At 36.6% G+C, this 72089-nt stretch overlaps 6 protein-coding genes across 7 annotated transcripts; 2 read left to right on the plus strand and 4 right to left on the minus strand.

Moving 5' to 3' along the window:
* Positions 1-6499: 6499 nt before the first annotated feature.
* Positions 6500-9356, minus strand: LOC145119655 (eukaryotic translation initiation factor 2 subunit alpha homolog). Its single transcript, XM_079055360.1, has 7 exons — positions 8833-9356; positions 7722-7778; positions 7543-7629; positions 7308-7454; positions 7133-7237; positions 6922-7020; positions 6500-6836 (listed from the first exon to the last, which is right to left on the minus strand). The coding sequence occupies exons 1-7, from the start codon at positions 9214-9216 to the stop codon at positions 6678-6680; spliced, it is 1038 nt and encodes a 345-aa protein (XP_078911486.1). The 5' UTR covers positions 9217-9356; the 3' UTR covers positions 6500-6677.
* A 9684-nt stretch (positions 9357-19040) lies between these two features.
* LOC145120636 (eukaryotic translation initiation factor 2 subunit alpha homolog) lies at positions 19041-21731 on the plus strand. Its single transcript, XM_079056439.1, has 7 exons — positions 19041-19515; positions 20376-20432; positions 20528-20614; positions 20686-20832; positions 20962-21066; positions 21164-21262; positions 21370-21731. The coding sequence occupies exons 1-7, from the start codon at positions 19129-19131 to the stop codon at positions 21535-21537; spliced, it is 1050 nt and encodes a 349-aa protein (XP_078912565.1). The 5' UTR covers positions 19041-19128; the 3' UTR covers positions 21538-21731.
* Positions 21732-25518: 3787 nt separating this feature from the next.
* LOC145118852 (uncharacterized) lies at positions 25519-26149 on the plus strand. The gene has a single exon (XM_079054514.1). It carries the CDS (start codon positions 25585-25587, stop codon positions 25939-25941), a length of 357 nt encoding a protein of 118 aa, XP_078910640.1. The 5' UTR covers positions 25519-25584; the 3' UTR covers positions 25942-26149.
* Positions 26150-32145: 5996 nt separating this feature from the next.
* On the minus strand, positions 32146-33581 carry LOC145122810 (large ribosomal subunit protein eL30-like). Its single transcript, XM_079058379.1, has 6 exons — positions 33526-33581; positions 33049-33089; positions 32864-32969; positions 32640-32741; positions 32482-32550; positions 32146-32387 (listed from the first exon to the last, which is right to left on the minus strand). The coding sequence occupies exons 2-6, from the start codon at positions 33067-33069 to the stop codon at positions 32347-32349; spliced, it is 339 nt and encodes a 112-aa protein (XP_078914505.1). The 5' UTR covers positions 33070-33089; positions 33526-33581; the 3' UTR covers positions 32146-32346.
* Positions 33582-36323: 2742 nt separating this feature from the next.
* Positions 36324-38368, minus strand: LOC145120672 (DnaJ heat shock amino-terminal domain protein (DUF1977)). Of its 2 annotated transcripts, none has more exons than XM_079056472.1 (3): positions 38236-38368; positions 36719-37844; positions 36324-36644 (listed from the first exon to the last, which is right to left on the minus strand). In XM_079056472.1, the coding sequence occupies exon 2, from the start codon at positions 37783-37785 to the stop codon at positions 36721-36723; it is 1065 nt and encodes a 354-aa protein (XP_078912598.1). In that variant the 5' UTR covers positions 37786-37844; positions 38236-38368; the 3' UTR covers positions 36324-36644; positions 36719-36720. The 2 variants fall into 2 exon arrangements, with proteins under 2 accessions (XP_078912598.1, XP_078912599.1); XM_079056473.1 differs by having other exon boundaries at positions 36719-37841; positions 38236-38365.
* Positions 38369-62162: 23794 nt separating this feature from the next.
* LOC145119484 (binding protein) lies at positions 62163-67364 on the minus strand. The gene is made up of 9 exons (XM_079055149.1): positions 65648-67364; positions 64789-65490; positions 64118-64618; positions 63945-64036; positions 63759-63846; positions 63537-63651; positions 63317-63443; positions 63051-63225; positions 62163-62970 (listed from the first exon to the last, which is right to left on the minus strand). The coding sequence occupies exons 1-9, from the start codon at positions 67280-67282 to the stop codon at positions 62347-62349; spliced, it is 4059 nt and encodes a 1352-aa protein (XP_078911275.1). The 5' UTR covers positions 67283-67364; the 3' UTR covers positions 62163-62346.
* Positions 67365-72089: the final 4725 nt, after the last annotated feature.

The raw sequence follows: 72089 nt of genomic DNA on the forward strand, positions 1-72089 counted from the left end.
ACTAAATCACAGCCTAGACATCATCCCCGTAAGTAGTTCAATCACTATAACGACTTGGAATCACTGATAAATCTTATTTATAGGCTCATAATAACGATAATGAACTTAAACATAAGTTATACTTAAAGTTTGGTAAGCATAAATCACTTACAGGGGGTTTTAGCGAGAAATCGTGTTATGCGCGGGCAGAACTTCTGAGTTGAAAGCTCTTTTTCTCGGAGCCTTCTGACGCTCCGGGACTCGCTACTAACACCTAGGAAGTGCTAGAGAAAAGGTCGTAGGACCTCGGGGGGTTTGGGAGAGAATGAAGTTGAAAGGTGTGTGTGGAATGGAGTGATTTTTGGCTCTATTTATAGGTTGTCTAGGGGCACTTCACGCCGTGAGACTTGGCTCTCACGTCGTGAGCTTGCGTAGGCACCAAGGCTTCGCCTAGTGCTGACACGTGACGCAGGATAGGGGTGGCAATTGTTGACACGACACGACAAAAATACACGACACGAAACGAAATTGGGACGAAACTGAAATTCGAATTCGTGTTCGTGTCGTGTTCGTGTTAAGTGTAAAAAAACACGATGTCGTGTTGTGTTCGTGTTTAAAATTTGACACGGAATTGACACGATTTAGCATTTATTTGTCGTGTTTTCTTGTTTGTCGTGTTTTTCGTGTTATGTATGATTAAATATTAATTAAATAAACTAATTTTTTTTATTATGTTATCTTTGTCGTGTCGTGTCGTGTTTGTCGTTTTTTAATCGGTTCGTTTTCGTGTTAGTTAAAAAAAAACACGACATCGTGTCGTGTCGTGTCGTGTCGTGTTCGTGTTACATAAAACTTTGTCGTGTCGTGTCGTGTCGTGTCAGACAAAAACACAACACGATGACCCGATTTACCACCCCTAGCGCAGGACGCATGTAAAACAACCAATTTTAAAAAATTTATAACTTTCGCATACGAGCTCCGTTTTTGACGTTCTTTATATCCACGCGTATTTATTCACAAGATCTACAACTTTCGTTTAAACTCTGTCGGCTAATTTTGAATTTATTTTTAAAGTTATATTTTAACAGGCTTAGACAGTTAAAATCCGTTAAAATTTTATAACTTTGTCATCCGACGTCCGTTTTTGTTTGTCTTTATATCGTTGAGCTCCTATTAACGAGGTCTTCAATTCTCGTTTAGGTTGTCTCGGCTAATAAACGACCGATCTAAAATTCGATTTCTAAGCTGCATACTGCTACGCTAAATCTTAGAAAAATCATAACTTCCTCAAATGAAGTTAGATTTTGACGTTTTCTATATGCACGCTCTTGGTTTAACGACTACTATGACTTTCGTTTAGATCGCTAAGGCTAAAAAGTATTTTGTCAAAATTTCACTTTTTACGATATACGGTGTCGTGTCGGTTCAGTCGCAAAACTTCGACAGGTCATAACTTCTTTGTTATAAGTCAAATTTCAGCATTCTTTATATTTACGGTATCTTTGTGACATATACGATAACTTTGGTTAAGATTATTTATCATAAATAATCTCCTATCAAAAAGTTATTTTTAACGTTTATTATCTCTAAATTGACTAGCCCGAATCTGCAAGCGTTACAACCCGATACCTATGGTTTTGGGCCGTGATGGCTTTGTGTCATGACAATCACTTATGTCCCGCCACTACTTAGCATGCTAACTCCAAAAACCCCAGCGTGCTAACTCCAAAAATCCCAAATTAAGACTTAACTAATTCAACATGTAAACAAATCATCTCTAGAAAAACTGGTGTTACATTAGTGTATAGGTTAGCTTTTGGTAAAATACTTTGAAATAAATTTGAAAAGCTTATGGAGCTTTTTTCAAAAATATTCCAAATATTTCCTTAATTATATACTACTATAATGTTAGTTTTTAGTTATATATCTAAATGTCAATTTATGTTTTGTCACAATTAAAATTTAGCTTATTAGCTACATTTTACTAAAGCTATGTTTGGCAGATTAGCCAAAAAGTGAGCTGGTAACTGAAAAGTTAGTTGTTAGCTGACAAAAAAATGACGTTCGGTAAAAACGAGTTGATAAGCTAGCTGGAAGATAAAATGACATAAAATGACGTTTTAAAAAATTCGTTTTTAAAAATTATTTAAGGGTATATTTGGAAGTTTAAAAAAAATTAATCTAAATAGCTTTTTGTAAAGCTGGTTTATCAACTACTTTTTGGTTTATCAAACATGACAATTTAAAAATGTTAGTTGTTGTGTGTCATACAAAATCTAAACATTTTTAATTTATAAACTAGTTTACCGGCTACTAACTAATTTATTGGCTACCAACCAGTTTTTCTGTTAGTATGTAAAACATCATCTTAACACTTAATACGAAGGATTATTGTATAATACTCTATAGCTACAAGACACTTTTAGCTTGATGACGAGTATAAACGAATAATTAAAAATTAGTTAACAAAAGTACATTCTCTTCAAAGAATGATGATTTGTCATACCATCATCATGTATTATATCATTTTTAATAATTTGTATAAAAGTTGATTATGGACCCCTTGGTTATTGGTCAAATACATCCTTCGCCCTTTCTGACCAATTTATTCCTGGCCCTATGACCAAACCAATTAATGTCTTTATAGGTTCCTTAAATTGTGATTTTGATTGACATAGCAATCTACTAAAAGCTCAGCTCTCATATGTGTTTAGATGGACATATTTACATATAATATACCAGTGATGTAAATATGTATATTAGTTTTTAATTGATGATATATATATATATATATATATATATATATATATATATATATATTTGATGTTATAGTTTTTATTTCATGTGTATATAATGTCTTATAGTTGGGCATGTGACAAAATGATGAAATGATAATGTACAACTAGGTATAATTATGTTTAAGAAGTACATGTCATAGCAATAATTCTCAAGAAAAAAAACAAGGGTTGTAGTGTAGGTGTCTTTATAGAGAAAAACAATGCTTCAATTAATATGGCATATTGGCATCCAAAAAAAAGTTTACATGACAAAATATTTTTTTTTGTTGATTTTGTTGTTTATGTTTCAAAATAATTTAAACTATTTCATAACTATTTTGTATTTGTAAACTTGATTTAGGGCGTGTTTGACAAAACTAGTTGATAACGGGTAGCTAGTAGCGTGTATCGGATAGCTGGTAGCGGGCAGCGTTTTGTTAAACGCTATGCGATGTAGTTTTCAGATTTGGAACGTTTTGTTTAAACTAAACGCTAAAAGTTTGTAGTGTCAAACGATATTTTTTGTTAAACATATAAGATAGAAACTCTTAAACGTTTCGTGTCAAACACGTCCTTAGTGGGTATTTGTAAAAATACATGTTTTGGAAGTATAGGATTATTAAAGGATAACAACAAGTTTGATATGCGAAAGGCATGAATATATATATATATATATATATATATATATATATATATATATATATATATATATATATATATATATATATATATATCATCTATTACATAGATTTCACGTTAAATTTGAATCAACTCACACGCTTTTCAGGGTTTCTTCATATCATTGCTACAGAAAATGTGACACAAGAAATTTTAATCCATCACTTTTTTGTTTGACATTTTCCAAATTAAAACGGAACAATTTAGATAAAGAATACATTTAATCAATTATATATATATATATATATATATATATATATATATATATATATATATATATATATATATATATATATATATATATATATATATTCACAATTCCCTATAATATTTTGTTAGATAGAATACAATAAAATGTGAGACAAAAACTCATATATCTCATTTTATTCTTTGTAGATAATATTTTTGTTTTGCTATTTGTAGGCGTTTCCGATTTTGTTGCGACTTGTCAGAGGGTAATTTTGTAAATATTTTAACAATAAATCTTTTAAAATCAGGAACTTTTGAGGTGGTGGGTGTGAAATGTGAAATGCAACTAAAACAACATCGGCATGTATTGGTTGCGCACAATTCCTGGTTTTAAGTTTTTATAAAAGCACATTGATTTATATTGTTCGTACATTTATACATTTAACAAACAATAAAAAATAATATAAATAGCATTTACATGATTAATTAAGATGGAATAAGAATAGTGGGGCCCTGGAGAGGTCGTAATCCTTCACGGGATGAATTCATTGAGTACGACTGTACAGAAAGAGAAAGCAAACACATTACACACATCCATATTAAGTGGGCCATGTTCTCTCTCAATCATTTTACAACAAACAAATATCGCTCCTTCCTTCTAAGTATTGACTAGTTGAATTAAAGTTTTTATTGTTTTTACATATGATTATCACTATTTAACAACCTCGTTTGTTTTCATACATGCATTGTTTACTAACCATTGTATTTGTAGTTATTGTGAAATGTTAAGTTTGTATGAGATGATGAATTTGACAAATCAAGATTTAAAGACTTATCTGGATATCACATTGGAATTCACAAGTCATCTGTACCTCGTTGGTTTGTTGTATCAAAAATATCAGTGTTGAACAACTACTTTTCCGACATCTGAAATGTGCAACTTGGACGTCCGATGGAAGTGGCTGATGAAATGTTGATTCCTAAAAATAGATAACATCTTGGAACATTTCACAAGTTTTGCCCACTCTGAGTTTCTGCCATATTTCTTGATTTGTGAAGAGATAGATATTATTGTAAAAGTTCCAATCTCACATTATCCGAAATTCTAAGTTTATTATTCTCTCCTTGTTACTTTTATCCTTTGATATTCAACGTATTTGCAAGTGTTTGAAATGTGAGTAATCCACCATCTCCGGTTCTGTACTAGTGATTAGTGTTAGGAGTGTGTTTGTTTTTGTTAAGTAGCATTACCAACATACACAAACATAAACTAATACGTTAACAATTCCAGAAAACTCATATCATAGCATTATTGATGTAATCACCAACACTAAGTCGTTTATGTCTTTCTTGGAGGCTAAAAACATGCTACTATTGCATGAATCTTGTGAAGAAAACACTAACTCAATAATGGGTGGGAAGTTGATGGGTGGGCCAATGAGAGAGGTGGCAGGTAGGGAGCGGGGTTAAGGAATAATGGAGAGATAAGAGACATATCCAATGAATTATCAAGGAATGTGTAAAATGATGGTTGGGTAGGTTTCAATAATACAAAAGGAAAGACATTTATTAAAAACATAACGAGAAATTATGATGTTTTGGATGGAAAGATTTAGGCAATGGAAACCCCAGTGATGAGTATGATAACCAAGGAAGACAATGGTAGATGAATGGGGCGAGTTCTACAAAATTTATTTGGTTTTGGGTGGATGTGGAAGTTGTGAGATTGGGAAGATGAGAAGTCATCTGTAATGCTTCCACCCAATATATAGGAGGTAACTATGCTTAGAATATAAGTTTGCAAATGACATTATTGATGGTGTGAATCATGTGTTTAGATTTCCCATTTTGTTAGGAGGTATGTGGGGAAGAAATGAGAAGGTAATAGCATTTTGAGCAAATAGTTCGTGAAATGGATGATTGTCAAATTCTTGTGATTGCTTTGGAAGGATTTAATTCCATGATTCAAGTGCATTGGGAGTGACATGCATCCGCAAATGTAAACTTGGAAAACACATCAAAAACTTTGACTAAGTGAGTAAACTCATAAGAAATGTCAATAATTATAATAAAAAGAATATAGTAATATTTTATTTCACCGACGTTAGTGATTGCACAAGTGAGAATGTGCAGTTTACAAATTTTAGAAATACTAAATGAAAGGTAGACATGTTTGCCAAGTTGACAAGGGTGGTGAGGCATTTTTATAGTGTCTTTGTTACAAGAAATAAAGTTATTTGAAACTAACAACCTAAAACATTGACATCAGGGTTGAGGAGACTGAGTGTTGTTGGAGTGGCCCCCACAATGGCTATTTGAGGAACGGTGATTGTGTCCACCACAAAGAGAAATAAAGTATTTCAAGAGGTTGGCGGTGGCTAGGGTTAGGCTGAGAAGGAGGGAGTATTTTTGTAAAACATCATGCACAATGTTGTTTTGTTTACTTTGAAATTTTATGATTTCGCAATTACAAGTATTTTCATAATTGAGATTTAGGATTGTTGTACTGCTATGAACTTGTTTTTGTAAATCAAGTATTGTTGTTTGTTTTTACAGAGTGAATTAATGTAGGTTCTTAAGCTGTATTAGAAAACTAGTGTCATTAGCATCCTCCGAGAAGTACTCCATGTAAAAAGAAGAAAAAACTAGTATATTATAACTCCATGTAAAAAGAAGAAAAAACTAGTATATTATAACGGGAAATGATCAAACAAACAGTCATAGTGTTGTTAAGATACGCATATATAAAATAACCCTCTGAACACATGTGTGCAAAAGAGTGACATGATCCATGATTGTAAAAATTGTTATGGGTTCGAATCAAGGAATATAATCATATATGATATGATATGATGCTGTTAAGAGTTAAGACACAGTTTCAGCTTCAGCCTACCTGACCAAATTTGGCAATCAACTTTCTATTCAACAGAAACTTAAAAAATATAATACTCTAATAAACAATTTTTTTTATAATTAAAAACACCTCTCAAAAAAAGTAATCGGCCTCAAGCAGATTGATTAAACGATGATGATGATGATGATGATAATGATATTTTAATTTTCATCTAAACTTGCTGCTGTTTTGTCCAGATCAATTTCCCCCATACCTGTATCTTCTTCCTCTTCACTGTCTTCATCTCCTTCAACTTCTTCATTTGCTTGACTTAATTTAGCCATCCGTTCGGCCAGCAAAATATCCTCACGTTCACTCACCTATATCATCACATAATTCAATATTTTATTTTATTTTTAAAAATATATATAAAAAAAAAAGTAAGAGTTTGGAATTGTGAACTACCGCTCTTGGTGCCTCCTTTACTGTGAGTTTTCCTTTGTGAAGTTCAATTTCTTCAGTACATGCAGCTATTGCTTTAGTAAGAACTGAAATCCCTTGCTCCTAATGGAATCAGTTATTACATTACATTATCAAGTTTGATTGTAATGAATTTCTATATTACATTATATTTTGAGAAAAATACAATATAGAAAAAGTGATGCAATTTGTTTACCTTGTCAAGAGTTTGAGTGATAAGAACATAAGATGGAGGAGCAACCAACTTAATTTTTACAGGACAATCCTGATTCCCAGCAGCTTCAGCCTTCCGCATAGCAGCCTACAGAAATTACAAATTAGCATCAAAACTGAAATCTATTGAAAGATAAAAGTTAAAGAAAAATAGACACCTTAATGTGAAGAACTCCATCAAACTGAAAGCATTTCATCTCAATATCTGCCCGGATCTTCAAAGGCTGTGGGGTCATCCTTCTTCTAATGTTCTTCACCAATGCATCTTTGACTTCCTCAGTCAAAGCAGGAACCACTTTTGTCACCTAATAATAATTAAGCTTAATTTTGTGGAAGATTTAAAAAAAAAAAAAAAAAAAAAAAAAAAAAAAAAAAAAAAGTATACAAAGATACCTCCACTCCATCAGGACCAGCTTCTTTAACTTCACGGGTAAGTGTGTTAAGAATGGAATCAGGATCATTCACAATTAACTTAAATGCCTGAATCCAATTAGCAAAAGTATGAGCTGTATATCTACAATGTCTAAAAAAGAAACAATGATAAAATCCAGTAATTTTTTTTCATATCCCACCTCAAAGCAATGTCCATACTTCCGATACAAAGGCCAACCAACATGAATGTATAGATCCTGTAAACCAGAAAGAGATTAAAAGATGAATAAGTGTACATGAATAAACATACACCATATCCTAGTACAACCACTGCATAACACAAAAGAGATTAAAAGACAGAGAGAATACTCTTTGTGGTTGTTTACTTGTTTATATATTTCTTTCTTTAAGCAGTATATATATATATATATATATTCCTTTATCTGTAGTGGTACAAAGGAGGAATGGTGACATAGCATTAGTAGTATTAGGTCTTCAGTTGCTTACTCTTTTTTTTTGTGCATTTAAGTGTTTATCTACTTATATATTCCTTTTTCTGCAGAACTTAGTTATAAATGCCTGCAAATGCAAGACTCAGCAGTAAATGTGAGCTAAAGCCCTCATCCCTGTAACCCAACAGAAAATGTATTCTCTTCTGGCAGCTTGATATAGGGATACTTGAGTTGAATTTGGTAGCTCATCCTTAAAAGCAACCTGATTCATGGTTTAATCGGTATGTACAATCACCACACATTTGTTACTTGACACGATAACGAATTTTGAGCAATACTCAATCAAAACTATGATAATCGCAATAGTTTATCTCCTCTACAGATACATCATTTCTTCAATCAATTAGGTTTTTCATCCATTATAAAGTGATAGGAACTTATATCGTTTGATAGCTAAGCATGAGAAGTACAGCTCTTATTACTTATTAGGGGCACTCTTAGGAAAAAAAACAAACTTTCATATATAATATGAGCCTTCACTGTTGAGGCCAAAATGGCTAAGGAACCTGGATTTATATACCTAAAAGTTCCAGACCTCTTTGTTGACTTCTAAAATATAAAAAAAAGATGGCAGAGTGAATCAACAGAATGCATTGTTTCTATAACCCCTCTAACTGCCCTACCAGCTAACTACCTGAGGCGATTGTTTCTATAACCCCTATAATTTCCTTAAATGGATGGAAGAAACTTATATTTGCACACTAAACCATTAAGGCTCACAAGATGTGGTTTGATACACGTTTATATATAATCAACAATTGGCTTCATATCCAGCTGAGTTAAAGAACTCGGTAGTTACCTCAAGATCAAGCTGCATAGTTTCGGCTACGTGGCGCATAATCGAGTGAACAAGCTTACTCTTATTATACCTATCTTCACAAATCTGAATATCCTCTTCGGAAACCCTCCTCTTACTAAGATTCACATAGCCTTTCTCTTCATCAACATGAAGAACCATAACAGGCTCGGTACGCCCGACCTTAATCAAACTGTTGATACTACGAATACGGCGTCGTGACAACTCGGACAGAAGAATCATTCCCTCGATGTTGTTGTACTCGAGGAGTGAGACATAGGCGCACATCTCACCGATGCTTTTGACTTGAATCATGACGGCCATGTCGACATCGGGAAACTTGGCTTCGTACATACGGCATTCGAGATTCGGGGAGTTGGAAGCCATGTTTGCGACGGAGGGGATTCGCTAGGGTTTTGATAAGAGAAGGAAGTGACCTGAATGAATCCCGTGAAGAGTAATGAGTGAGCGAAAGAAATTGATCCGACCAGAAACTTTGAAAAGATTGCGTCGAGGGTGCACTAGGGTTTTATAAAGGGTTTGTTTATGTGTTTTGGGCCGTATAGTATCGGCACTTTCCTCTCCTTATATTTGCTATTGAATTTAGTTTTAAATTGATGTAGGGTGTGTTTGGTTTGGATTGGAATGAAATTCAGGATAGAAAATATTCCAATTCTACCACCCACCTACCGCCACCACTATTGTCTTTGCCACGATTACCGCCACCGCCACCACCATTACCACCACCAACCTAGCGTCATCGCTACCACGTACCACCACCACCACCTGCCACCGCCACCACCTACCCCAACTACCGCTACCGCCCCGTCACCACCACCACCCACCTACCGCCACCAGTACAACTATCACCCACCAGCACCACCACTACATACCACAGTTACCACCACCACCACAACCCACCTCCTGCCACCGTCACCACCACGTACCTCCTGTCACCGTCATCACCACCACCCACCACCCTCCACCCTCCATTACCACCACCATCGCCGCCACAACCAACCACCACCACCACTACCTACCACCGTCACTACTTGTCACCGTCACCGCAACTACCTACCACCGCTATCGCCACCAACATGAATGCTCAATTAATAAAATGAAAATTTACTATTTTATAGTTTATATGATATATCTTTACATGTAACATATAAATCAAAGTAAAATTAAGCAAAACAAATAGAAAAAAAGGCAATTCTGTCATTTTCCATGGATTTTAATTTTGTTTCCTGTCAACCAAACAGAATATGGAATTAATTCCAATTCCATTTTCTGCCGACCAAACAGTATATGAAATTGGATTCAAATTCTTGACAGATTATTTTTCCAATTCCAATTACGATTCTTTCATAAACATTATGTGAACCAAAGAGCACCTTGTTATATGGTAAAAATAAATATATGATACAAGGTATGTAAGTTTAGGTACTCAAACTTATCATATTATGTCGTTTTGTATCATATGTGCATTACAACATTCTTAAACTTCAACCCTAACTTGATTTGCTTCAAGAATTCCAAAATTTCACTATTATTTTGCTCTTACATCACATATTTCTGTCGAACACCTACCAGACTGTGACATCCACTAATTTGCAAAACCAATTAAAACTTTTCTTAACGCTTTTAAAATCACTTTATCATTGTTGCGGAAGATCCCGGTATATTTAAACATTTTGAGTACAAATGACTGCCTCAATTTGTTAAAACCCTAGGGATGTCATAAATCAATACAAATACATAAGTTACAGCATAAAGACCTAATGGTCATGAACACCATGACAGACTTTCCCTTAATCACTCAACATCCTAATCAAGTTTTAATGGCTGGAGTCTTGATACCTGTGATGCATATAAACTAAGTGAGTCAGGTTGGGAAACTTGTTGAGATACATGGGGATTACAATCTCATAATGATAATATTCCTTAATTATTAGACTTGCGAAATCAATTGTTACCAAACAATATTTACATATAGCTTAAAACCAATTATCTATAAAACCCTTTATCCCAAATGTACCCTTCCCGAAACAATCCTCACAAATCCTAGTCCACATCTATCAGGAAGATAAACCTTTTAAAAGAGAGGATTTGACTACACCGCTAGGGGCTTCCTGCTAGGGGATGGTGAAAGTCATATAAGCATCTGAGCCATCAGAGTATTTGATGATTTTGGTATTACCATTCATTTACGTCTGCAGGTTATGAGCCTACACTAGCAACGTAGTTTACAATACTGCATATAATGGTCAAGTGTTCTCACCTACCCTGGGAGATGACTAAACATACTGTTACAATTGCCTGATATGGACCCACCATTTTTAGTCATCCAATAGGAATAATAAGATGTACTCCCATACGGAGCTACCGTAAATCGACACCTAATAGTGTCATAAGACAGAGTTCTATTCTTCGTTCCTAACGCATATACCCTTCACATGATGCTACCCACTATTCAAACTTAATTGAACTAAGCATCATTTATAAGTCTTATTTCCCTAATATGCAGGACTACCCGACTTATTAACCTTTCTTGAAATACTAACTCTATTTTAGGCAACCCTATCCTAATATTAACATAGAATATTTATATTTCCTTTAACTTTTTCACAAATAATACTTCTATTATTTATTATCATGTGATAAAATTATTTATATACTACAATACATGTAGAACCATATCTGGTTCGCACCTTGTATATAATCATGTATATTTCTAACATATATTCCAGGCAACAAGCATATAGTTCACATTAAAAAAAAATTAACAAATATTTAATACTTTAATTAATACTTAGATTAAAATCATATTCATGAAAGGGACTATGCACTCATCTGATTAGAGTGGGTGACTGGAGATTTCGGCAGCGCTTCGCTTCGTACTTTCAAAAGAACTAGACGCATAAAGTACTAAGCCTTAGTATAGTTTCATAATCCTGGTGACTATAATAATTATAGTATAGATTCCTCACTAATCTCAATGTCTACATCAAGATCTATCAAGTAAGGAACAATCATGTAGGATCACATCGGAGGTGGGGTCTGTTTGGTATACAGAGTATACTATATGGGAATCCCACTTTAAACACCTCACTAAATTCAGCCTAGAAATCACTCTCGTAAGTAAATCAATTGGTATAATGATTTGGAATCACTGATAAATCTTAATTACAAGTTCGTAATAACGACAATGACTATAATTAAAAGTTACACTTGAATAAAATTGTATTTATTGTCAGTTGGCGCGAGGCTATCCGGTTCAGTGGTCCGAGCAGTTATTTGATTATTAGCAGATTGAGGTGAGTTTTTCCTCACTGTACTTACGGGTCGAAGGCACCAAGGACGGCTCATTGGATTAGATATCCTGTTATATGATAGTATGTTATCGTGTTGTGGTGATCTGTTAGATCGGTGTCCTGGTATATAGGATGTTGCTATGTTGTAGAGATCTGTTAAATCTGCCTGTTCTTTGTTTACTGGCTATATGTTTACCGGTTGTATATGTCGACATAATGTGGTTGGGTTGAGACTGTACTGCTTTGTGTTGCTAGTCAACAAACCTGATAATGTTTATATCGATATGTTGTATGTGTATATGTTATGTATATGTTGACATGTTATGTGTGCGGTTGGGTTGAGGCGGATCAGTGGAGACTGAAGGCCAAGAGACCCAGGGCGACCCGGATAGACTGAAGGCCTGTGAGGCGGGCCAGTCAGGCCGAAGGCCCGGAGAACGGTCCAGATGGGCTGAAGGCCCGGTAAGGCAGTCCAATCATGCTAAAGCTTCTGTGAGCGGTCCAGATAGTATGTAGGCCGGTGCGAAGTTCCAGTCAGGATGAAGGCTCTGTATGCATGTTGTTGTTTGTTATGTGTATGTGGTGATACTTTGGGGGAACTTACTAAGCTTTGCGCTTACAGTTTTCAATTTATTGTTTCAAGTGCTTCAGACGGTTGTGGCACGGCGAAGGCGTGACTATAGACATCATTGGTTTTACTACTTCTTGGATCTTAGGAGACTCTGATTTTAAATCATGTTTTGGTAACAGTGGTTTTGTAAACACTTTTATTAGTAAATCGGTTATTTTGAAAAGTTTAAATTTATAGAATTTTTAGGATGTTACAAGTTGGTATCAGAGCCAGGGCACGGGTCGATGTGTTCGACGGGGCGTCGAAACCTATAATGGGGGGGTGAAGGTGGGCAGGTTAGCAGCACCTGTTGAGAACTAAGCATTCCTTAAAAATGGTGTGGATACATTCTCTGTCACAACACGTTTTAAAACTGTGAGGACAGCGGATCCTATAAGAACTCTGCAGTTAAGCGTGATCGGGCGAGAGTAGTACTGTGATGGGTGTCCCTCTGGGAAGTCCTCGTGCCAAGTGGGCCAAAGCGGACAATATTGTGATACGTGTCGGAGGGGGATGTTACATAAAGCTTCACATAAATGAACCAACTTCGAACACATCAAACTCACGCTTCAAGTGTGAGTTTCTACGGCCCCTCTTTTACGATTTTAATATTTGGGGAAGAATATATGCGCGTCTAATCAAGTTTTGAGGATTTACAAATTTTTATACGTTAAAATGCATCATACTTGTTATTGGTCAAATGTTTATGAAATAGCCATCTAAAATGCTATATATCATTAATAAATTCATCAAGTTAAAATAGATTGTTAATATATAATATACTTTTACTTTGTTGTGAAATATTAGTTAATATTAATACATAGCTATGGGTTGGAAGAAATCATGTAGAATCGTCTATCACCCGCTTTCGTGCCTTAAAAAGATTTGTAATCCTTTCATCCACAAACATGTATGTTTTAAGCAATAGATTTGTGGTTGGCAATATATGTTCAGGGTGTGTAGATGACTCACATGGAGGTTGTAAGCTACATGATTTATAAGGGCGTAACAAAGGGAGTGTAGTTTTTACGTGTATCTAAGTACACGTGTAACATTCCGTTTATTAGATAAATCAATATGTGAAATTAATAAATGAGTAATAGCCTTAAATCGAGTATCTTTTCGAAATCAAGGGCTAAATGGTAATTCTGGAGTCAATTTGTAAAGATTTCTGAGGTCAGGGGTTATTTGGTAAGTTTTGGGACCTGTATTGTAATGAATTTATGGATTCAGGGGTTAAAAGGGAAATATTGGGCTAAAGTTGAAAAGGGTTGGCAAGGAGGGGCTTATTGTGACAAAAATGTTTTGGAGTTTGAGAGAACACGGGACTTGAACCCGATGGCTGTTCCCTCCCGTCATTTTGGAGAGACAAACCCTAATTCCACTATTCCATTGCAGTCGCCACCTATCCCTCCCCCTCACTTTTCTGATCAGGCGGAGGTGTCGCCTGCTGCCGTGTTGAGCGCCGCCCCAAATGTTGCTGCCGGTGACGAGGTGCGAAGCCGGAAAGAGCCACCGGAATCCTCCGGCGGAGCTGTGAACGACGCTGAGAGTTTTGAACGACCAAAATCACTGGCTAAGCGATCTGAAATCTGATTCCTCCTTCTCCCTTTAATCTTCCGGTGTGTGTGGCGTGGGAAACGCCATTGCCGCCGCTGTTGGCCTCGACCTGCTGTTTCCGTCGACCCCGACGCTGCCGGTCGTCATCGCGGTGGCTGTTGGCTGCTGTTATCGTCGCTTTTGTGTGTGTGATGTATGTTTAGCTTATGGTGGCAAAGGAACTTGTCCAGTCGAATACGTGTATGTGTTTAGGCTGCCGGAAAGCCGCAACAACCACCATGGCAGCCAACCATGATGGCTGCCGCCCCTATTTTCATTTCTGCCACCGTGTTGCCGCCTCTTGCCGCCACCAGCCACCGTGGAGGGTGGCTGTGTGTGTGCATTATGTGTAAAGTGATATATGTGATTTTTTTTAGTCAAGATTTCGGACCACCACCATTGGAAATGGTGGCCGCCGCCGTGAGCCGCCACCGACCACCACTATCTGAGGTGGTAGTGGGTGCTGCTTGGCATAGTGAACCCTAATCGGCCCAAATTCTTGATCTGGGCTAGTTGGATGGTTATTGGGCTAAAAACCCTAATCAGGGTTTAGAAAACCCTAATTTTGGGGTTTGTGGGTTTGGACCTATTGGGACCCGCGTTTGGACCAGTGGACTGGAGTTATGGCTCATGTTGATTCCATTGTTCAATGGCTTAGTGGAATAATGGACTTAATGGGTTAAGTCCTTAATGGGTTAAGTGAGAACACTTAACCCTAATCATCATTTCATGTAAAAACCCTAATGTTGCTTGGGCCTTGAGTTGGGCCTTCCTTTTTGGGCTTTGGTGATTGGGCTATTTGTGGGCTTTTGGGTAAGTCACACATGAGGGTTTGAGCTCAATGGGGAAAATTGGGCCATAGTTGGACCTTTAGTGGACCTTTGTGGGCCCATTTGGTATTGGGCCTTGGTGGGCCCAATGGGCTTGAGTTAGTTATGGACCGGGTTGGTGGACCATATTTAGACCTAATATGTGAAGATTGGTCTTAAATCCTAATGGGGTTAATTATGGGTTTGATTCAGAGTTAGAGGCCGGAGTACAGCAGCAACATTTATAGCATCTGTTCTCCAACCGAGGTGAGTCTTCTCACTATACTTACCCGTGTGGTAAATTATGTGTGACCGGAGGGTGTTATTCGTGTTATTGACCGGAGGGTCTTAATTACATTATTGACCGGAGGGTCTTAGTACATTGTAGACCGGAGGGTCTTTGTACATTATCGACCGGAGGGTCTTATTTGTTTATAATGTGTTATGTGTTATCGTGCATATTGTCTTTGTGACTTATGTTGTTATAGTAATCTGTGTATATGTTGATCTTATATGCTTACTTGAGCTGTGCACTTGTTTGTGTGATATATGTATGCTATATTATGGGATACTGAGACCGGACCGGAGGGTCCAACGAGCTGTGAGACCGAAGGGTCCTCACTGAGACCGGACCCGAGGGTCCAACGAGCTGTGAGACCGGAGGGTCCTCACTAAGACCGGACCAGAGGGTCCAACGAGCTATGGGACTGGAGGGTCCCACTGAGACACATAGACCGGAGGGTCTTACCGAGTTATAGCCTCGAGTGGCTAATGTGTTGTATGTGGTATCTTGGGGAACTCACTAAGCTTCGTGCTTACCGTGTTATGTGTTATGTGTTTCAGGTACTTCTCAGGATCACGGGAAGGCGCCGACTTGATTGTACACATGAGATGGAGTTGTGTTCGAGGATCCTGGATTTTATTTAAATAATTATGAACACGTGTTTTTGATAATTGATATATTGAGATTTTGTGATATGTGTTGATGATATTTATGTGATTTTAAAAATGAAAATTTTGTATGAAAATTTCTGGTGTTACAACACGTTTATTATAAGAAACTTAAATAATAAAATTGATTTTTATATCACATACCATAAATCAGTTATACGTATTAGACGAACGGGGTTATCTCCCTATCTTCTTTTTTACATCATACATGCCAATTTCTCAACCCCTTTCACACAAACTAAAATACCAAAAAATGCCCCTCTTTTCATTTAAAGTCAATGTGCAGTAATTTGAAGGTTTATTCCCCAAAATCACGTTGCCTACATTATGGAAACTAGATATTAATTCAAAATTTAAAATTCTCAAATCCCTTATTAAATGGAAACCTTCGATTCCACCTCTAATAACTATTAATCAGCAAGATTTCGGAGAAATCATAGCTTTTATGTGATTACAATTTCACCTCTCTGACCAATAACGATTGAACTGTTATCGGAAATGATTTATCCCTAAACTCGCACCACGACGATTATTATTGCCGGTAAGTTCTTCGATTTTTTTCCGATTTTTTTGGATTTGTTTATGTAATTTTCAGTTTATAAATGTTCAATTTATTATCAGACTTAACCAATTTGATTCAATTGTTTAAAAAAATTGGTACTCTGTCTTGGGTTTAATTTGTTGGCATTGATGTTAAGTTAGGTCGACATGGTTTTAGTTATCAGATTTTCAATAAGGTTTGAGCATAGTTGTTTATTCTATTGTTTGTCTGTTTAATCTTATATTTTATCCAGGCGCACCACTTCCATTGCTTCTTCAAAATCGAAAGCTTATCCTCCTCCAAAGAAGAAATAAATTGATAGCCTTCATATGTTGTGCCAATCCATCAGTGATGATGTAAGTTTTTTTAAGTGCTTCTTCTTTGTATTACAAAAAACTTGAACGGATCCCTAATTCTCAAACACAGGGTACAATTTTGATGGGTTTCTACAAATTGTGCAATGGAGTGTTTTAGAAATGGAAGATCGAGGTAAGGTTTAGTTCCAGTTCTTTGTAGTGGTGTTAAGACATAACTTATTTTCTTAATGCCAGATATTCAAATATCAAAAAATCTTTTTTTTCACCAATAGATTAGGTTTCTTCTTGAAAGAATGAAAGAGTTAATGCTAGATTAAAACTTTGGAATAATGCTCTTGTAGTTCTTTGCGGAGATTTTAACTCTACCCCCAATATGTATCTTAATGATTCCATTGTACATATCTAAATCTCAAGCTTTGATTGTATTTATATCCCAATAACTCTTGCCTCTTTTTTACTTCAGATATCATTGCATAACTTCATATCAGATCAAAAGGTTAATTAATCTTCCTAATACTAGAAGATGGTTAAAGTTGTTATTCTTTGCTTAATTTACCTCTCGATGCAGCCTGGAGATAAATGTATCTGAAATTCCTACAAATAAGATAACATGTCAAGATTCCGCTGAAATTCAACCCAAAAGATTGTTTACTAATATTGTTAGGAATGTATCATTATACACAATTTATTTGGAAATTACAAAATAATGACAAAATATTATTTATTTATTTATTTATTTATTTTGTAGAACTCAACCAAAAGATAATATAACTCATTCTCCGGATAACAAGGAAGTCCAATAGTATAATATGGTGGTACTAATAATCGACACTTTCTTTTGGGTCTAATTTCACCAAATGCATTAGGTAAGAGAGTGGAATTATGATAGCATTGTTCGCTTCCCAAATTATTGTCATTGTTATTTTTCAATGTTTTATATTTGTATTTGTATTCACCTATTTATTATTAGGTAATAAGAATATATAATAAATAGATTTTTTTTACCCAAAGATGACAAAATAACTTCAAAGGGAAAACTATCTATCTTTAATGTTGGTTTTTGTGTGGGTATTGCGAAAAGTGAATTCTAACAATATCCTACTTAATTAGTATAAGATTTCAATTTCGTGTGAGATTAAAAGGAAGCATGACATGTGATACAATGTATTTCTTTCATTCAAGCTTTGGTTTTAAGAATATATAGCCATGAGTTAAGCTTTCCGAATTGCTTTTCGTAAAGATTATACTTTTTTATAAGAGAATAATATTTACCCATGATCTTTTGGTTTAATCTTAACTCACTAATTTTTTACTCTCTAAAAGATAGCCAAAAACACAAGGAAGTTATTAACCACAAAATCACTAAAGGTGCAAAGGATTTTATGAAAATAAACGTTGGTTTAATCGAAGGAAAATAGGCTTTTCGATTGATAGAATCCATATTGTTTCTCCTCATTTAGTAAGACTGAATTCAAAAATATCAAATTAGAAATTTTTATGTAATTCATTTTTTATTTAATTTGTAGATCTTTGTAGTACACAAGATATTATAATAAAATGTAACAAAATTTTATAATTTATTTATCCGTGGTTTCTACGGATTGTAACCTAGTAAGGATAATAGATGATAGTTTTGCAAAGACTCATTTGCTTCCCTGCTAGCATCCTAAAATAAATATAGTATATATGAGTTAAGTAATTATCGGTAAAATAAATATATAAATACAATACATGTGAGCTATGTAAATTGTATTAGGATTACATCTTCAACCATCAAGAGTTGAAATAAAATGGAAATTTGAAAAATAAATTCCTACGAATGTTTTTGGTGTAAATATTTGGGACCATAACCGACCTATTTTGCAGTGCGATTATTTCCGAAAATTCATTATTTTGGCCAAAAAAATTAGCAAAGTAATTTATAAAAGTTGTTATTTTAACATATTATTTTATTTTTATCAATAATATTATCAATTTAATAGTTAATACAACGTTCGATAATCTATCAACAATGCAAAAAGGCCTGAACAAATTACAAAACCGTGACAACACTATTTTCCACTATAAAAGCAATTTTGTTCATTCAAGTTCAATCTCAAATCGAAACCCATAGGCCATAGCCAAAACCCCTAAAATCTTCAAGAAACCCCGTTCAACGATGTCAACAGCATCACCCCCAAATTTCGATTGCCGCATGTATGAAGCCAAGTTCCCGGAGGTTGACACGCCAGTGATGATCCAGGTCAAGGAAATCGGAGATGTTGCTACTCATGTCTCTCTCCTTGAATACAACAATATCGAAGGGATGATCCTCTTATCGGATCTCTCTCGCCGCCGTATTCGAAGTGTTGGCAGCTTAATCAAAGTAGGCCGCATCGAACCTGCTATGGTGCTTCGTGTTAATGCTGAGAAAGGTTATATTGATTTGAGTAAAAAGAGGTTATCGGAACAGGATGTTCAAATCTGCGAAGAGAGATACAGTAAGAGCAAGCTTGTGCACTCCATCATGCGCCATGTTGCAGAGACTATGAATGTTGATCTTGAAGTAGGTTTTGGATTTTATGTTCGTGCTTTCCAGATTACTAGTCGTTTACTCATGACGATGCATACTAATATGAGTAGTATATTACGAAATTATTGCTGTTTGGATTAAAAAACAAACCTAAAAGTCATGACACAACACAAAAACAGTACTGAATTACTGATTGATAAACTTACATACATATTTTCAGGGGTTGAAAATTGGTATAAGCTGGCTTAGATAGAAGAATTGCTTTGAAAGTTGTAATTGGTTGTAATGCAGGGTGATTTGGATGTAAGGCAGCTTATAGAGACTTGATCTATAACCAAATCTGCATCAAATTCACTTTGTTGAACTTTTTTTCTTTCAAATCCTCAACAGTCATTTTGTGCTTTTAGAAATATCAAATAAGTAGGCCACATATGCCCTTCCATAACATGCATATGATTGTAAGTACTCTGCATGATTAAATTTCTGTATAGAAACTTTTAAGACAGGCATAATGAGCTGTTCTTCATGATGGTACCAGTTTTGACCTCATCTTTGTTGTTGCAATATCTAGATATAAGATTTGATGTGCCGAATCCATGCTTGATTATATTATTGTGTTTTGACGACTTCACAATGAAGGAAACTGTATAAATTTTCCTGCAACTTTCCTAATTCTGGCATAATGGAGTTAGAATTTATCATGACTGAAACACTAGTACTCAGCTTTTGGTTATATATATGTGATGAATCATATAATGATTTAATGTCTATGTGTAAATGTTCTTTTTTTATAGATAGCAAACATAGTAAAAAAAAGTTAGTGTTTAGTATTGATGTGTAGGTCTTTTATTCTGCGTAGGGGCTTCTTATGAACTACAAGTTATCTATGACAGGATTTATACATCCATGTTGGCTGGCCTTTGTACAGAAAATATGGGCATGCATTTGAGGTTTGAATTTTTGATCTTGTTCACTTTCAAACTTTTATTATTATTATTTTTTTCACATTTATCTGTAATAATAATAATACCTTCTCTTTATGCAGGCTTTCAAATCAATAGTTAATGACCCTGATTCCGTGCTCAAGTCCCTCACACGTGAAGTTAAACACATCGGTCCAGATGGAAAAGAGGTAATTCTACAAATTGACGCTTTTGCCCATGCTGTTTTTGGTAAACTTAGGTTTTCCCATTCATTTTGTAGGTGAGTAAAGTCGTTCCTGCCCTTTCAGAGGATGTGAAAGATGCTTTGGTTAGAAACATCAGAAGACGAATGACCCCGCAACCGTTGAAAATCCGTGCTGATATTGAAATGAAATGTTTCCAATTTGATGGCGTCCTCCACATCAAGGTGTCATAATCTTGGAATTGGTGTTTTTTCAATTAAAGAAAATACTAGCAACATACTTTACACTCTTTTTAATCCATAATATTTATATAAAGAATGCAAAAAATTGAAGAGTTGTTTTTGTGGTAACAGGAAGCCATGAGACAAGCTGAAGCAGTTGGCACTAAAGAGTGTCCAGTGAAAATAAAATTGGTTGCTCCACCAGCTTATGTTCTTAATACACAGACTCTTGACAAGGTTAATAACAGAACACAAAAGATAAACACTTAAATGGCTCTATGGTGATTATAATTTTGGTTATGTGTCTTTATTATCTTATAAATTATTATGTCAGGAACAAGGGATAAAGATTCTTACAGAAGCGATTGCTGCTTGTGGTGCTGCAATAGAGCGCCATAAAGGGAAACTTACCATAAAAGAGTCACCTCGGGCAGTAAGCATTATTTTTAATCTTATTATTATTTTTTTTACCCTTGTCGTTAATTATATTAATTTAAAAGTTAAAATGATATGAATTGATTTAATTTAATTTTGGTTTAGGTGAGTGAAAGGGAGGACAAATTGCTGGCAGAACAGATGGCTAAACTTGGGCGAGATAATGCAGAGATTAGTGGTGATGAAGACAGTGAGGTGGAAGAAGATACGGGTATGGGTTCTGTTGATTTGGAGAGCACAAGTTCTGGGATTACAACAGAGTCAGTGATATAACACAGATTCTAGCATAAATCTGTTAAATTTTGCATTTTGTTTTTGTGTATTTTTTGGCCGATTTACTTGCTTGCTTAATTTCAAAGGGTATGGCTTTCTTGCTTGTATAAACCGAGTTTTTTTTTTCTATTGCTAGACTTGTTGTCGAATGTCGTGTATTTATAGCATCGTTGATATGATATGTGCTTTCTTTCTTTGATTTTGCTACCAAAAAACAAGTAAAAACGAAGTTAAAACCACATAAAATGAAATTTTTGTCTCAACATAAACTATCATACAAAATATGAAAATTCATTCCTTTCAGCCTTACTAATTTCAAACTAAATTTAAAAATAATATTTCATTAAATAAAACTTAAACTACTACAAACGGTAAATAAAATGAGAACAACAATTAAAATTCAAAAACAATAATAAAAATCTTATTTCATATTATATTGGTCATTATACTTGATTTTTGTTGAATTTAAAATAACGACATCAGGAAATTCTGGCGTATGGGTATTTATCTTTTGGTTGAAGATGTATTTGATATGTTAACTTTTGTGTGAATATCATTACATTTGGAGTTAACTTGATGTGTTTGAGCAAACCCAACCCACAAGTTGCAGTTTAAAATGTTCGAGATCTTGCTCCAAAAGAACATCCGTTTTTTTTGTTGATATTCAGTCATTATCTTCCAAAATATCAATGCAAGCTTTAACTAATGTCACGTCTTCATGTTCAGACCATTTCCTGCATTTTTTGACGTTTTGTTGATTTGTCGCTTAATTCTTTGATTTGGATTTGAGTGATGGGAGAGGAGTCGAATCCATTTGAAATGGAAATTAGAGAAAGTGAGAATGGAATTGGAGAGATTTGGAATGGATTGGAGAAATTTGGAATGTAATTGGAAAGAATTTGTGGTTTTTGGAAGTGGCCAAGGGTGATATTATATAGTAGGTGGTTTTTTTTTTTTTTTTTTTTGGGAAAAATAGTCGTTGGTCAAACAATCAAATAGGGGGGTGGGGGTGGGGGACTGCAACGGGTTGGATAACTAGTGATTCATGCATTTTGGTGATACCTTCTTTGTGTGGAGCTGGTTGAATAACTCATGATTTAGGCATATTAGAATTGAATTCGTAGCCAAAAAGCCTCGACTCCGTCCACCCTAAAGAATGACTACTTCAAGTAAAAATAAGATTTTTTTTTCGTAATCTATTTTGAATGAAAACATTTGTTATTAATATATTATAAAATGAAATAAAAAAATCGGAATAATTTTTTTTGTATTTTTCTAAAATTTACTAGTGTTGAGGAATAAAATTAATAAATTGTATAGCCCCAAAAATATCAACCCAACCCTACTTGTGCTAACTCTTCAAAACCTTTAAGGCATCTTTCTTTTATCAGCAGTAAACTTGTAAACTCTTTTAATGTAATATGAGGTTGTAACTTATTGGTGTTGATAATTCTTGCTAGTCTGCCATATAATAAATGAAAATGAGAATAATATATGTTGGATGGTAGTAGCTATGATTCGGATAATAGTTACCGACGAGTTAGGATTATTGTTTCCATGTCTTTATTGTGGAATTTAAATTCTTAGGCACTAGGAAGTAAAATGAATGGATTAGACATATATTATTCGTTGTTTCAAAATAAAAACCACATATTAAAAATAAAGCTAATATCATAAAAAACCTCATATATTGAGTTTTTATAGGATTAAACCTTAACTTTATTTTTTTTCTGAAAATACCTTGTGATTTTTCATATTTTCCAAAAATCCCTCAACTTTTATTTTTCTCCGAAAAAACCCTCAACCTCTTGACTTTTCGAAAAAGAAAACTACTAAAAAGGTCAAACCGAAAAAATGGAAAATGAAGTCTTTTTCAAGAAAAAAAAAGTTATGTTTATTCTTGGAAAAACACAAAATATAAGATCTTTTATGATATCCACCCTTAAATATTTTAAGAGATTTTAGTTGGGATAATGACTTAAAAGGGTAATATATTTTTTGATTTGTATACATTTGGTCATTGATTTTTTTTTTCATATTTAACCATTTAATTTTTTTTTTGTCCACATTCAGTCCTTATAACCAGCTACTCCAAGTTAAGTCAAAAAAATGACTTAATAAAGTAATATATTTTTCATTTTGTACACATTAGTCATTAATGTTTTTGTACACATTTAGTTCCTATGACCGATTTTTTTTTCCAGCTTTTGCCCACGACATCTTAAATAGGACAATCATTAATGAGGTGTTCTAATACGTGACTCGTCCTTCACTTATATCAGTAACCTAATTCACAAACGGGTCAAATAATATTGGTGCCCTAGTTTTCTCCAAGCAAAAGATGTATTCGTCTTCGGTTTCGTCTATCTTTATAGCATACAACGAGGGTGACCATGGAAGTGCCGAAAAGGCTGAAGTTGAATGGTGGAGAAGAATGTGATGAAGTTGTGAAAGCGGAGAACGTGAGGACGAGGAGAAGATGAAGAATTTGGAGCTTACTTATTTAACAGAAAATTACATAAATGAACCCTATATAGCATATAGAAAACAAATTATAAAACATTTCCTGTAATTTACAAAAAGGTCCCTTTGTAGAGATATTTTTACTGAAATAGTATTTTAAAGAATTACACAAATATAGTTGCCTAATAGCAAATTATGTTGCTATGTTGGGTACAATTACAAAAATGGTCTATGTGTTTCACTTAGATAAATATCAGTTACTTTTCACAAAGTTACGAAAATAATCTTATGCCTATAAGCAAAATTGTAAAAATAGTCCGTAGGTTTCACAAAATTACAGAAATGATCACACTCTCTAATAACAAATTTACCGAAATAATCCTTGTGTAAGAGAACATTAGAAAAATTATATCGAAGTTCGAAAATATAAAACCCGGCGGGCCATCCCACTAGTTGTATTTAAAAAAAATCCATTTTCTCAAATCATGATTTTGAAAAGAAAAAAAAAATCTGTTTACGAAACTGATGAATGAATTTTCAATACAAAAAAAAAAGATAAAAAAAAAAACTATTTATGTTTTGTGATACTATTTTTAAGCAAAATTTTGATGGTATAATTTGTAAAGCAATTTAGTAAAATATTAATTTCGGAAAGTTCTTTTCACTAAACCGATGATTATTTTGTGAGAATTATTCAAAATATAATTTGGTAATACGACATCACCTATTTTAGTTATTTTCAACGATTATCCCAATACAAAATTCCTAGATTTTCTATAACCTAAAAGACGTATCTAATTTCCGGCCAAATGTCACATCTAAATTGGATGTGTTGAACTCAATCTTTGAGTTTTGTTTCTATATATCTCAAATGTTTACATCCATTTAATTTCAAGTATAATCGAACAATTTCATTAGCTTCTATACATATACCTTTAAAAAGACATAAGAACAAATCCAACATTGACCAATTTTGTTATGTATTGGACCCATACAATACTCCATAGATCACATGAACTCATAAATCTTCCGCAATATATTTATTGGACCCATACAAGAGTCGAAGCTAATAATAATCCAACCTACAAAAATCACCTAGAAACTTGTTACATATCGTCCCACGACTTATGACTATATCTTGTGGGTAACCACTAAAAAGCAGAGCATTTTACTATGCAATGTCATCATTGATAAAAAAAAAATTATATGAGAAAAGTAACCAAATATTAAAATGGAAGGTAGAAATACAAATGCATCATTACACATCATTGCGACAATTCAACCACTAAAATATGTCCTGTCTACAATATACTAGGGTATGAGGATTGTTTGATCAATACGTGTAAAATAAATCTTATAAAAAAGTAAATTTATATAAACGTTTATACTAAATTTATATATCGACATAAGAGTTACATAGCATATATAGTTACATTTTAATAGTTTTAAAATACTTGTTTTTATCAGTTTATGATTATTTTTCTATTAAGCGCGTCCTTTTCAAACAGCACCATTCATTCATATCTATTTCAAGACAAACACCACCCCATTCACATCTCATCTAGCTCCACACTGAAATCAGAAATGATAGAGGAAAGAAGAGGAGCTCCCTATGGAATACTACTCGCCGTCGTGGTGGTGGTGTTGATCGGAATCCCTATGTTCCTAGGCGACGGAGGTGAAGCCGTGACAGAGTTCATAGCCGAGCTTCTCAGCCCATTAGGTCTCTTACTCCTTCCCATCGTCCTCCTGTTACTCATTCAATATCTCTCCTCCGATTCTGGATCTTTCGTCTCCAACATCTTCTCCACCGGTGAACCTAACTCTATCCACCGTGCCAGTGGATCTCCGGTCGGCGTCGGACTTGTCCTCCTCCTCGTAATCTTCCTTCTTTACAACAAGTTCTCCATCTTCGGCGGCGATGAAGATTCCGACGAGTAGCTCTTGTTTGTTACTCCTCAGTTTACTTGGATCTCATCATTTTGTTGTTATTTAGTTTACACGTATATGTATAGAAGTATATTCACTATATTGTATTTGTCATTTTGCATCTGTTTGACAGGAATACCCATGATCTTTGGGGGTAATTTTCCGATATTTTGTAGATGACGTTGGGGGTAATATAGTCATTGTTGATTTTCATTTTTCACTTTTTGTTTTGAGTTTTGGAAAATAATGACGTTGGGGTATCACAAACCCACAAAGTAATTTTTGGTTTTCTTTTTATTTCGAATTGTTTTTTACTTGTTGGATTCTTGTATTGTGTTGGCTTTAAAAAGAATCATTGCACTTGAATATAATTAAGCATTTAGAATTGTTGTATTTTTTATAAAACCAGAGACTTGTAAAGAAATACATGGGAGCCAAGTACGTGTTTCCAGGATTTTGTAGCCTCCTTCCTTGAGGGCAAAACCGTAAATAGTGTTGTTGACATGACCATAGTAGCTTCCGGCGCGTGAGCACCACTCAATTCTTGGCACGTGACCAGATCTGTGGAGTGCTGAATGGATCCCACTTTTAAGATCGGTCTCGATGGAAAATAAAATAAGACAGCACAGCATGTTACTATTTCTTTTTTAAGCCTCGGCCGCGGAGGGGCTTATATAATTTTCATCTTAAGTAATTCACATATGTTTTTGCGTTTTAGTACCATCATTAAAATTTGTTGGCAATTCACCTGAACTAGTAATTTAAATAAATTGATATAAATCTAAATAACAGTAGACCTAATCATTATAATAACCAAAAAAGAAGGTGTTTTTTGTTTTCTTTTGATTTTTTTTTGAAAGAAAAGTCTCATCTAACGAGGATGTCCAAATCACAACTAATCCGTTGTGTGATCATGAGGCTATGCATCATGTCATGACACTTCAAACGAACCTTCATGGCCACAAGAGCGAAAGACAATAATTAGATTCAAGCTTGAGTATATGAGATATCATCCACATCGCCAAAGTGTTTCACTGATGGGCAATTATTCGAAGGTAATTGATTCGTACATAACAATTTTTTGACATACACAATAATAACATGTTTTTTTTTTGCATATTGTACAACTCATATAAATCATAAATTGTTGTGTATGATAAAAAAATTGTTGTGTACGAATCAAATCCCTATTCAAATCGTTAAAAAAAGAAAGTGTTGGACACTTAGAATACACAACACCAAAGAAAAAATAGCCAAATTGTTAGAGTTGTGAAGTTATTATATAAATGATCTCACTCACTGTTTATGAACACACTTATTGAAGACTCTTATTTAACTTGGCTCTTTATGAATTCTCATTTAACACCTTATCCAACCACTATATAAATATGTTAAAACATAACATGGTTGACACCAAAGCTAAAACAAGTCTTTCACTATCATAATTAACTCTTAAGCTTTGCTTTCCTTTTCACTCCGCAAATGTCTTCCGAATGATCTAAAATCGCCCATAAATTTGAGCGTACTTTAACTTCTAGTGATTAGCTCAGATGATGCCTAATATAATAAAAGGATGATGTATTGATCATAAAGGCTTATTTTTGAAAAAAAAAATGAGAAAGACTTGCCATCAAATCAGCACATAAAGAAAGTATTCTAGTATAAACCGAACAAAAAAAGAAATGGAAAACCAATACAATGAAAGAACTCCATGATGCTAAATAGTGGACAAGATAGACCAAATGTAAGGTTGGTCGTAAATAGTTAGCTTATGAAGTGATTATGGATGATATTTTGGTGCACAGACATGCGTTTATGGGTTAAAGCAAAATAAGCATACGAGTTTCCTGAATTAAAAAAAAAAAAAACAAAAAAAAAAAAAAAAAAAAACAAACAAACAAACTAACATGTGGTGTCTTTCATCTCATATTCAAATCGACCATGGTGTACATTATTTTTAGGTTAAGCAATGTTACTTGACTAACATAATAGTTTTTTTAGAACGGCTTACACATGCACATATTATTCTACTCTTAAATCTATACATTTTGTCCACAACCGGACTTGAAACTTTCACCTTTGGCTCAGAGGCACTTATCTGTCAACTCTTGATACCGATGGGCCAATGACCCTTTAGTGATTAACATAGTAGTCAATATGGTAAATTAAATATATCATCATTTAAGTAACTATAGTGACATATGGGTACATCAACCTGGTGTTCGGTCTGCCAACATCTGTACTACCTACATGTACATCACCACATAGTGTTAAATGTGGTGTTGTGCCTTAATATCATCAACCAACTTCTTAATGATATCGTTTGTGGTGGTGTCTCAATAGACCAACTTCTTAGTGATATCGTTTGTGGCGGTGCATGTGGTGGTGGTCCCGATAGGGTTGATTGTAAAATTTGCATAAGTGAATCCTCATGATTATGTTGCTTCCGCTTTTATGGTGGCGAAATACGTGGTGACAGATGTGGAGGTGGTGTGAGTGAGATTATCTACATATATGTTGAAGGAGGTACATCAATCCTCTCGATCCATACCAAGTTGTACGACTAGTTAGTTTTTTGTTACTCTATAATGGAAAGTAACCTTTCTATAGACGTACTACCCGCCTGATTATAAAGTAAAATATTACTTAACCCCTAGGGGATTATCTAATCGACAACTTTGGAAGAAGCATGCCATGGATATTGATGCGGTTTGGAGATCTGATCTTAAACGGAAAGCTAGGTTGAAATGGGATGTTGATGTAGACGATAATACTAAGTTTTTTCAAGGAATTGTTAACAAAAAAAAAACGTATTTCTGGTTTAAATATTGATGGGAATTGGGTGAACCAACCGGAGTTGATCAAAAAGGAAGTTTGGGAGTTTTTTTTCCTTGAAATCTAATGAACCTATGTATTCTCGGCCTAAACTGATGAGCAGTAGATTTAAAAAGATCTCTGATGAAGACAAGACGGTTCTTACTAAACCTTTTCCTGAAATGGAAATCAAAGAAGCGGTTTGGTGTTGTGATAATGATAGGGCCCCGGGGCCAGATGGCTTCACCTTCATATTCTTAAAAAGGTATTGGAATTTAATCAAAAATAATATTTTCTTGTTTGTGAAAGACTTTGGTGATTCTGGTATGCTTGCTAAAGGATGTAACTCCTCCTTTATATCTTTAATCTCAAAAGTTAGAGATCCTCTCAACTTGAAGGATTATAGGCCGATGAATCTTGTGGGATGTCTCTATAAAGTGATTTCTAAAGTTCTGGCGAACCGACTTAAGGGTGTGATTGACAAAATTATCATTCCGGAGCAATCAACATATGTGGGGGTCGGAGTATTTTGGATGGTCCACTCTTGCTAAATGAAGTCTATACTTGGTCAAACAAAGCGAAGAAGAAAAGCTTGATTTTTAAAGTTGATTTTGACAAAGCTTTTGCCTCTTTGAGTTGGGAGTTTTTTGATTATGTTATGGATCAAATGGGGTTTGGATGAAAATGGAGAAGATAGATTATGGGTTGTTTTTCCTCGGGAAGGGCTTCCGTTTTGATCAATGGTTTTCCTACCATGGAGTTTGATATTAGAAGAGGTGCTAGGCAAGGCGATCATTTGTCCTCTTTTCTCTTTATAATCGCGATGGAGGGTCTTCATGTGTCTATGGAAGCAGGTTGTGATCTTCATTACTTTCGGGGTATTATACTTTTGAATGGGTGTACCTCTCTTTCTCATCTCATGTATTATACATTGGAAATAAATTTTATTAACCTCGGTAGGTTACTTTGTTACTTCTTCTTCTCGTCTGGCTTAAAGGTGAATTTATATAAAAGTAAGGTGTATGGTATTGGGGTTGATAATATTGAGGTGGAAAGACTTGCTAGCATTTTGAAATGTGAATCCGCCTCCTTTCCTTTTACTTATCTTGGCTTGGTGGAGCCAATATGAAGCTAGCAAAAAATTGGGGTCCTTTTGTTGATAAATTGATGGCTAGGCTTTCTAAATGGAAAGCAAAATCCTTGTCACTTGGCGGTCGACTTACACTTGTTAATTCAGTGCTCAATAGCCTTCTTTTATATTATTTTTCACTTTTAGAGCTCCAAAAAAGGTTTTAAGTATCCTTGAAGGGATTAGAAGGAGGTTTCTATGGGGAGGTGATGAAGATAGAAATAAGATAAATTGGGTTGCGTGGGATATTGTCACTAAGCCAAAGATTGAAGGTGGTTTAGGAGTTGGTTCTCTCGTCTCAGCTAATTTGGCTCTACTTCCTAAATGGTGGTGGCGCTTGAAAAACGGGTACGATTCCTTTTGGTTTTCATGTATTATAAGCATTCACAACATAAAACTTATAGATGGTAAACCTTTGGCAAAAAAATCCTTGAATCGTGTGTGGTTAAGTATATATCTCAACTACACATAGATCTCGGTGATACATGTGTTAATTTAAATGATCTTTTCAAAAGAGTAGTCCTTATTGGTGACAAAACTTTCTTTTGGAAGGATACATGGTGTGGGGATGTGGCTTTGAAAGATCTTTGTCCTAATTTATGTGTTAAAGACAAATAAAGATTGTAAGGTTGTTGATATAGTGAAAAGGGGGGCTAATATGGAGGCTTGGTGGAATTGGAGTTGGTCGAGAATACTAAGAAGCAAAGGGAGAGAAGCTGATCAATTGTCCATGTTATCTAATTGTTAAATTCTTTTCAATTCTCAACGAGATGTGATAAATGGCATTGGGCTGGTGGTGGAGGAAATTCCTTTTCTGTAAAGGCTGTTCGATTAGCTATTGATGCTTCGAGGGGTGGTATGGTTACGCCCTTCATAGGAGTGAACTGGATCCCGCTAAAAGTCATCTGTTTTGCGTGGAAGATGCTTAAAAATAGAATTTTCACCTTAATCAATCTTTCCAAGAGGGAGGTTGCCGTTTCTTCAACTCTTTGTCCCTTATGTCACTCAGTGGATGAAGATTTAGACGATGTTTTTTTCTCATGTCATGTTGCATCGCAAGTTTGGAGTTGGTTGGTCAATTGGTCTTCCATTTTTCCGAATATACCCCTGAATTGCTTGGAGTTGTTGGAGATGATAAATTCAACTACTGGAAGTAAAAAAGATGAAAAAATTGAGGCTCTCTCTTGTTTACACTACTTTATGGATTATCTGGCGGACGACATTAGTGCTCTTTACTTTTAACTGGATTAATAATATATCTAATCTTTGTAAAATAGATTGGGCTAGCTGGAGCATGTCTCCCATATCGAATGTTTTTTTGTAATATGGCTCGAGCTTCTCGCTTAACCGTCTTTTCGTTTTAATAATGTTGCTTGCCGTTCAACAAAAAAAAAGTAAGAATCATACCTTCTCAAACCTCTATGTCAATCAAGCAATTAAGTTTGAATATTTTTCTAACCTTCATCCATGCAAAGACTTAAGGTATCACAATCGGTTTTCGAATAACTAAAGTCTCGCTACATGTCATCAATTTCCAAAGGAAGTGTATAAACATCAGCTCTCTCTCCAGTACAGAGAGATTAAACGTCTGTTGAAGTGAGAAATTAAACGTCTGTTGAGGTACGACTCCCTAAAAACTAAAAAGTGACTCACACGTTGGGATCTATTATATCTTAGAAAGTCTTTTCCCACCAAATTACGGGTTACACTTTATCATCAAGAAGCATCATGTTGAAATATCAAAACATCGAGTGAGTAAAATATAAACTAAGGGTTCAATTTCAGACATGTTAATCGGATTTTATTGTAAAATTTACATTTCAAACATACTTTTTAAGAAACAACCAAACTACTAGAACACACGGACAACCTATTTGAAGTGAAAACCCTATCCATTTCAGACAAGGTCTTATGGTTTCAAACTACAGTTTCCATTACAGACCAGAGATTTTCATTTTTATACAACATAAAATGTAACGAGAATTTAGAATTCAAAAAAGTTGTTTTCTGGTGGACCCACAATCTATTATCATTCTGACGAGTACATGGTTTTTTACTATGTATCAGTGTAAACTGTTATTTCGAGAGGCAACATGTACTTCATATTTCGGTATTTCCTTTAACATAAATACATGGGTGAAATTCATATGTAGGATCCAAAACGATTGCAGGTTACAGTGGTTGCATTAGACCTTTTAATATTAATACAAACTAAAATGTGTGATTAACTGAGAAAAATAACAAAATATAATGGTTTTTATATAGTTAAGCCATTATCTAAAAATCTTAAAAAATATTAGACGAACTTTTGGCGATCAAGTATTTCAAGAAAAAATCACGAGGTCAAACAACACAATACAAGGCCACTGGATCACTATACTAACAAAACCATTCCAAAACTCAAAAGGGTAATATACTTTGCCAAAAAGTTGGAATAAATATCAAAAACAAAAAGAGTACAAACTTTAAATCTTTCACTGGTCACCTGGAAGACTTTTGATGATATCGGAATCACCTAAAACAATAAAAACCCAAACCAACTTAATAATTTATCAATCAAATTAAATTTGATAATCTTATAATTATAAAACCCTTTTCAATTCCATTACCTGCATCAATGATACTTAAACATGACACCCGGAAATACTTCCCACATGCAGTTCCAAGATCAACATTGTCTAAATCATAAATTAATGTAAAAGATAATCAATTTCAAGTGACATATGGAGCTTATGTTTAAAAGAACATACAAAGTAAAGACACTTACTTCCATTGTAATGATGAACCCCAACCTTGGCAAGCATTGCATAGTACTCAATCTCAGATTTCCTCAAGGGTGGACAATTGTTGGAAATAATGATCAGTTTACCTACCAAAAGATGCAATATCAATTCTAGATTCCAATTTCAATGCCAACAACATACAAGATCGATCTAATTCAACCAAACAAAAAAAAAGGATAGTTATTTGGATTATGGAATTTAAATGCACCTTTGGAGCTTCTGAGGGACTCAAGAACAGTCTTGTAACCAAGAGTGTACTTTCCACTCTTCATTACAAGAGCCAGCCTGTTGTTGATACTCTCATGAGTCTTCTTCTGCAAACATAAACGAAAAACATTATACAAATGACCAGGCAATTCGGCTAAAAACTGACGAGAAGGGAACAGGGTGTACCGTTTTCTTTCCTGACACCATTGTTGATTCTAATAGAGGAACTAAAATTCGAATGAAAATCAGATTAGAACAACAACTTAAGCCATTTAAAACTGATTACAATAATAGTCACAATCAATCGAGTTAAAAGGGTGTTATTTCACATTCAACAATCAACACAATGTTGCCTTCTATGAGAATACTGAAAGGTTTTCCATTCAAAAGCTGACATTTTTATTTAAAAACAAACACGATTATAAATTATTCAAACTTCTGAAAAATAAACAAATGAAGAGCGAGGCCGATGATGAACATATGAAGATGAAAACAAAATTTAAAACCTACTCCACAGTTTCCTTCATCAAACGTATGCCATGTATTACACAAAATTGAAACAAAAGCTTAAAAACACACCAATTGCAGTTAACGGATGGAAATCAACGGTGAAGCATATGTTTGGGTTTGTTTATATGAGAGTAAATGATGTACAAAACATACCTGCAAAAGTCAAGAGTTGCTCCGGCGCGATTCAGTTGGGGTATGAGTAAATGGAACCCTAATTCCGATTGATAAACTATATACACATAGGCATAGTGGGCTGGGCTTATGGGCTTTGTTTCAATAACCAAAAAAAATTGACCCGATGGATCAATGATTATCTAAAATACACTTGGTCTATTGATCACAAATCTTTAATTCCTCGGAAAAGAAAAGTTACTAATATATGTTCTATATATTTTATATTGATAAATGGAAATTGAACATTTACTTGTACTAATGGGATATATTCCAATGATACAAGATAATGTCAAAAAAAATTGATAAGTTTTTTAAAAAGTCAACGCCATAGTATCACACACTTATAGATTGTAAACAAACCAACGTTCAACGAATCGTTCGTGATCCGTTCGGCAGAAAGTTCGTTTATATTCGTTTATTTAATAAATGAACGAACACGAACACGATTCATTGTTCGTTTAGTTAAACGAATGAACATGAACATTGATGTTGTTCGTTCATTTATATTTGTTTGTTTACGTTCGTTTAGTTGTGTGTTTGTGTGTGTGTATAGTACGTTCAAATGTGGATGACATCTATTGTGTGAACGTGTGTGGATAGTGTTATTTTGTGAGAATAACTAACGCCTTGTTCCCGAGTTTTTTTGCAAATTCATTAAAGGAAAGGGAATGAAAAGTTTGACAGAAAGAAAGAGAGGTGAAGGAAAATATTCATTATTTCGTGTTCCCGAGTTCGAAGGAAATGAAAGGAAAATTTTAAGTTTTGTGTTCCCGAGTTAGGAGGAAAAAAGAAAATAAAATTTAAAATTTTCCTTCCCCTCACTTTCTTCCAAATCCGTCCAATTTGGAAGGAAAATATGACTCCAAAATCCTTCCCCGCCCCTTACTTTCCGTCCATTAATGAAACTCGGGAACACGGTTTTCCTTCGACACCCCTCACTTTCTCTCCGTATCCTCCCATTTCTCTCCTTAAGTAGAACTCGGGAACAAGGCGTAAGAGAATAAATAATTTAGTAAAATGAATACGTTCAACCTCACATAACTATTATCATTTATATGTATTCTTACTAATTCTCATTCATTATTGTTCTCACGCATCCTTATTCGTTCATTCTCATTCTTGCAAAATACAATTATCAAGAACATATTATGATAGAATGAAAATCATTAGAAAAAAATCTATAATACCCTTATAGACGATTTAATTAGTAAGAATGTGTGTTAATAACGATAATTATGTGAGATTGAACGTATTCACATTACCAAACAACATAATTCTTTTATTCATTTTCACAGAATAGCATTGTCCACACACATTCGCACAATAGATGTTCATCCACATATGAATATATGGTTGTTATGCATGTAACCTTAGGTACAGAACTAATAATACTACATTGTTTTGACTTAAAACTATTTTTATCATATGCTTTGGTATAATACATGTATTTATGTATAGTTCTTTGTTTGGATGTTAATGACCGTTTATCTTTATTTATCTTCATTTAGGTTTTTTTATTTCCGTTCGTTTATGTTGATTTATATTCGTTTACATCCGTTCATTTACGTTCGTTTATATTTGTTCTTTTATGTTCATTCATTTATGTTCGTTTAGCATCTTAATAAACGAACATTAACAAAATAATTTCTTAAACGAACGAACATGAACAAGAAAATTTGTTCATTTATATGTTCGTGTTCGTTCATTTGTTTGATTAAACTTAAACAAACGAACATAAACAAGTCTCGTCCGTGTTCGTTCGATTCATTTATAGTCCTACCCATGTATATGCGGAAAATTACATATTATGGTTCTGCATTACTGAAACAACTATACACCGAACGACTACATGATTGCTTGCCAACTAGACTATTCATACAAAATTACACACTTACTTAAATCTACTGAGCTACAATGGCTCTTCTTAAGGTTGAGCGATTCTATTGAGATTGATTGGCTTTGTGTGCTTGTGTAACAACCATATCCCCTCCTTTATTTTGCAAAAAAGAACACCCTGTTTTTTGGTGACCTTTAAAGAGACTAGAATGTCCGTCTGAAGACAAGCACAATGGTTATGATTACAAGAAATCAAATAGTGTTTAGAAGATGTTTATATCCTAAAAGATAACATAATTATATGCAATAAACACTCATATAACGGCTTAATAAGGTTCCTTGGCTTTTGCATATTGAGTGTTGAACTTTGTGCATTTTTTCTACACCAAAAAGGCCAAAGCATATGCTTCAACGGGTATCACACAAGAATAGATTATAAAACTCTAATAAAATGACACATCATAACTCAACTGATAAAATACATTTCATAGCATTACACAGTCCGCTCCGTTTTCGGGATCGCGACTTACCCAAACTTTAACCTTAAAGACGCCCAGGAAAATAACATTGTATTTTTCTTTTTATCAATATAGGCAATACACTTTAGTTTTTACTCATAATAGAAGTGTATCTACATTTCTTTAACAATAACAACAACATACTTACACATTGTATAGCATCAACGTTGCAACATATTTACATTTGTTTACACCTAAGTACCTAACGGAAACATACCAACAATTCCTTACCCATAAAAATTACATACTTACATTTCTTTACTAAAATATCAAAATGTAATGAAAAGAAATACATTTCCCATGTTAGCAATGAAATGAAAGTATGGATAAAAAACATAAAGCACGCTTTCTCGGTAAAAGAAACTATAAGTACATTGTCCATTGCTATTATTGGTAAAAACTAAAGTCCATTGCCCATATTGGTAAAGAGAATAAAGTACGTTGCTATTACGTGAAATCCGACCAAACTCAAACAACCATTCATCACTTAGTCAAAGGACCTTTATTTTCTCAAAACACTATCTATATGCTCTCATAACATTTTCAGAGATTCAACCTGTTAACAACATAGTAAACCTTTACTAGGTTGTACATATACTAATTCACCTGAATCTGAATCAACCAAACGCTCATACACAACACAAAAAAAGTTTAACCCAAATAACAAGAGAGATTCAGCTACTTTAAAAAACGCAAATCATCAGAGCATTTGAAAAGGAATTTCATCATTGCGTCTTCTTGCATCTACACATCCAAAGAACTCCATGAATCAGAAAATATTTAACAGAAGCATTAATAATAAGGAGAATTGAGCTAACCTTCAATATACTCCTAGGCTTCGAAGCTTGTCACAGTGAGGAGTTGGCAAGTTTCTGTTCCATGTACGCCTCTGTTGTTCCACATTACAATAACGCCAAAGAATATTTTTATAATCTCTGACAACACTCTTCTCAATATTACCCCTTGCAGGACTTCCAACAGGGTATTTATTATCAAACTCAGAGGATTTCACATAAAACTCCACTCCATATTCCTCAGTCATCTTTGAAAACTGATAAGTATAGTTTCTTTGTAATGAATATTCAGGCTCAGAAAATGGAAGACAAGCAAGCACTATGATTAGCAAAAATGGTAACAGCTGAAGAAGCAACATCAGATTAGGACCCGTTGCTCCACCTGTATCCTCCCTCGCCTGCCCGCCTGCCCCTGCCCCTGCCCCTGCCCGTCTAGTCCTGTATACATGAGCTGCCCGAAACATGTCCCCTTGACCGAAAAACGACCTAAAGATCTCATCAGCATCAAATTCATCTTCAAACACACTTTGTCCTGTTCTCCTTCTTCTTCTCCTTACATTATACTGATTGTTATACTCTTCTCCTTCACCCAAACCTGTTTGATCATACTGTCTTCTCAACCCTTCATCACTCAGACACTTGAATGCTTTGCCAACTTTCTTGAATGCCTCTTCAGATCCAGGGGCTTTGTTCTTATCAGGATGAACTTTCAATGATAATTTCCTGTAAGCTTTCTTAATCTCATCAACAGAACAAGTCTTTTCAACACCAAGAATCTCGTAATAGTCTGTGTTTCTTCTGATCTTACGAACTAATTGGACATGTTCCTCTGTGTAATTTGCATCTCCATTCATACCCTCAACATGCTTTCCATTCACAGGCTTGTTTTCAACATGATTTTTACCGTTTGATGAACTTGGATTTGCAGAATCAAGATTCTCACAGGTTGCTAAAAGATCAGCTACACTTAGATTATGGTTTAGCCTCTGAGCAATGCCGATGAACTTCAAAGCACGCTCCTTGTTACCAGATGCAATCGCTTCTTTAGCAATGGCAACACACTTCATTGCTTCATCCTTATTACCATCCATGATGATTGAAGAAAGGAGATACCCCACAGCCTTATACTAACCACTCACATACACGACTACTGGAAGCAATTTTCAAAAATTAGGGTTCGTGAGTAATCACAAAAACTGAAGCCAAGTACTGGGAAATTAGCATAATATCATTGAGTTAAAGATCCCCAGTTTTATGTTTTTAACAAATATAGAAACATCAAAGCATCGGGCGATAAATTAAATGCATCCTAGGGTCTCAATATGATAGGTCCCATCTGAATCGCAGATATTAATAAGTAAACTGAAACACAAATGATGACAAGAATAGGTAAATGGAATTGAGTATTGAAGAACAGGAAGATAATCCAGGTTATTCCAATTGATGAATGAATTTATACAAGCAAATATTGAACTAGAAATCACATAATCACATATTTTTAAACTATTGAGAGTAAGGAAGTAGAGGCAAAATCCGCTAACCTTACGTAAGAACATAAATCGGACGATCGAAGAATTTGAGATCTCCGCTACCTAAATCCTATCGCAGCTGTAAATTTGTGGTAGCATGTCATCCAGAGTCAATCAACGGAGTAGTACTGCAATGGCTTCTCTCATTCGCTGAATGGTATATAACAATTATGGTCCCTATAGTAAACATAATTCACGTTTAGTCCCCTAGCAATGATAATTTGTAAACTCAATAAAAATTCATGCCCTAGCAATGATAATACAAAGATATTAACATTTGGATTGGCCGATTTAGTACTTGACATTTCCTTCCACGCTAACATTGAATATGGCAGTATGAGAGGAACATTATGAGTTCAAGAGTTGATACTAATGAAATGCATGTGTGATTGTTAGTTTATAGTTGTCCATGTAAATACTTTAGTTTATTTGAGATATTGTTGTTTTTTGCTTTGCAACGAATTGAATACCACGTTTTAACAAATTAACTGCAAAATAAGTTAGCATCGACGTCACGCACTTGACTTAATGACAATAGGCAACGATGTAATTCTTGGAGTTAGAACATATAATCTTTTTGTTATTCATCGAAATGGATGCAATGCAAACCCGATGCTTTGGGAAATAGAAAAATTATGTATACAACTAAATTAATGAAAAGAGAGCACAATAGTAATAATAACAGTATCATAATCTCATGAGAATAAAAATAGAGGAGGTAAGATGTATGTAGCCAGAACCACGTCGATATTTGAGCATGTTTGACCTTATGAATAGAAACGCTTGCACCAAGGCCATCTCCTGCAAATGGTACATCAGTTCCTAACGTAGAAATATCTAATAGCATGTGACATGGTAAAGAAAGACATAAGCAAGTAATAAACTCTAAATAAATATGAGCATAGGCAGGCAGGGAAATACTTAACAAAAACATAAATGTTGTAATGGAATACTATCAATGAAGACGGGGAGAAATATGTCATAAAGTAAGTATGTCTAGTAGGAATAGTGTCTAACAATGATAACTAGTAAATGTTGTCTAATATCTAAATATGTGTCATTCACGAATATGTTGTCATGTCATCAATAATATGAGTAATATGCCGTATGTAAATTGAAATTCCTATATATGAATCTTTGATCCTACGAAAATAAAGTATTCCAAGTTCATTTGAAAATATGAGAGTTTCTTCTCTTTGTTAATGCTTCATAGTTGAACAACACAGGGTGAATGTGAGGTAAAAATAAGACGAAAAGAGCCATAAAAAACACAAAAGTACCAAACATCTTTGATTCTAACTGTTGGAAAATTGGTGTTAACCAATTTATAAAAATGAGTTTCCCCTATTTTTTTAACACGTCCAAAATGGATTTAATATGAATGAGAAATTAATTCTTAAAGTAAGGGTGTTGGAAGAAGTAAATAAAAGAGTTTAATGGGTGGGAGAAAGAAAAGAAAAGTTCAGGGACCTTTCTTGCAAATATTTCTTTCTTTCGTAACTGAAATTGTAATTAATATTAGAATTTAATTACATATTAACACACATTAATCTTTGTGATTAATAGAGGTGTTTAAATGAGAGGTTATAGAATGTGTAGTATAAATACCACTACTCTACAACCGTTTGAGTACACCAAAAAAATGCAAGAAAACTCTCTTCTTCCCCACTTCATCTTCTTCTTTTTCTAGTTATATTGAATGTAAAATTCAGGCCTAATGAGGGTTTGGGTGGTCTAGAAGAACCACTTCTAGTTGTTGTATCCTGGGAAACAAACACCCGATAGCGGGCGAATTTGTTTTAAGGACAATGTGTTAAACACATGCCTCAACTTTTTCCTATTTCTTATTTGTTTTCGTACATTTCCGTAATATTATTCCTACAATCTTAAAACAAATTCGTTTGTACAAAACGAACTAGAAATCGGAAACAATTTACTTGGATTATTTTGATATTGTACGATTTTCTTAAAGAAAAAAAATTGATTTTTTTTCTGTTTCTGAAGCATCTTTGGTCATTAAGTCATTAAGATATGTATTTGTTTTTAAGTATAGAATTTTCCAGCTTTGGTATTGATTCTATTAAGTACCTAATGGGTTAAGAAGTTATCTTAACTCAAAAACACAATTTACGTGTTGCTGTGAAATGCTCTAATCTGTCCCAATATTTAAAAAATTATAACTTAATCATGGATGCTCATTTTTGGTTGAAACCAATTCTCAACGTTTGATATATGAGTCTACTCCGTTTCATTAGTTTTGGCCGAAAGCTGTAAACAACTCTAACTAGGGTGAAAAATATGATTTTCACTGATTGGTTAGATTTTAACAGCTATGATACACAGTTTTGTAAAATTCATAATAAATTATAGAAAAATCGTATGCACTTGTGCAAGTAGCCCCTGGAAAGCTAAGAGACAGGCCTACTGGATTATGAAATTAGATTTCAGTTTTGATAGGTTTAAGTGGGGCTAAAGCAGTCTTGAACAGACTGCATTGTTTTGTGAAAAACAAAAAGGTTTTGTTTAGTAAAAAACGACTTCAATTTTATGTAAAACAACTTTGGAAATCAGAAAACAACTTGGTTTTACTTAAAAACATCATATTTTAAATAGTTTTGGTGAAAGAAAACATTAGTATTCTGATATCATAATTCGTGCATCAGTTTTCTGCATGAGAAATCAAATTTTAGAATTTCTGCATCAGAAATCAAGTTTCATAATTGTTCAGATATAGATTTTAATTATGTTGAGTTTTGTCCAAGCAAGAGACAAACATATTTTCTGGAAATTAGAATTCTAAACATTTATATTTAGTGTATAAATGATTTCAGAAATGTCACCACCCAAAGTGGAATGATTTCCAAAGTAAACTCTATGGATGTTAAGTTCATTGAGTGATGGATTGATATGGGTGTTACACGCCATGTGTGCTCAAAGAGGGAGTGACTCAAGAATTATAAGGTTGTCCAAGTTGAGGAAGAAATTTATTCTTGAAATTGTGATTCTAAACACTTAAATTTGGTGTTTAAAACATTCCAGAAATGGTATCACATAGAAAAGAGCTAACACTTAATGATGTGTTGTATGTTCCATTGATTCGGAAGAACTTAGTGTTTGGATGGTTGTTGAACAAAAATGGATTTTTGTTTGGTGTTTGAGTCCAATAAGTTTGTACTAACTTAAAATGGTATGTTTATAGGCAAGTGTTATGCGGATGGTGGAATGTTTAAATTCCATATATTGGCTATTGAGCCTAATATCAATGAGTTGGATAACTCTTCCGCTTACTTGCTTAAATTTCTAATGTGTGACATGCTAGATTTGGACATGTTAATATTGACTCGTTAAGAAGTTTAATCAAAATTGATCACATACCTCACTTTCATATAAGTCAAAACATGGATGCAACACTTGTGTTGAGTCAAAGTTAACACACCAATCATTCAGGTTCGTTGAAAGGACAACTAAACCACTTGGATTAATTCACACAAATGTGTGTGATATGAAGTCGAATCCATATAACGGTGATATAAGTACTTTATCACTTTTATTGACGATTGCATTAAACTTTGTTATGTTAATTTACTTAAAAGTAAAGATGAGGCTATATACAAGTTTAAATTGTACAAAAATGAGGTTGAGAATCATCTCAACAAAAAGAGTGAATGTAGAGGTGAATATGCATCACCATTTGAGGAAGTTTTTGCAAGTCATGGTATTAAACATGATCTTAAGGCACCTTATTCACCATAACAAATGGAATCATCGAAAAGGAAGCATCATATATTAAATGAAATGATGAATGTCATGTTGTTGCTTATATTTTGGGTTGCCACACTCAATGTGGGGGGAAGTTGTGTTGTCAACTAGTTACCTTTTAAATAAGGTACCCCAAAAGAAAACGAGAAAAAAAAATACCATCTAAGTTATGGTCGGGTATAAAATCATCTTACAAATACATTCGAATGTTGGGGTGTCTCGCAAAGGATGTTATACCTAACTCAATGGTTGTACACTAGATTGTTGGTTGCATCTTTATTGGTTATGCACAAAACAATAGAGTTTATTATTTTCTTGTACACTAATGGAATCAACAAATGCATCATACTTTGAAAATGTGTTTCCATGTCTTGACAAATAAAAGACAAGTGCTCCAAAACAATTGGGCACAAAGAATCCTCTCACGAAGAAGAAAATGGAGGAATAAATAAATCATGATGGATTAAACGGGGACAAGTGAGAAATCATTTGAAGATGATTTATGCATGCATATGGTTGAAAGAGAGCCTCAAACTTTTAAAAAGGAATTCACTTCCTTCGACAGATCTTAATGAAAAGAGGCAACTAAAAGAGAAATGGATTCTATCTTGCCAAATCACACATGAGAGCTAGTGGATATACCTCTAGTATGTAAACCACTAGGCTATAAATGGACTTTCAAGAGGAAAATGAAAGTAGATAGATCCAAAGAATATGATAATCGGTGTAACACCGTAATTTTTCAAACAAATTTTTCATTTTAAAATCGCATACTTTTCATAACATATTGTATGGAAATCTCGTTTATTCAAATTACAAAACACAACTCCATTAAAAATCCAGGATCCTCAAAACATAACTCTTTCTCTGGTGTGTACAATCAAGCCGGTGCCTTCCCGCGATTCCTGAGAACAACCTGAAACACATAACACATAACACGGTAAGCACGAAGCTTAGTGAGTTCCCCAAAATACCACATATAACACATATTAGCCACTCAAGGCTATAACTCTGTGGACCCTCCGGTCCTAACTCTGTGCAGACTTTTACCTTCCTCAGAAGCTCTGGACGATCTATCACTGGATCCAACTTTCCCCCTCTTGATCCTTGCTTGATCTCCTTCTCTTCTTCTCAAACGATGCACTAAAAATCCCAAGATAGCTTCTCTCTCACTTTCTAGCTCAAATGACCTTTAGGGTTTGCTTCCAGGGAAAGGGTGGCCGCAAATGAGGCTATAAGTGCCTTTAAATAGGTCCCAAACCCCGGAAAAAAAGGGTTTCTCTAATCAGCTCCTACTCGGCGAGTCCCTCTCCTCGGACTCGTCGAGTCCACTCATTAAATCCACGGGAGAAACCCGACTCGACTCGGCGAGTTGGACCCTCAACTCGTCGAGTCCCTCCTTTAATCACAAGATTAACCTACACCATAATACCTCTGAAAATCCGGATGTTACAATTCTCCCCCACTTGAATTAGATTTCGCCCTCGAAATCACTCCTTAACCACTCACATAATGAAATCATCAACCCAAAAGGCACCACCGAAAGGATCTCATACTACCCCGATATCTTTCTCTCTGGACACCTGAAACCACACAAAACTCCCAAGACCAGAACTGAACCAACTCTTCTGTCGCTAATATACTCCTCGCCACTAACCGGAAGCTCTAGTGGCCTGACCCGCCGCCAGACCGCCTACTCAAGCGATCACCATGATATTCGCTCCTCGAATATCAAACCCTGATAACTCACTGATCCTCTGATTCTCACAAGACCAAATCTAACAATCGGCTACCGCTCACTCATATCAACATGCTAATGATCCAAATCACGCCCCAAGAAACGGAAGGGTCCACACCCCACCATGGATCATACACTAAACTGCTATCAGAACCCATCCGAACAAAGAATCCTCAACACTCTGCCCTTCAGACACAAGAGAATAACCAGGCTCGCTCAGAAGTGTCCTCAGACATCACAATCACAAGTCCCAGCTTCGTTCCTCATACCCTTTTTTAATACTGAGCACTAGGTCAACTTCTGACTCCACAGTTGAACCTCCAAAGGTCACCCATAACATATCCCGAAATGTTTTACTGACTTCCTTCTCATAACAACTATCTCGGCCCAGTGACACCCAAGTCACGAAGTTCTCTTTACCCCAACGGATTCCACAATCCTACAAAATTGTTTCACCCTCGACCCCCGCCGAACACTACTCCCTAGATACGAGCGCCTCGCGGTACCTCCCGCACCAACGAACTGACCCACTCCGGTCCAAAACATCTGATGACAAACAATATTCCTCAAAATGGAACCCATCTCATAATCCGGAGTCTCATTTCGCCTACTCAATGCACCACTACAGTCAAACTCAATATCGAGAGTCTGGTCCGATCCAGAATTGGAACCACTCGTCCCAATGACCCACTCAACTCATGACTCATGACCCGCAACCCATGCGTACCTCACTGATTCACTTCCCTTGGCCATGAAAACCACTACTCCATTCGGAATATAACGACTTCCGACAAACATGGAGACCCCAGTCCCTCCCCTGGTTCGACCCCAGGCTTCCACAAGTCAAATATTATGGCTACCCAAGCCTAAAACTATTTTCCGTCAAGCTCTGATCAGAGAGCACTTCATCACAATATTCTCTCGCTGACTAGTGGGTACTACAGCTCCACGTAGTATCACAATGACCTCTCACTGAATAGTGAGTACTACGGCTCCCCGTGGCATCACCACGCCCCTCACTGAATAGTGAGTACTACGGCTCCCCGTAGCATCACCACAGCCTCCCGCTGAATAGTGAGTACTACGACTCCCCGTAGCATCACCACAACCTCTCATTGAATAGTGAGTACTACGGCTCCCCGTAGCATCACCACAACCTCTCACTGAATAGTGAGTACTACGACTCCCCGTAGCATCACCACACCTCTCTGCACTGACTCATTGAAACTGCAGCTCCCTGCAGTCTTACCGCACTTACTCTTACCACTTCACAATCTCATCCTCAGGTTGACACCATACTGCGATCATTAACTCATGCTCTGCGGCCCAGCATAGATAGGTACACACACACCCATCCGGGCTAAGAATCACTACTTCGGACTACCACCGTCGTGACAAAACCTCTTTTTCTCGCTGCAATTCACATTCTCAAATAAATCCATTTGATGTCAATTAGCTGAAGGGCCCCCACCGGAACCATAGACACTTGATACACCACTCGACATCTCAAACTCAAACTCAAAACAATCCGAGATTTTAGGACATTAAACTCGGATACTCCGGAATACCATCACAACGCCTCGCAGTGTCTCGACTCTACCACTGATCTCATACTCATGGCATCATACTCAGATACCGCATTGCTTCCTCAGAACCTCACAACCGGTCTTTCTCTCGTGCCACTTGTAACCCCGGAATACTCCATCCCCTAATTTAAAACACGAAGAAATTGCCAACGACTCAGAACACGAAGTTGACAATCCGAAACTTCCTTCTCTATTGCTCAAAACTCATGCAAGAATACTCATAACGACCCTGAAGTTGGTTGCCCAATCAACTTCTTCCTTTCCCATACTGCATATAATAGCCCATACTCTGAACCAGAAATTCTCAACCGCCGAACTAACCTCACAAGCCAACCACCTCGAATTCACCATTTTAACCTTGAAGGATTCCTAACCCCATAAGGTCTCCGACCAACGGCCACTTGCTGTGGAGACACTCATCCTTTCTCAAGCACGTACCACATGCACTATCTCACTCTGCACCTCTCATTGACCACCAATAACCCTGGTCTCAGGAATCCATACCGCAAGCCTCTTTATCCAATTCTCTAACTGTTCTTGAACCATTCTCTTATCTCCTCAAAAGTACCCGGTTCTCCCCCACTCAGGGTTCGAACCATCACCAATTGGTTCGCCAACAATCTAACCCACAGACTGTTTTTACCAATCCCATCGCACCTACTCTTGGAAGGTGATACGCAATGCTTGATGATCCCCCCAATGGAGGTCAAGCAATTCCAGATACCCCGAATCTCCGATGAAATCCTCAGAAACTTCTCATCATGAGTACCTCTTGTTGGATAAGGTGTCTAAGTCCATAACTTATTTGGTATATACTTGACCCGACCCGGCATGGTCCATTTGGGTTGCACTTCACCCGAACTAGTTATGGATAATTTTATGAGAGTTGTATACTTACGATTTATTAATATATTATAAGTTATAATATATTAATATAAAGTCATGTTACTTAATTAGTTTTAATCTTGAATTAATTATGAATTAATTTAGTGATTAAAAGGAAGACTAATTAAATCATGGGCTATTATATTTATATGGTGTGGGCTAACACTCATTTGGAATGGGCTAAGCTTATATGGAAGTCCATGGATGATCCATGGAGCTTTTACCCATGGATCCTTGGAAGAGGAAAAGACATGGGTTATTAGGGTTTCACCCTAACCATGTACACTATATAAACAAGCTTATGTTGCATGAAAAAGACACTAATGTGTGTGTAAGTGTGGTGGCCAAAATCAAGAGTTAGTATACTCTCTCATACATCTTTTCCAAGTTTGTGGTGATTTGTGATTTCCATTTGAGGCATTCACATTATTGGTGCTTGGCTCTCAAACTCCAAGGAATCAACAATCAACAAAAGGTATGTAATTCATCTAGTTCTTTTATGGTTAAAAGTACCCCATGCCATGCTAGATAGGTTATAAACCTTGGAAAATAATATTTTGCATGTATCTTAGACAAACATAGATCCAAGGTTTAATAGGGTTGCATGTACACTTAAGAAGTGTTAGAATGCTCAAAACCCAACAGTGGTATCAGAGCCTAGGCTTGTTTGTTTGATACTTGATGCAAAATAGTGAAAAAAGTCGAATTTTTTGCTGTCTGCCTGATGAACTCGCCGAGTCCATGAGGGGACTCGCCGAGTTCATGAGTAAACTCAACCTACTCGGCGAGTAGGTTCGTGCACTCGGCGAGTAGGAGCCTCAGAATGCAGATTTTCGACTTTTGCTGCTGGAAATGGACTAGAAATATTACCCTAAACTGTTTTGGTGTTTTAAAACTTGTTTTAGTTGGTGTAATGGTTGTTCTAATCCATTTACAATAGCTTATATCAAAATTTCATGCTTTGTATGTGTTCATATAATTCTTGAAACTTTGATGATCATGTTCATGTTCTTATGAATTTAGAAGATGATAGGAATTATTTGCTGAATTGTTTAGAATTAATTCTTGATCATTTATGTGTTTTAATGGAGTCCATAATTTGTCCTCAAGTTATGGATATCCAAAGGTCACTTCTTTTAAACACACACTTAAAACACATAAGTTACATGGAAATGAAGAGTCTTCATTTTTATGAACCTTTAATTCATAAGTTATGAAATGAAAAGTTTTGAATAGTTTCAAAACTTGTCCTCAAGTTTTGGAATTTGTAAAGTTACACACACTTTAATATACTTTAATTGCAAACCCTTAGAGTTTTAAAAGTTAAAATTCAACCCTTATACTATTTATAACATTAATGGTAAATTATTATATATATGTATAAGATCAAAGTCGTCTTACCGCTAGTACGCCTCATTCACGAAGCCAGTCTATAAGGTGGGTATAAGGTTGTTGCCTATAAAATGGCAACTTAATGGGTGTCCACTCTCACCCACCGCTTGCTTGACTGGTGGAGGGTCGTTAGCCGAACGGGTAGGACAAGGACTTATAAATTCTCATTAAAAGTATGATGAATATTATAAAGTAACTAAACCTTATATAAATTCCCAATCTTAGTTACTTTAGGAAAATGTGAATATGGTGCTAACCCATGAAATTCACACTTTGTACCTTACCAAGTCGTTGGTGGAGCGTGTGTGGTTAACCGGCACACTAACTTGGACTAGTAAGGATCACGAAGGGTGACTTAATGTTTATCATAGATCGGTGGAGCGTGTGTGGTTAACCGGCACATTGATTAGGTGATAATATTAAGGGTACCAAGTGAATTTGCATGGTTATTCACACCTTGTTTTGTGATCCTCGGCATCCCAGTCACAAAACTTGAAGGGCACAATCGAGATTGAAACATGCCATTGAAAAGTTCAATGAATCTCAAAAGAATCTAGGAATTTCAAAAAACCAATTAAACCTAATAATTCATTTCGTTTTCATGGTGGAAATTGGTGAATCGTCATTCACCTACCTTCAAATATATTATAGCTTAGATTACGGCATCCCTCCTCTAAGTTATAATATATTGTGTTGGATCCTAGCCTTAATATTACATTTGGGTGTATTATTAAGGATTCGATATATCTAATCTAAACTTGTTTTCTTCTTTTCAGATGTCTTCCAACAACAAAGCTTCGGGCTCTAACCCTACTGGCTCCTTTTCCCTCATGAACCTTTGTGGGAGGGTCATCTTTGATGGTTCCAACTTCATGGATTGGATCCAGAACATCAGGATGGTTACTCGTTACGAGGACAAGGAATATGTCCTCGATAAGGAGCTAAAGGAGCTTGATGAGTCCACTGCTACTCCTGAGGAGGTCGCTGAGTATCAGGCACATGAAAGAGATGCCACCAAGGTGGCATGCATCATGATGGCCACCATGACAGCTGAACTCCAAAAGTCCTATGAGGACTATTACCCTTTTGAGATGCATCAGGATCTGATGGAAAGGTACCATCAGAGTGCTCGTCAAGAGCGGTATGAAATAATCTCCTCCATGATCACTACCCGTATGAAGGATAGCGAACCAATCACGAGCCACATGCAGAAAATGCAAAGGTATGTGGACCGTCTAATGAAACTGAATGTGAACTTCCCTGAGGAGTTGGCAATTGATATCATTTTGCACTCCTTGCCATCGTGTTATGATCAATTTCGTATGACATACCACATGAACAAGGAGGAAGTCACACTCAGTAAGCTTCAAGGACTTCTGAAGACTGCCGAAAGTGGTCTTAAGAGTAAGTCGGTTGCTACTCCTACTCCTACTACTACCCCTGTTTTGGCTATCGGGCAAGGCAAAGGGAAGAAGAGGCAGCACCCTTCGAAGGGTACCAAGGGAAAGTCCCTTGAAGGCTCCTCATCTGGAACCAAAGGTGGTTCTATCACTCCTTCTGCCATCCCTAAGGATGCTGAATGCTTCTACTGTCAAAATAAGGGGCACTGGAAGCGAAACTGCCCAAAGTACTTGCAGGATGTCAAGGATGGGAAAGTGAAACCATCCCATGCAGGTATTTACACTATATTGTCTAATAACTCACCATATTCTAATTCTTGGGTTCTTGATACAGGTTGTGGTATTCACATCTGTTGTGACTTGCAGGGCCTAAGAAGAAGTGAGGATGTGGAGCACGGAAAGATAAACTTAATCATGGGGAACAAGAAGGTTGCACCTGTTACCAAGATTGGAGTTTATACTTTGTTGCTAGATAGTGGGTTAAAGTTAGATTTGAATAAATGTGTGTACTCGTCTGAAATGGCGAGGAATATTATTTCCTTTCATGCTTTGTACAAACAAGGTTTTACCTTTTCTTTTGATAATGAAGTTGGTAGTATTAATGCTTTCTTTAATAATGTTCTTTATTTTAAAGCATTACCTTGTGATGGTGTGTATGAAGCTGTATCGGTTGTAGATAATTTAGGAAATAATGTATTATGTATTGATTCTTCTACTAGCTTGGATAAAGCATCTTTGTGGCATTGTCGTCTTAGACATGTAAGCAAGAAACGCATAGGCCAGCTCCAAAAGGATGGAGTCTTGGAGTCGTTCGACCTCCAGTCGGATGATAGTTGTGAGTCTTGTCTACTTGGAAAAATGACAAAATCACCCTTCACTGGTACTTGTGCAAGGGGTGAGGGTTTGTTGGACCTTATACATACTGATGTATGTGGACCATTCAAAACCGCCACAAGGGATGCTAATCGCTATTATGTGACTTTTATTGATGATTTTAGTAGATATGGTTATGTCTACTTAATCAAACATAAGTCAGAAACTTTTGAAAGGTTTAAAGAGTTTAAACAGGAAGTAGAAAATCAATTGGGCAGGAACATTAAGATGCTTTGATCCGATCGAGGTGGTGAGTATCTTAGTACTGAGTTCCTCGACTATCTTAAGGAGTGTGGGATTGTCTTACAATTGACACCTCCCAGGACACCACAGCTGAATGGTGTAGCTGAGAGGCGTAATCGAACTTTGTTGGACATGGTTCGCTCTATGATGAGTCGAGCTTCGCTACCAATCTCTTTTTGGGGGTATGCCTTAGAGACTGCCGCCCACATCCTTAATCTAGTCCCTACAAAGAAGGTTGCCAAAACACCTCATGAAATGTGGACTGGGAAAGTTCCCAATCTAGACCATATCAAGATTTGGGGTTGCGAGGCTTTCGTGAGGCGCGAAACTCATGACAAGCTCGAACCTCGAAGTGAAAGGTGTATTTTCATCGGCTACCCACAAAAATCCTTTGGTTACCTCTTCTACAGACCCAGTGAGAATGTGGTCTTTGTGGCTAGGAGAGGGGTCTTTCGAGAGAGAGAATTTATAAACCAAGGAGACAGTGGGAGGCAAATTGACCTTGAAGAAATTCAAGACTCAATTGGTGAAGGAACCTCAGACACTAGCAATCAACTTGAGGAGGAAATTCCTGTTGATCCAGCTGACGAGTCTATACTTCTGAGGCGTTCCACAAGGGTTAGGAACACACCTGAGTTTTATTATGGATTTCATTTTACTACGGAAGGTGATACATTTATCAGTGACAATACACTGGTAAATCTGGATGAACCTAACAGTGTTAAGGAAGCCATGGCAGGCCCAGAGTCTGCTAAATGGAAGGAGGCTATGGACAGCGAGATACAGTCCATGTATGACAATCAAGTTTGGAACTTGGTTGACAATGTACCAGGCCGTAAGACAGTCGGGTGCAAATGGATCTTCAAGAAGAAGACCGACATGGATGGGAAGGTGCACACTTATAAGGCTCGACTGGTTGCGAAGGGGTTTACTCAGACTCAGGGTATTGATTATGATGAAACCTTTTCACCAGTAGCAAAGATTAAGTCTATTAGGGTTATGCTAGCCATTGCTGCATTTCATGATTATGAAATATGGAAAATGGATGTCAAAACCGCTTTCCTTAACGGAAAGTTGGCTGAGGATGTTTACATGAATCAGCCAGAAGGTTTTGTCAGTGCAGAGTACCCCAATAGAGTGTGCAAGCTTGAGAAATCCATTTATGGATTGAAACAAGCATCTCGAAGTTGGAATCTTTGTTTCGATGAGAAGGTCAAAGAGTTTGGTTTCTCAAGAAGTGAAGATGAGTCCTGCGTGTATGTCAGAGCTAGTGGGAGTATAGTTAGCTTTTTGGTACTGTATGTGGATGACATACTACTCATAGGAAATGACATCCCAACCTTGCAGGAGGTTAAGTCCTGGCTTGGGAAGTGCTTTGCCATGAAGGACCTTGGAGAAGCTACCTATATCCTAGGGATAAGGATATTAAGAGAAAGGAGTAAAAGACTAATTGGACTTAGTCAGAGTATCTACTTGGATAAGGTGTTGAAAAGGTTCAACATGCAGAATTCCAAGAAAGGAGAATTACCGATCCAAAGCAATGCCAAACTGAGCAAGGCTCAGAGCCCGAGTACAGAAGATGAGATAGCTGAGATGAGTCGATTACCTTATGCTTCCGCTGTTGGTTCGATCATGTATGCTATGACTTGTACCCGTCCTGATGTGGCCTTCGCTTTGAGCATGGTCAGCAGATATCAGGGGAACCCTGGCAAGGCTCATTGGACTGCGGTAAAGAATATTCTCAAGTACCTGCGGAGGACTAAGGATTGGATCCTTACCCTTGGTGGGAGTGATGACTTGAGAGTAGTAGGGTATAGTGATGCTAGCTTTCAGACTGATAGGGATAACTTCCGCTCTCAGTCGGGCTGGGTCTTTACCTTAAATGGAGGGGCAATCACTTGGAAGAGTTCCAAACAGGAGACTGTAGCTGATTCGACTTGTGAATCAGAGTACATAGCAGCGAGTGAAGCGGCAAAGGAGGCGATATGGCTGAGGAACTTCATCGGAGACTTTGAAGTTGTACCAGCTATTAAGGAGCCTATGGAGATTTTCTGTGACAGCAATAGTGCGGTTGCCTTAGCCAAGGAACCAAGAGATCATGGCAGATCCCGACACATTGACAGAAAATATCACTTCATAAGACACAAGATAGAAGAGGGACTCCTCGTGGCAAAGAGGGTATCATCAGATGAGAACCCTGCGGATCCCCTTACGAAGGGACTGACGAGGGTGAAGCATTTGCAGCATGCAAGGCGCATCGGGCTGAGGGACGATATTAGTTTTATAGATTAGATAGCCTTTTTCTGAAACTTGTAAAATGTAATCGACGTTTGATGATGAATAAAATTTGTGATTTATTTATGAGTAAAGTGTTGCTATCATTGTCAATTATTTACTATTGTTTCAGTTTTGCATGTTTTGACTTCCAGAATAATTAATTTATTCAAACTCTCTACAGTCGGTCATATGTCGGAAGTAGGTATGAATCAAGACTGTCATGAATTGGGATTGTAGATGACTAAAGGTGTTTAGCCATAGCAATGGTTGCTACAACATTCATGAGTACTCATAAGTTATGAGTATTGGAATAAACCCACGCTCACTTGTATCACTTCATGGAATTTATCTCGAGTGATCGTGAGACGGTAATATCATATAAGTCTTCAAACCTAGAGATATGAGTTGTTACTATGAGTTGGTTGTGCATTGATTGCACGTAAACGCATCAGTAACTTGATGTTATAAAACGTGCCTTTGTGTGCAATTCAATAAGTAGTAGAACAAGCATATGAGTCGAAGTTTATCTGTTCCTTCTAGAAATAGAAGCGATATCTGGGCCCCTCGATGATTTTGTGTTGACCCATGTACCGGGCCCGGTCAGAACTAAATTGATGTGTTCAGTTAAGTTCTTTGTCAAACAAATCAGAAATCGAGAAACAACTGCTAGGCAATAAGTAAGACATTGTTCCATGTATTTGTCCGGCTGATATCATGAGAGCAGAGGATTATATGATCACTTATCTAAAATGGCGCTTCATAGTTCACAAGAGTTTTCGAGAGCTACGATTGTCGGTTGGTTCCTGAAGTAATATAGGCAAATACAGTTATTAGACTTATCCAAGTGGGAGTCTGTTGGATAAGGTGTCTAAGTCCATAACTTATTTGGTATATACTTGACCCGACCCGGCATGGTCCATTTGGGTTGCACTTCACCCGAACTAGTTATGGATAATTTTATGAGAGTTGTATACTTACGATTTATTAATATATTATAAGTTATAATATATTAATATAAAGTCATGTTACTTAATTAGTTTTAATCTTGAATTAATTATGAATTAATTTAGTGATTAAAAGGAAGACTAATTAAATCATGGGCTATTATATTTATATGGTGTGGGCTAACACTCATTTGGAATGGGCTAAGCTTATATGGAAGTCCATGGATGATCCATGGAGCTTTTACCCATGGATCATTGGAAGAGGAAAAGACATGGGTTATTAGGGTTTCACCCTAACCATGTACACTATATAAACAAGCTTATGTTGCATGAAAAAGACACTAATGTGTGTGTAAGTGTGGTGGCCAAAATCAAGAGTTAGTATACTCTCTCATACATCTTTTCCAAGTTTGTGGTGATTTGTGATTTCCATTTGAGGCATTCACATTATTGGTGCTTGGCTCTCAAACTCCAAGGAATCAACAATTAACAAAAGGTATGTAATTCATCTAGTTCTTTTATGGTTAAAAGTACCCCATGCCATGCTAGATAGGTTATAAACCTTGGAAAATAATATTTTGCATGTATCTTAGACAAACATAGATCCAAGGTTTAATAGGGTTGCATGTACACTTAAGAAGTGTTAGAATGCTCAAAACCCAACACCTCTAGTCCTTCAAAATCTCGTACCATCCCACTACCGGACATCTCAACTGTCCAGTCGTAGCCCTGACTCTCAGTCTGAAAATAACGAACTATCATATTCCTCATCCTCGACTCTTCAACCAACGTTCCATCACGTGGGTTGTAATAAGAGTGGAGTCCTCATTGCCACACTCGATACTCGTCATAAACATACCCTAATACATACCCTAGTATGCTCAAATAGGGTGTATCCTTGTCCTTAATAATCTCAGTCCCCGCTGACAACCTGCTCATGCTCTAACATTACCTCTCGGCAGACATACTCCCCAAATACTCTGATGAAAGATCGTAACCAAAGCTACCCCACAGGGCTCACCCCAACCTTGGAAACCGAAAATCTCAATACCTCTCCTGTTTCCCACAGGAACATAAATAACACCGCTCAGGTCACAGAAAATAACATCTCCACCATCGGCTGATTGCTCAACTCATGCCGTAATCCTCCATAACCGCCATCTCTACTCATTCTTGAGTCTTGCGACTCCAATTGGCATCTCACCAACAATCCCTCGGAGCTAACTCGATTTCCCTTTTAAGGGATGCTTCACTAGAACTCGTTCATCATGGCCCTCTAGCCCCATACTCTTTCACCTCTGATCTCGGTCTAACCAATCACCACGGAATAACTGGTAGAACCAATAACACTAACTGCCACGGGTCATGGTACTCGAACCATGTGGCCACCTCTCGATCTGCTATGAATCATGGTACCCGAACCATGTTATCTCTTCTCAATCCGCTACGTATCATGGTACTCGAACCATGTTATCTCTTCTCAATCCGCTACGAATCATGGTACTCAAACCATGGCATCGCCTCTCGATCTACTGCAAATCATGGTACACGAACCATGAAATCACCTCTCGATCTGCTACAGATCATGGTACACGAACCATGAAATCACCTCTCGATCTGCTACAAATCATGGTACACGAACCACGAAATCATCTCTCGATCCGCTACAAATCATGGTACACGAACCATGAAATCACCTCTCGATCTGCTACTTAAAACCTCCGAAATGTTCCCTGTATCGAGTATGTGTCCTCTGCTTTCAGTAGTACGGGCCCATACTACCTGCCACATCTACCCATACTTTCCACACGGACCATCCCCGAGTTCCTAAGTAGCTGCTCGACCTTCTCAATCACCAACCCCATCATGTGTGTTCGCTCCTCTGCGGATTATCCAACTCTGTCAGTGTACTCATCTGACTAGGGTCACCCTTTCCTAGGCTCTTCCTAGGTTCTCACACCTCTCCGCCATCAGCTGCTGAAGAACTCCTAATGATGTCAGCCATCTACCTCCTGAATATCGTCATATTCACTTGGTAGCTAACTCCCATCATCGAGAGTTCCACAAAGCACGAAGTAAGCAGCATTCGGGCATCGAATAACCTCATAAAACCTCTCTAGGCTATTATCCTACTTGCCCTCCTCATACTCATAAGATATCACCGAACTCAAGCAACTTCACCCCACGCGGGCCTATGACTACCCTCTCAGAGGATTCCACGAATGCTCATCCAGGTATCTCTCCTAGATTACTCTTCTACTCAATCCCTCTCTCAAAAGGATTCCCTCTGGATACTCTTACTCAGCACATACTCGAAAGCATATCACAGATAACCGCAACTCCTAGGCTAAGGCATCACAAATCAGGTCACTCTAGTCCTAAAATATGAAATACCTAGCCTATCTCTAGCAAGCATAATATCTCATAGAATATCTCATAACACAAAATAAGGGTATTTTGGGAAATCACCGTTCGGGCTCTGGCTGATTGTACACACTGCTCCTTCTCGTTTTCTCTTAGAAACTCTTGTTTGCTTTAGAAAAATCATTTCTTTGAAATTTTTTCTCAAATCCTCAGTTTGATTCCAGATTTACCCGTAGGCGCATCCGAATCCCTCAAACCAAGGCTCTGATACCAACTTGTAACACCGTAATTTTTCAAACAGATTTTTCATTTTAAAATCGCATACTTTTCATAACATATTGTATGGAAATCTCGTTTATTCAAATTACAAAACACAACTCCATTAAAAATCCAGGATCCTCAAAACATAACTCTTTCTCTGGTGTGTATAATCAAGTCGGTGCCTTCCCGTGATTCCTGAGAACAACCTGAAACACATAACACATAACACGGTAAGCACGAAGCTTAGTGAGTTCCCCAAAATACCATATATAACACATATTAGCCACTCGAGGCTATAACTCTGTGGACCCTCCGGTCCTAACTCTGTGGACCCTCTGGTCCTAACTCTGTGAACCTTCCGGTTCTAACTCTGTAACTCTGGAACATACACGGCATGAATCACATAGAAATAATGCAGTGTATCACAATCACATAAATAGCATACAAGATACTCTGTCACATAACTCTAATTACCACTCTAGGTAAAGTATAGTGAGAAGAATCGCCTGACAAGCAGCAAGTAAATACCCTCGCACCCGAAACTCGAACTAGCCTCCGCCTAGCACAAAAGATGAATATCTCTAATCAATACTCTTCACACGACCCCAATAAATCAGGGCTATTCTTCTTTCTCTAACTCTTGAATTGGGCAAAAGACCATTTTACCCCTCCATGGTCTCCATTACTCATGTTGACCAAACCCCAGAGTCAACAGAAGTCAGACTCGAGTCAACAGTCCATGTCTGACCCGACTCGCCGAGTGCACCCTTGCGACTCGTCGAGTCCACTTACTTTCCTCAGAAATCTCATGACAGCCCAGCTCAGCTCGTCGAGTTGACCCCCAACTCGTCGAGCTATCGCATGCTCAAGCTCATCGAGACAAACCCTCACTGACTCGTCGAGTCAACTCATGGACTCGACGAGTCCCCTCTGTCTGATTCCTCATTCAGACGTCCAAAGTCAGATCTCTCATTCCAAACCCTAGATCTAGCTCTTTAAGACACCAGAGACACATAAAGTCTCGACCTTTACGTTCATGCATGGCATAAATGCCTCAAAATGCCAAAACAAGCCCTTCTTAAGGTGTTAAGCACAACAACCCTCATTTGGACGAATAAATTTGGGACCTTTGGACTTTAGGGACCTCACAAGGTCCAGATCTGAGGACTAGGCTTCTAGCTAATCCACTTTACTCAAAGTCCCAAACCAAAGGTGGTAAAAGCCCTAGAACTCCAAACACATGAGATCTAACCAAAATAATGAGAAAGGTGCAGACTTTTACCTTCCTCAGAAGCTCTGGACGATCTATCACTGCATCCAACTTTCCCCCTCTTGATCCTTGCTTGATCTCCTTCTCTTCTTCTCAAAGGATGCACTAAAAATCCCAAGATAGCTTCTCTCTCACTTTCTAGCTCAAATGACCTTTAGGGTTTGCTTCCAGGGAAAGGGTGGCCGCAAATGAGGCTATAAGTGCCTTTAAATAGGTCCCAAACCCCGGAAAAAAGGGTTTCTCTAATCAGCGCCTACTCGGCGAGTCCCTCTCCTCGGACTCGTCGAGTCCACTCATTAAATCCACGGGAGAAACCCGACTCGACTCGGCGAGTTGGACCCTCAACTCGTCGAGTCCCTCCTTTAATCACAAGATTAACCTACACCATAATACCTCTGAAAATCTGAATGTTACAATCGGTTAGAACATAATGGTGTATGATTTCAATAGAAATATGTAATGATTTCTTGTTTGGAAATTTAGAATCAAATGTTACTTCTATACTCCAAGAAGATATGTAACAACCCAAAATTTTTTGTTTTAACACGTTGCTAAAACCATAATATCCAATAGCATATAACAAAACCATAAGTCGTGTATCTCAAAATGTCATATCAAATGGAACAAATCAAGACTGTGCCAAAACATATCAAAATATCAGAGTAAAATCCCAGGCTAACTGAAGCTGTGGTGTGTGCCATGCCATCATCCCGAGCTCTTCCCCTTACTAGCATAAGTACCTGAAAACAAAACTGAAATTGTAAGCATGAAGCTTAGTGAGCTCCCCCAAACTACCACATACCATACAATAACATATAAGGCAACTACTGGGCCTTGCCCACTGCATCGGACCGAAGTCCGGAACTGCATCAGACCGAAGTCCGGAACTAACGAGGGCCTTGCCCCCTGCATCGGACCGAAGTCCGGAACTAACCAGGGCCTTGCCCTCTGCATCGGACCGAAGTCCGGAAACTGACTGAACATAGCATAGCATAATCATAACTACTAACATAACACTTATACTGCATATTGCATCGGACCGAAGTCCGGAACACATAATACAAAGACAAGCTTGAATCACAAAGACATCAAGCATACTGAACTACTGCATCGGACCGAAGTCCGGAACTATTGCTAACTAGACGGGTCGGCATTGTGGCCGTAGACCCGTTCCTACTAGAAGGAAACTCACCTCGTAACGCTGGCTGCCGAGATGCTAAATCTGAAACTGCCTGACTGTTGCTCCGGAACTCCCCGGCTACAAATCCCATAAACACTAAATCAAATACTGATAGCTAATCTCAGGGTAAAATGACTATTTACCCCTGGTCAAGCAACTTCCTGGTCAAAGTCAACTTCCAATTGACCGGACTCGTCGAGTTGGGCCACCAACTCGTCGAGTCCCTATCATCCAGTCTAATCCTCTACCCGCTTCTACTCGTCGAGTTTGGCAAAGACTCGACGAGTTCTTCTTCGATACTAACATCGAGTCTAACTTCATCTGACTCGCCGAGTTGTATGAATAAATCGTCGAGTTCTCCTTCATCATATGAACACGTCCAGTCTGTGACTCGCCGAATCGTAAGAACAACTCGTCGAGTCTGAAGAACAACTCACCGAGTCCCAAGCATGCTATTACTATACAGTCGATTCTAATCGATTTCAGTGCTTCCAGATCATAGATCTGAGCTTCTAGGACTGGTTTTACACGTAAAGTTTCCAACTTTACGTGCATGCACAAGAGTATGAGGCTAAAATGCCCAAAATCAACAAATACTAAGCACTTAGGGTTGGGAACAAGGCCAAGATTGCATAAAGGTGGCTATAATGAGTTCCTGGAGTTCAATAACGTCCAGATCTAAGGTTTCCATCCAAAGGAGAGTCCATATCTCAAGTTTTGAATCATAAAAGGCTCCAAAGAAGACATAACAAGCATAAAAGAGGGTTTAATGGAGGAATACACAAGGTAATAACTTCATTACCTGAATGAGAAACAGATGGAAGCTAACTCCTGGATCTCCTTTCTCTTCTATGGACCTTCTTTCCTTCCTTCTCTTCCAAAGCTTCCAAACTAGCACAAACACACTCAAACTCAACAATGAGAGCTAGGGTTTACAGGGTAAATGCTCTAAAGGTGCTGGAGGCTAGGGTGGGATGCTATAATGACGTTTAAATAGGGTACAAACCCTTGAAATTAGGGCTTCATTCAGACAAGCAGACTCGCCGAGTCCCAACATATGGACTCGCCGAGTAGCCAACTTAAATCGCGAGCTCATCCCGCTCCTACTCGACGAGTCGGGCTACAGACTCGTCGAGTACCCCTTAAGAAATGGAGATAATTTAATTAAATTTACATACCAGAAATGGAGCGTTACAAGATATTTCCATTAAATCGACTAATATTGGTTGGAATTCATCAAAACAAGATAAAGGTTTTGATAGATATTAAGATATTCAACATGAAGTTGAAAGGACTATGAATGGAAATATGAGTATTCTAAATTTGGAATCATATGATTGTTTCTTAGAATATCATATTGGATTAAGTTATAAAAACTAATAATGGTTCTACCGTTTGAACTATTGAGTTTGAGAAATCACTACAATTTAATGGGTTTCCAAATGGGAAATAAGAGCTCATGACATATATGTTTTGATTACAAACATAAGAATGTCTTGATTAATTTCATTTGTATGCTCTTATAATTATATGTGGTTGTAACTTCTTGAAATTTGGAAGTATATCATTCTGATAAACATAGTTTTAGAAGTATAAATCTACATGGAAATGCCAAGTAGTTATCTTACCCGAGGGAAAGCAACAAAATGTGCGAGTAGTGAAGTCATTATATGATTAAAGCAAGCTTTGGAACAACGGGTATCAAAAGTTTGAATATGTCGTTCAACATCAATGGATGTGATGAAATAGATCCATATAAATGACACTTTAAAGTGATATTCTATTTTATGACATAGTAGGATCCTTGAGATAGGATGCCTAAATAATTTTACATGTATATGGTTAAGACAAGAAATTGCGTGGAAAAATACGATATTTGCAAGAAAACTCATGTATGGAATATTCATAATTACATTTGGCCAATGTTATTGTGAATTCACAAATACATGTAGTACATATGCTTATCGTATTATGTTGACACAATTATGCTTATTCAATAGTGGTAACTATGGTGTAGTTATAACCATATTGATAATGGTCAACATTTGTTGGAAAATATAGGAGAGAAAAAATTTCAAGTTTATCAAAGGTTGGACAATAAACTAAAGGGCTTTTTAAGTTCTTGGGAGACATCCCATGATGAGCCAATAACTCCTATATATATGTACATGATGATGTAAAGAATTGTGAGTCTATATATATTTGTCAAAGACATAACACCATTCAACAATGACTCTCAAGATGAATGACTACATAAAGTCAATATCAGATTGCGGATCCGCTACGAAATGCTTGGAATGAGAGGTCGTTATGAGGAATGGTACAAAAACCCATAGATTAATAAGTTATTGCGAAGGAAAACCCAACCTACTTAACTGGAGATCCCAAGATCTAGGTTCAATGGGACAACCTACTTGCATATAACATTTGTGAATCACTATGGGGGTTAACCCCAAACCATTCCTAAAACAAACAGTGATGCAGGTTAAGCTTATAGTCGTGGATGATAAATTGGAAATCATCACGAATTAGCTTTTAATGATTATTATAGAATCACCTATGTGAGAGAGAAGTGGGGTCGCTTCAAAAGGAATTGTATGGGCACATTCCTAAGAGCTCTTACAGAACCAGGCAAGTGTCCATGACCATAACGGACACATCAATGAGAACCTAACTAGGTCAGGGAGAATCATGTGAGACACATATTGATTATTTACACAAACGGCAGAACAGTTCAAGGACATCGAGTCTACTGGTCCGCTAGTAAAATAAATATGTATCTTAAGGGAATGTTCAAAGGGTAACACCTACCTATCCTATACATGATTCAACTGTTGGATTTTATCTAAGTAGCTTGAAAATGCTTGATCAATTTTCATTCATGTGGGGGATTGTTGGAAAATTGGTGTTAACCAATTTATAAAAATGGGTTTCCCCTATTTTTTTTAACACGTCCAAAATGGATTTAATATGAATGAGAAATTAATTCTTAAAGTAAGGGTGTTGGAAGAAGTAAATAAAAGAGTTTAATGGGTGGGAGAAAGAAAAGAAAAGTTCAGGGACCTTTTTTGCAAATATTTCTTTCTTTGGTAACTGAAATTGTAATTAATATTACAATTTAATTACATATTAAGACACATTAATCTTTGTGATTAATAGAGGTGTTTAAATGAGAGGTTATAGAATGTGTAGTATAAATACCACTACTCTACAACCGTTTGAGTACACCAAAAGAATGCAAGAAAACTCTCTTCTTCCCCACTTCATCTTTTTCTTTTTCTAGCTATATTGAATGTAAAATTCAGGCCTAATGAGGGTTCGGGTGGTCTAGAAGAACCACTTCTAGTTGTTGTATCCTGGGAAACAAACACCCGATAGCGGGCGAATTTGTTTTAAGGACAATGTGTTAAACACATGTCTGAACTTTTTCCTATTTCTTATTTGTTTTCGTACATTTCCGTAATATTATTCCTACACTAATCTCATGGAATCTTTTCCTTTTCTTATGGTGCATCCTCCCTTCACACCAACAATAGAGATTAGAGAACATCTACACACTCGACTATAGTTGTATGTGGTCTCCTAAGGACATGTTTGCCACATATAAATGACGAGAAATTAAATATCATTCTACTTATCTTACTACATCCATTTGAGATGACGAACCATGTCTTAAATTATTATCGATTGTATTGTAGAAAGATAAAAAAAAAAATAGAAGGATATTTAATTTCTGATAAATGACTTACCAATCATGGTCGAAAATATAGAACTAAAAGAGAGCAAATACGATCGGTTAGTGTAAAGTACATTCTAAAAAGTAAGGCTTAAACTTGTGAACAAACTGATACGTACATCTCTAGTCTACAACCCATATACAACTTAAACAACTTATCTTCCTAATAAAAAACACTAGATAAACCTCTCTCTCTCTCTCTCTCTCTCTCTCTCTCATTCGTCCAGTTCAAAAGACTGTCTTCTCCTCAAAGACTCAAGCACCGCCGCTGACTTCCCCTTGTGCTTGCTCACACCCGCTGTAGTCGACTTAAGCTTCGGCACATTCATGGCACTAAGCGACGGTGTCCCTGCACCCTGGTTCACATCCCTAAGCACAGACCTAGCCGTCATCTCCGCCAACGCACCAGCCACCGCTGACGTCACTTTCGAGGTCGCAATCACGCTATTTCCATTCACGCCCTTCCCAACAGCTTCAGCCGCCGTGGATTTCGCCTTCATTGATTCGTATTTCTGTATATCGTAAATTAGCTCTTTCTGGAGTTGTTTATCGGCAACGAGCATCTCATCGATCTCGTTTTTGTAGTCTTTGAGAAGGGTTCTGAGGCATTCCATTAGGGATCCTGAAAGAGGGCTGTTTTTGCTCTCGAGAAGACGTTTTAGTTCTATGAAGATCGGGATTGTGTTTTGAATTAATCCCTTTTTCACGACTTGTGTTATCACTCGTCCTCTCACGGCGTTTTCTCCGGTGGCTTCTTCTTCCATTTCTGTTGATTCCACTGCTGGACCTTTGTTTGTCGGGATTTTGATTTCTTTACAGGAGAGAATCTGAAACGCATCCTGTTTGTTTTGGATAAAAGAACATGTCAAGATATTGAAAAGAGATCAAAAGAATCCAAAATGCATGCATTCCACAATACCTGTAAAACAGATTGACTTGTAACATCATCGATCTTGAGCATTCCATCAGATGCAGAAGCTAAAATTTCTGCACAAACTTTTGCAAATGTAGCCAAAAGATGCTCTGGAGCCATTTGTTTCAACAGGGAGACATATATGTGCATTCTTCGACTCCTCGAATTCTCATCATTTCCCCTTAAATTTTACAGAAAAATATGATGTATTGATGATAATCTACAAAAGAGAAAAAAGGAAAAGCAACATGAGATATTTACAGACTGTTTACCTGATAGAAAAAAGACGGTTTTCTTTCGAGGAACTCCCGGAATTGGCTTGCCCAGTATGGGCATTACAGTCATTTAGAACAAAGACGGCTTCAACAAAGCTGTTATAAGCTAAAAGTGGCGCCTTCACTGTGACATGATACACATATTAAAGTCAAAAGCATTAAATAAGAATTTGTAAGGGTAAGTCGAATATTAATAAAATTAAAAAAGAAGTTTCACCTTTTAATATATTCCCAAAAAGAAAATCAGCAAGTTGTCTTATTTTCTCTGATTCATCAACAAGTGATAAAAGAAATCGAAGAAAAAGGACACCTCTCCACTTCACATAATCACGCTAATTACAGGAAAAACGAGTCAAACGTGTCAAAATTGTCAATCCACGTGTTCTTGACCTTAAAAGACATGATTTTTAACATGGGAATGTCAATTCATGAAGACTACCTGTAATAACCTTGATAGAAGTGTGAATGTCTGTCTTCTAACTAGTTCACAAGGATCACGAAGACATTTGGTGATGTTTGGTATATAACTGTTGATTTTAAAAGAAAAAAAAAAACATAAGTGGGTGCTTATTAGAAAACACACATACATACATATCTATATATCTATATTAGTAAGAGAACTCACCAATCAACCAAAGCAGTATATCTTACACAAAAATCCGCCATCATTACAACAATATTGTTTCGAAGGGCTGCACTGTTGCTCTTTTCCATCTCCTGCAACAAAGAATGTTTCAGTTTTGGACTAAACATGGTAAAACTCAGAAAGCACAGGGACATATTTTGTAATTTACAAACCTGTACAAACAGTGGTATATATCTCTTTGCAAGTTTCCCATCAGCAAGACAAATCTTCCCCATTGTTAACCAAGCTTGAGTGTACAAAGAAGGGGCTACTTGTTTCACAGAAAGTGACGTACTTGCTAACTTTTTAAGTTTTGGGTCAGAAATGCCAGATGTGATAATATTATGTAAAATGGGAACAATGGATTTCAAATCAGCTAAAGGGCAAATAATGACAAGTGATCCAATGGTGTAAACAGCAGTAACAGCTTGCGATAGTAATCTTGACATGGTTGTTGATGATTTGTTCTTGTTGTTACCCTTAGTCCTGGTTGGAGGTGTAAGTAAGGTGCTACCTTTGTTTATTTCTGATTCTTTTGTTAAATATGTTTCAAGAGTTTTTGAAGCTTTTGAAAGTAGTTGGTGGACCCATTTGATTACAAGGGAATCAGCCTCTTCGGGTGTTTTAGCCTTTTGTTTGCATAATGTTCTCAGTGCTTTTACATGAGCAGTAACCTGTCATCACATAACATAAAAAAGAATTAACCGATTTTGTCATTGTGGATGCTTTAACATCTGCAAGAATGAGCATTTTGAACAAAAAGCACCAAATGCAATGATCTTTTTGAATTTTGGTTAATTTGCAACAAAAAAGTTGATAGCTTTATTAGGAAGGACATAGATACCTCCATAGAATGCATGCTGAAGTCCTCGATTCTTTTAAGCAAATTATGGGCCAAATCTGCAGCAGGTTCAGCAGGCAATTCAACAGAAACATTAGAAATTGTTTGCAGAAGATACACACGATCTCCAGCCCAATCAACAGAACTGGATTCAACGCCTTCCACTTGTTCAAGTTCAACAAACTCTTGTTCTTCATGTGGGCTATGAGAAGCTTCTTCATGTTTATCAAGAAGCTGCCAATGGTGATAAAGAAACTCCCAATCCACTGCTTTCAAGAGAAATCCAGACACCTCAGATAACAAAAACCATGTGCCAGCTGGCGCTGTCCACTTACTTATTGGTTTGGAATCGGTCAACCACATAGACTCTGACTTTTTAATGATGTTTTGAAGTGAAACTGCAATCTTGGGTTTAAGTTTCTTCTTTTTTCCAAGATTTGTGCATATCTTTTTGACCCATGGAGTCACTTCACTGTGACAGATTTCTTTCAATAGACCTAAAACTCCATCAGAAAATAACAGATTTTGATTCTTTTCTGATCTTCCATCAAGATTAGATCCTGCACGTGAAATCCGATCCAACACAAGTTCTAGAAACAAATTCTCACATTCTTCTTGGATGCTTGTTTCATTGTCTGTTATCAAACGTGGGACAGAATGTAACCACTCCTTTGTCACATTATCATCATGAAACTTCCTGAATGTCTACAAAAAAACAACAAACCAAAATCATCTTCTTGTTCAATGGTAACTATATGCTGCAACACAAATAGTCAAATACCCAAAACTCATTAAAATGCATAGAAAGAAAAGAACTCAATGACATATCAAGATTTAAAACAGAAAAGTATAGAGATTGGACCTCTGAAAGAGCAGAAATTGCAGCCTTTCTTATGCTCACAAGTTGATCAGAACAAGCTATGCCCATAATCTTTAACAACATTTCATCAAATCCACCACCTTCACCTTGAAGAACTGTTAGCTTTGACATTAGAACAAGTGCTGACTTCCTAACAGCTGCTTTCTCATCAACACAACGTTCCCTCAAAACATCATTAATCCCACCATATTCACCAAATCCCATTACTTTCATCAACCCTTTCTTGCTCTCATCATTCCCTGATAAAACCCCAACTAATTGTGCCAAATTAGTGAGTGCACGTGCCCTAATTCCTGCAACTGAATCTGAACATCTTTGTAATAGTGCTTGCAGACACCTGAATCCCCAAGAACTCTCATGCTTTTTTTCTGAACTGGTCACTACTGGATCACCATTTTCTGAACTGGTCACTACTGGTTCACCATTTTCTGAACTGGTCGCTACTGGTTCACCATTTTCTGAACTGGTCGCTACTGGTTCACCATTTTCTGAACTGGTGTCTAATGGATCATTATTTTCAGAACTGGTCCCTAATGGATTATTTAATGTAGTTATCAAAATAGGAATAAGATCAACTGCCAGTAGTCTAAGTTGTGGTTTCCCAATAGTCATTTTCACTACATAATCTGCAAACTCCATTTGTTCTTTATGTTCTAAAGATTTAACGATTTCCAGTATTGAATCCACAGCTAAAGCTCGAGGTTCAGATTTCTCGGGAGCTTTACTAACCAAATACTTTGGAAGATTAACCATGGCTTTTCGAATCTCGTCTGAATCCTTTGCCATTACAGCCATCTTGTTCACTACAAATGCTAATGAAAAGGTCCTTGCCTGTGATTTTGACAAGAGAATTGAAGAGGAAAGAGACTTTAATACCTCAGCTGCAGTAATAGATTTATCTCCATGCTCAGATTTCAACAGTTCGCTCAAAATCTGTGAACACAAGTTGCATAATTTGGTGTAATTTGCTGAATTTCCACAAGATTCAAGTGCAGTTACTGGAATCTCAGCCACTGTTTGAACCAAGGCCTTCAAACTATCAGGAAACCTACCTAAATGAATCAAACGCAGAACGAGATGTAACCTTTCGAGAACAGGAAACAAAGTCCTAACATCAAATTCTCTTACTGGTTCTCTATCCTCCTCGCCCTCTTCTTCGACATTCTTACTGGTGTTCTTCGACCTGCCCCCGCCCCTTCCTCCCCTCTTTTTCTTAGCGACATTAGCAGATGGTGGACCCGATTGAGTATTCTTGAAAGAGCGACGGACAGTGCGGAGTAGAGAGAGGAAAGCCATGGGTGTAAAGAGGGATAAAACAGGGAAGTTAGGGGTAAGGAGGAGGGATAGGTAAACCTTGGAAGCGAGGAGAGAGTGATGGGGTACGCCAGAGTCCATTGCAGAGGTGAGAGGCTGGAGGAGGGAGGAAGCGAGGGAGAGGTTCTTCGAGGAGAGTTCATCGGAGAGATTTTCGATTTCGATTGGATCATCTTTGTCAAGTGTGTAATCTAAGAGGGTTTGAAGGGCTAATAGGGCTGATTCGGAAATAGGAGTCTGCGAATGAAGGTCGTTGCGGTGTACTTCGAGCTCTGTAACTATCTGGTAGATTGCTTCTTCCATGGCCGGCGGCGGTAGAGCCGTCTCTCCGTCCGGAAAATGGTCAGGGTTTGCCGCTCTGGCTATGAAATGGAAATGGAGATGTGAAAATGAAAAAACTTGAAATATTGGCTTTCCCGCGGTAGCTGATCGTTTTAGATGGTGTTCGGAATAAGTAAAATAATAATAATATATATATATATATATATATATATATATATATATATATATATAATATGGGGATAGGGAATATACATTACAGCCCCACCTAAGCTTAGGTACTAAACTTCTAAAATATGTCGTTTTAACATGCTAAATATACCCGATTTGGTTTCACTTTGTACTATATCATCCTCCATAACATTTCTTTACCATCTGTGTTTTCTTTCCTCAATTATCGTTTATTACTTCACCCAAGTGAACATTACTAAACCCTAAACCTAAACCCTAAACCCTAAATTTAAACCATAAACCCTTTTCCCTAAACCCTAAACCCTAAATCTAAACCCTAAACCTTAAATCTAAACCCTAAACCCTAAACCCTAAACCTAAACACTAAACCCTAAATCTAAACCCTAAACCCTAAACCCTAAACCTAAACCTAAACCTTAAACCCTAAATCTAAACCCTAAACCATAAACCCTAAACCCTATTGTGTCGATCTTGAATTTACATCTTGAAGTATTAATCGTGAATCCATTAACCGTAATCTTTATATAGTAAAACAATGTATTTTCAAAAGGTTTAGTACCTAAGCTTAGGTGGGGCTGTAATGTATATTCCCTTTTATATATATATATATATATATATATATATATATATATATATATATATATATATATATATATATATATAGGGTTGAGATCGGTTGAGAACTCATAGTTTCCCGAGAACCCGAGAACTAAAAGTGAAGCGTTGGATTGGATTTAAGATTATAAGGGTAAGATTGTCTTTTATGTTTTATTTAAGTATTACAACATCTGTACGATTTTCTTTCCAAAATATCATCTTCTAACCTTCAAAATTATCAAAATCAACAACGAAATCATAACAAATCTACATCGATCGAATAGTTCTTATCTTAAATTCATAATTTCTTTCTTCATTGATTTCTTTCGTCATTGATTTCTTCATTGAAATAGTTGTTAACGCAAATTCGAGATCGATTACAAAGCAAAATGAAAGAACCCCTTTCTATACTTTCATATTTCTGAAAGACCCAAACTTTCATACTTGACAATATAGTTACTCCAAAACATGCTACATGCATATTTATAAAATAATATTTTTACATTGATAAAGTCATTACAAAAGATTGGATACAAACCGACTATGTTTTAATATTTTACATAACTACCCAGGATATTGTAAATCTATACAAACCTAAACCAAAATACAAAAAAAAAAATTACAACTATTCTAAGTCTTCCAACTATACTGGGTGCTTATTGCCTGCATTATGTTAAAACATTGGGAGGGGTAAGCGATAACGCTTAGTGAGTTCAATAATAGATACAATATAACGTTATGCCATATATATACCAATATGGCAGAAGCAAATAGGAGCAAGGAACAACAAAGGCATAATGTGATAAGCTTTCCCTAACAATCATTGATTTAATTCAAAGATATACAATCATTTAGACATAACAATTTCCATACTTGATAAACATCAATAATGCTTCGGCCCAAATGGCACTGAAGACAAACAATTTATGATTAACATTAAGGTAGATTTCAGGTTTTCACGCCCTGTCTAACCATATGCCAATGCCATAGAATAGAGTCATTCACTTACTGGGGGACATGCTCTACCTGGCCAGAGGCTACATACCAGTGCCACTGTGAATCTGAGTTCGTAAACTGATCACATGGTCAAAGGTATAGCTTTGCTATCATAAATAGCAGAAATAAAAATAACACGGGAAAATACTCAAGAATAACATTCTACCGAAGCCAAAGTGATGCCTATGTCATACACTTCATGGTCAACGGTTCATACCAATACCCAAGTGATGCCTATGTCATACACTTCAAGTCAGAGGTACAACCTTGCTATAAAAATAGCGGATACAACAACTCGAGATGATAACATGGAAAAGCACATAGCACATATAACACATAACATACAATTGTTTCTACATATTAAACTCACCTTGAATTAACCGGGGGTCAAAATAATAATTTGGGCAGCATTTTGGCTCTAAATATGACTTTCGTCGTTGAAAACCGGGCCCTGCGAAGGTTGGGCTTCGAAACCGAAAAGATAAATTTTCCGGGTCTTCGGGCACCTCGGGGCGTGTTTCGGGTGCTAAAGTTGATACCGGGGCTTCGAGAGAAATCAAAACGGTAAAAATATTGAAAAGGGGTGAAAAAGTGTGAAATTTCCAAAATTAGTCGGGAAGTCTCGCAAGGTTGGTATTTATAGAGGAGGAGATCCGGAGCTTCGGATCCGAGGCTGGGAAGTGAGAGGCTCGCATGCGAGGCTCGGACCAGCTGTCAGCAGGGTGAGGTTCGGTTCGGACACCTGCTCGCTTCGGATCGGGCCTCCTCTTCGGTCGAATCAGAAGCCTACATGCGGGTCGGATCACGTGGGTTTCATGCGCGGATCACGTGGCTTTCTTCGGACACCTGTGCGACACGCGTCGCTCCTCGGGCATGCCACGCAGCAGCTTCGGACACGTGGCCAGCTCCGAGCGAGGGTGACGTGGCAATTACTATTCACGCGATTTTTCTCGAAAATTGTGCCAAATCTTGTAAAATCCATAACTTTCTCATACGAGCTCCGTTTTTGACGTTCTTTATATGCATGCGTAGAGAAAATTATGCTCTACAACTTTCGTGTAGACTTCGTTGGAAAATTTTGAATTTATTTTTATATTATTATTTTTAACAGACCGGGACTGGTAAATCCGTTAAAAATTCATAACTTCTTCATCCGACGTCCGTTTTCGTCCGACTTTTTACCGTTGTACTACTAATGATGAGACCTTCAATTCTCGTTTAGGTTGTGTCGGCTAAAAACCACTCGATCTAAAATTCGAGTTTTTAGTTGTCTACTGCTAAGCTGAAACTTGTAAAAATCATAACTTCCTCATACGGAGTCAGATTTTGGCGTTCTTTTTATCGAACTTCTCGGTTTAACGAATACTACGACTTTCATTTAGATCACTAAGGCTAAAAAGTAGTTTATCAAAAACTCACTTTTTACGTCATTCGGCACCGTGCCCGTTTTATCACGGATCTTCAATTGGTCATAACTTCTTCGTTATAACTCGGATTTCGACGAGGTTTTCGCCTACGTGTTTCTAACGAGATTATCTACAACTTTCAATAATAAAATTTTACTTATTTCAAATTTTATATTTTCGCTAAATTTTACTATTTGACTTTTAATTGGAATCTCATAAGACTTCCAACATTTAATGAGTGATTCTAAACATAGTTTTACTTCATTTCTAGTAAAAACTATATGTTAGAACTTAACACTCAATTTCTCATAATATTTCATAATATTATTAACTTTTTAATTTACATAACACGATTTCAAAACGTGTATGTTACAAATACCTCCTCCTTTTGAGGATTTCGTCCCCGAAATCACAACGATTTAGACAAATGAGGATATTCGCTCTTATCTCATTCTTATTTTCCCTAAGTATAATTTTGTTATCCCGTTTCACCTTGGATAATGGAACCGTTTCATCATACATGCTCAAGCATTTACGTAGATATCTTACATGAAATACATCATGAATACCTGCCAAATCTTCAGGCAATTTCCAAGCGATATGCTTGTTGACTAATTTTGAAAAGTCTAACAAATCTAGGACTCAATCTCCTTTTCTTCTCAAATTTCATAATACCTTTCCACGGGGTTACCTTCAGTATCACCCACTTGGAATTCTATGGATCGTCTCCTCCATTTCTACACAGGTCTTTTGTCGATCCTGGGCTACTTTCATTTATTCTCGTATGATTTGAATCTTATCAGTGGTGTCTTGAATCAATTCAGGACCACCAAGGATTTTCTGTCCTACATTATGCCAACATAATGGTGTTCACAGTTACTACCGAACCCTAAGACACATGCACGAAGCATATCTTCTACTGTTTGTATTGTTCTCTCCGTCTAATCATCCGTCTGGGGATGATAAGCTGTGCTGAGAGCAACTCGAGATCCCAATTCACGTTTCATATTCGCCCAAAAGTGAGAAGTGAAGCGAGTATCACGATCGGAAATAATCTTTAGTGGCACACCATGTCTTGCCACAATTTCGTCTAAGTAAACTTGTGCATATTTCTTCATTAGAACCGTTATACGTATGGCGAGAAAATATGCACTCTTAATCAGCCGGTCGATAATTATCCAAAGCCTATCATTCACAGTTTTCTTCTCCTCTTTCAAGGTATTAACTGTATAAGCCGGATAAGTAGAATATCCCTTCGACATAAATTTACGAGTTTTTAAGAAAGAAATTTATTATTTTCGCCGTAGACATAAATAGAATCTTCCCTTTCGATAGGGATGCATATCATCTCTTCGTAGCACAAGAGATCTGCGTAGTTCTTTAACAACCAATCCATGTCGAGAATAATATCAAAGATAGGAATTAGGTTAGCAGGAAGATTATAACTTTCAATTCCTATAACACTATCTCTATAGACTTTATCAGCAAGTAATAATATATTTCCTATGTTATCTATATGAAATGATTGGACAATTTGCATAATAAGCAATTTGAAAATAATGTGCGAATTTATAAGGCACGAAAGAATCTGAGGCATCACAATCAAATAAGATGTGAGCAGATCTAAAATTTACGAGAAA

The sequence above is a fragment of the Lactuca virosa genome, chromosome 6 (assembly GCF_052849685.1).
Source record: "Lactuca virosa cultivar CGN04683 chromosome 6, Lactuca_virosa_CGN04683_v6, whole genome shotgun sequence".
NCBI classification, from domain to species: Eukaryota; Viridiplantae; Streptophyta; class Magnoliopsida; order Asterales; family Asteraceae; genus Lactuca; species Lactuca virosa.

Bases quoted from the DNA above. Each gene is read 5' to 3' on its own strand.
- LOC145119655 (XM_079055360.1), bottom strand. From the start codon at position 9,216: ATGGCTTCCAACTCCCCGAATCTCGAATGCCGTATGTACGAAGCCAAG. The intron at 7,779-8,832 runs GTAACTACCGAG...TCTGGTTTACAG, and splicing joins CTATGCAGCTTGATCTTGAG to GATCTATACATTCATGTTGG. The intron at 7,455-7,542 runs GTATCTTTGTAT...AATTATTATTAG, and splicing joins CTGGTCCTGATGGAGTGGAG to GTGACAAAAGTGGTTCCTGC.
- LOC145120636 (XM_079056439.1), top strand. From the start codon at position 19,129: ATGTCAACAGCATCACCCCCAAATTTCGATTGCCGCATGTATGAAGCC. The intron at 21,067-21,163 runs GTTAATAACAGA...TTATTATGTCAG, and splicing joins ATACACAGACTCTTGACAAG to GAACAAGGGATAAAGATTCT. The intron at 21,263-21,369 runs GTAAGCATTATT...ATTTTGGTTTAG, and splicing joins TAAAAGAGTCACCTCGGGCA to GTGAGTGAAAGGGAGGACAA.
- LOC145118852 (XM_079054514.1), top strand. From the start codon at position 25,585: ATGATAGAGGAAAGAAGAGGAGCTCCCTATGGAATACTACTCGCCGTC.
- LOC145122810 (XM_079058379.1), bottom strand. From the start codon at position 33,069: ATGGTGTCAGGAAAGAAAACG. The intron at 32,742-32,863 runs GTGCATTTAAAT...ATCTTTTGGTAG, and splicing joins GTCCCTCAGAAGCTCCAAAG to GTAAACTGATCATTATTTCC. The intron at 32,551-32,639 runs GTAAGTGTCTTT...TTTATGATTTAG, and splicing joins GGTTCATCATTACAATGGAA to ACAATGTTGATCTTGGAACT.
- LOC145120672 (XM_079056472.1), bottom strand. From the start codon at position 37,785: ATGGATGGTAATAAGGATGAAGCAATGAAGTGTGTTGCCATTGCTAAA.
- LOC145119484 (XM_079055149.1), bottom strand. From the start codon at position 67,282: ATGGAAGAAGCAATCTACCAGATAGTTACAGAGCTCGAAGTACACCGC. The intron at 64,037-64,117 runs GTTTGTAAATTA...TCTTTGTTGCAG, and splicing joins ATATACCACTGTTTGTACAG to GAGATGGAAAAGAGCAACAG. The intron at 63,444-63,536 runs GTGAAACTTCTT...ATCATGTCACAG, and splicing joins TTTTGGGAATATATTAAAAG to TGAAGGCGCCACTTTTAGCT.